General features: G+C 33.4%; 9 protein-coding genes and 1 long non-coding RNA gene across 18 annotated transcripts; 1 reads left to right on the forward strand and 9 right to left on the reverse strand.

The window, feature by feature from the left end:
- Nucleotides 1–1250: 1250 nt before the first annotated feature.
- LOC138940614 (uncharacterized) lies at nt 1251–9320 on the reverse strand. Its single transcript, XM_070309668.1, has 2 exons — nt 9116–9320; nt 1251–3318 (listed from the first exon to the last, which is right to left on the reverse strand). Exons 1-2 carry the CDS (start codon nt 9237–9239, stop codon nt 2978–2980), a joined length of 465 nt encoding a protein of 154 aa, XP_070165769.1. The 5' UTR covers nt 9240–9320; the 3' UTR covers nt 1251–2977.
- On the forward strand, nt 6662–9541 carry LOC138940617 (uncharacterized). The gene is made up of 3 exons (XR_011448015.1): nt 6662–6758; nt 7218–7336; nt 9089–9541. It is a non-coding gene; the product is annotated as an uncharacterized lncRNA (long non-coding RNA).
- Nucleotides 9542–13351: 3810 nt separating this feature from the next.
- LOC138940546 (pneumococcal serine-rich repeat protein-like) lies at nt 13352–20465 on the reverse strand. Its single transcript, XM_070309529.1, has 2 exons — nt 19258–20465; nt 13352–14946 (listed from the first exon to the last, which is right to left on the reverse strand). Exons 1-2 carry the CDS (start codon nt 20463–20465, stop codon nt 13533–13535), a joined length of 2622 nt encoding a protein of 873 aa, XP_070165630.1. The 3' UTR covers nt 13352–13532.
- A 3989-nt stretch (nt 20466–24454) lies between these two features.
- LOC138940735 (prophage side tail fiber protein homolog StfR-like) lies at nt 24455–25873 on the reverse strand. Its single transcript, XM_070309882.1, has one exon. It carries the CDS (start codon nt 25870–25872, stop codon nt 24625–24627), a length of 1248 nt encoding a protein of 415 aa, XP_070165983.1. The 5' UTR covers nt 25873; the 3' UTR covers nt 24455–24624.
- A 4395-nt stretch (nt 25874–30268) lies between these two features.
- Fibroin1 (silk fibroin 1) lies at nt 30269–31462 on the reverse strand. Its single transcript, XM_070309530.1, has one exon. The coding sequence runs from the start codon at nt 31460–31462 to the stop codon at nt 30269–30271; it is 1194 nt and encodes a 397-aa protein (XP_070165631.1).
- Nucleotides 31463–35464: 4002 nt separating this feature from the next.
- On the reverse strand, nt 35465–37438 carry LOC138940548 (pneumococcal serine-rich repeat protein-like). Its single transcript, XM_070309531.1, has one exon. It carries the CDS (start codon nt 37436–37438, stop codon nt 35516–35518), a length of 1923 nt encoding a protein of 640 aa, XP_070165632.1. The 3' UTR covers nt 35465–35515.
- A 10923-nt stretch (nt 37439–48361) lies between these two features.
- On the reverse strand, nt 48362–54898 carry Ppp1r15 (Protein phosphatase 1 regulatory subunit 15). Its single transcript, XM_070309813.1, has 4 exons — nt 54549–54898; nt 53033–53298; nt 51034–52016; nt 48362–50510 (listed from the first exon to the last, which is right to left on the reverse strand). The coding sequence occupies exons 2-4, from the start codon at nt 53232–53234 to the stop codon at nt 50301–50303; spliced, it is 1395 nt and encodes a 464-aa protein (XP_070165914.1). The 5' UTR covers nt 53235–53298; nt 54549–54898; the 3' UTR covers nt 48362–50300.
- Nucleotides 54899–58651: 3753 nt separating this feature from the next.
- Nucleotides 58652–61721, reverse strand: LOC138940599 (sorting and assembly machinery component 50 homolog). 3 transcript variants are annotated; one of them, XM_070309629.1, is made up of 8 exons: nt 61526–61719; nt 61181–61264; nt 60971–61054; nt 60678–60896; nt 60284–60498; nt 59836–60208; nt 59340–59634; nt 58652–58990 (listed from the first exon to the last, which is right to left on the reverse strand). In XM_070309629.1, exons 1-8 carry the CDS (start codon nt 61544–61546, stop codon nt 58806–58808), a joined length of 1476 nt encoding a protein of 491 aa, XP_070165730.1. In that variant the 5' UTR covers nt 61547–61719; the 3' UTR covers nt 58652–58805. The 3 variants fall into 3 exon arrangements, with proteins under 3 accessions (XP_070165730.1, XP_070165732.1, XP_070165731.1); XM_070309631.1 differs by having other exon boundaries at nt 58827–58990; nt 59449–59634; nt 61526–61721; XM_070309630.1 differs by having other exon boundaries at nt 58888–58990; nt 59345–59634; nt 61526–61720.
- A 722-nt stretch (nt 61722–62443) lies between these two features.
- On the reverse strand, nt 62444–69036 carry Subdued (anoctamin 1). Of its 7 annotated transcripts, none has more exons than XM_070309627.1 (11): nt 68849–69036; nt 67961–68210; nt 67586–67711; nt 67032–67511; nt 66515–66908; nt 66162–66394; nt 65887–66084; nt 65156–65588; nt 64795–65000; nt 64377–64664; nt 62444–64199 (listed from the first exon to the last, which is right to left on the reverse strand). In XM_070309627.1, exons 2-11 carry the CDS (start codon nt 68090–68092, stop codon nt 63876–63878), a joined length of 2814 nt encoding a protein of 937 aa, XP_070165728.1. In that variant the 5' UTR covers nt 68093–68210; nt 68849–69036; the 3' UTR covers nt 62444–63875. The 7 variants fall into 7 exon arrangements, with proteins under 7 accessions (XP_070165728.1, XP_070165725.1, XP_070165726.1 ...); XM_070309624.1 differs by having other exon boundaries at nt 67961–68297; XM_070309625.1 differs by having other exon boundaries at nt 68804–69036.
- A 383-nt stretch (nt 69037–69419) lies between these two features.
- LOC138940576 (prenylated Rab acceptor protein 1-like) lies at nt 69420–71468 on the reverse strand. The gene is made up of 4 exons (XM_070309585.1): nt 70978–71468; nt 70428–70661; nt 70112–70311; nt 69420–69901 (listed from the first exon to the last, which is right to left on the reverse strand). The coding sequence occupies exons 1-4, from the start codon at nt 71043–71045 to the stop codon at nt 69795–69797; spliced, it is 609 nt and encodes a 202-aa protein (XP_070165686.1). The 5' UTR covers nt 71046–71468; the 3' UTR covers nt 69420–69794.
- Between the last annotated feature and the right edge of the window lie 621 nt (nt 71469–72089).

Consider the following 72089-nt stretch of genomic DNA (forward strand, 5'->3'; position numbering starts at 1 on the left):
GCACAAGGATGTCCTTAGGACATCCAAAGGGCATCCAGGACATACATGTAGGATATCCTCAGGATATCCCATTGTAATCCTCAGATCTCTGAATGTTCTGAGGAAGAGTAAATGATAGCCGTATATTAACCTCTGGAGAATCCAGGGAGATCCTGTGGAACATCTTAAGGATTTTTATAGGATATGTTAAGGATATTTTTCGTATGTTTCAAGGAGCAAATTTTAAAATTTAAATATAAATTACAATTTTGTTTTGTTATTTACTGCCAATATTAAAAATCTAATATTAAAAATAGTTCACTGTTCTTTAATATTTGAGGCTTTCGTACATGAATATTTTAGGTTTGGCTCCCGGGTTTGAGTTGTGTAATATTTTCTAAACAATCCAATATCTGAATTCCCTATGTTGGGATTGCATCAGAAATTGAACTGATAAAAAATAATTACATTTGTAATTTCCTGTCAGTTGCTCTTTGCAAGCTTTATATAATTCTCATGACCAAATCTCAAATACGAGTTCGCGTGTCGCATAGCGGTAAACAAACGAACTAGCGATTGAATACTATTGTTTGTAAAGTTTTTGGAATGATGCGAACAGTAACATTTCTCATGAAATATTAAATAAATAATAATTTTGGATATATGAAAATGTGCGCATCAAATTCAATTATTAATATTAAAATTAACGTTAACAATTAATTGCACATGTATATGTCCTCTGGAAATCCAAAAGACATCCAATATAATAGACAGGGCAGATATATCCTACAGACATCCAGGGGTTATCCAGTGGATATTTATAGGACATTGATACTTATTATAATACTGAAGATTTCTAAATTATATAAAATAGCCGACACAACTAAAAATAATTATGTATGCATATTAAACTTTCATAAATATATTTATAATAATATCTTAAAACATCCTACAAATGTCCTGAACCGTCCTGGACATATTCAGGATGATCCTGAGGATGTTTTGTGCTGTCTGGGTTGTCATACTCACCATTCTCGTATTTATATAAATATTAATTATATATTTTAATTATTTCCCACACATTTGTGAGCATCAAAAAAAAAATAATAATAATAATAATAATTTTTACATTTAGGTTTATTTCCGAATTATTGAATTATATATATCTGAGTTATATAATTTGATTTTGATTCCAGATCCAGAGACAAAAAAAGAGAAGTAAGGAAGAATCGAGGAGAAGCGAGGAGAAAAGTGCAACGCAGATTCAATTAAATAAAAGTTAATTTAAGTTAATTTAATCACATATAATTACAATCACACATATTTGCGATACATATGCCAGACTCTGCTATGAAAATTTGTCATACGCCAAGGAAGATTTAAGTCGACTTAACTAGAGAGGTGCGCCATTACCGATTAAATATCATTAGAAGGCGTTAAGAAAATATTTAAACTTTTCGACCACTCTTCCAATTGGTTCGAAATAGTATAACACAAAAGGTAGCATCTCTTTCAGCGAGTTTGATTGAAAAGCTAAACTTGCGCCGAATTTTTTTAATGAATTCTGATATCCATTAAAGACATCTTAGAATATCTTCAGCTTTCTTTATGACATATTTTTTATACTTTTTATATATTATTTTTTCTGATCATCTTCAGAATGTAAATTATTTTTCTGATAAATATTTCTCGAAATTATTTTCGTTACTAAATTATGTGTTCAAGGATTGAGCAGTTATAGAATTTGGGGAAAACTAGCGAGCGTATATTTTTTGACGAGTTAAGGACTTAAAAATAAGATTACGAGAACGAAATTGGGAGAAACGAGTGCATCGGAAGTTATTTTATCGTGCTCGTGGTTTGCAAAAGCGCGGTCTGAAATTTGTATATAATTAGCTTAATCTGGATCATGTATATGGAATCGGATCACGTTGGACGGTGAGCGGTATCACGGTATGGCCTCGTCGCATCGGCATAAATATGTTACACAATTCTATCGAACAATTGATGAGCAATTATAGTAGCTACAGATAGTCGATATACGAAGAAATCTCTGTGGTCGTATCTAACGCAAAGAGACATTATTCGATTGCTATTTATGCGACAATTTACATTTTCTTCGAGAAAATCTGACACAACGAACCGGTTGTCGAAACGATCAAAACAGTCCAGAATTTCATTTGAATACATCTCGTGTATTTGTATAATGTATACGCGATTATAGGCGTTGTGCTAGCTGTCCATTGTAAAAGGAATCTCTATCAAGATCTCTGTCGCTCTCGGAAAATAAATAAAATTCTCGAATATTATTAGGTGTACAAATAAGTTTCCGCCGTTTGACAAAAGTTGGCGCCACCAGTAAGTTAACCATAATTTGGTTAAAATTGTCAGATGCAAAACGTCCTTATCGTAAGATTGGACATTAGTCAATAACATAACCTTAAAATATTAGTGATTTTTTATCAGTATAATATATTCTTTTGTGTGCGAAAATGTCGAGTTTTGAGCCGAATAAGCGTCATTTGCGGGAACTTTTGATTTACTTCTTCAATTTGAAGAAATCTGCAGCTGAGGCGTATCGATTGCTTGTAGAAGCATATGGTGAGGCTGCCTTAAGTGAGAGAAGTTGTCGTGAGTGGTTTCAAAAGTTTAAGAACGGTGAATTTGACATAGAAGACAAAGAACGTAGCGGAAGGCCGGAAGTGTATGAAGATGCGAAACATTACTGGATCAAGATTCGTGTCAAACGCAAGAAGAACTTGCACTTACATTGGGAGTCAAATATTAAGTTCCGTTCTTTCACAATAAATGCCCAATTTTTGATAAAAAACGGCGGAAACTTATTTGTACACCTAATACGTTCGACGCATGTTTCACGTGTCGACAGATTGGGCAGTGTTCTTTGACGTTAAAATGAATCCGGGTCCGATTAATCTCATCGAGGAGGCTACACCGCAACCTTTTCTCCCCGGCGTAGCTTTTTTTCGGCGCTACCGACTTAGGCTTTCGGTGCAGCCTCCGGTTGCGCGTTTTCGGCTTCCGTTCCGGTCGGTGGCGGCAGAGTCGGGATATCCGGGTATTCGAGTTTAACGCCATCCTCGCACTCGAAGATCGGACAACAATCGGGGAAACTCGCGGTTTTGTTGGTTTTTTCGGAGAGCTTGCACTTGGGGTTGGCCTTGGGCAACGGGCCGCAGTCCTCCACTAGCTCAAATAGACGACCGGAATTGTCGTCGGCGGGCACGCAGGTAGAACGACCACAGAACGGCGACAGCTCCCATGTCTTCGTCGGCTCGATGGTCGCGCACTTGGTCGACGCGAAGCACATGCCGGGGAAGTCTGTAACATGTATAACGACATTGTTTTGATTAGAATGCGATTTATTAATTAAGTAAAACAGAGTAGGATATTAGACTGATTTGATGGCTTTTCTCGAGATTTTATTATTTTATGATGAAACGTAACAGAACACACACTGTGCGATTATTTATATCAATGATAAAATTGAAAGTGCAAATTTATTTGTCGAAAAATTTTCAGATTCTTTTTCTGGCGTTCGATTTTCACCAACGATGATGCATACGGGATATGAGAGTAAGAGGCCATTCATCAACGCTGAACGGATGAAACGCGTGGAGATTGCATTTCCTTAATAACGTGCTCGCTCGCGTGCGCCTGCATTATCTCGTTACCTCGTCACGCGCGAAAAGTGTCGTTACTTTCTAATAATGCGCCGTGCGCATCAGATCTAAGCGGTGTTAATGTTCGCCAGCTATAATATTACTAATTAACTGAATGACGAGGTCGATAAAAGACCTGACGTGAGAGAACAAATGCGATAAGGAACTCTCTTAATATCGTCTTGCACACCCGCCCAATGTAATTAACGTTATCGGTGATAAGGATCGGAAACATTTCATACACGATTTCTTTCACTCGTGACGTTTATCTTAACGGCTAATTATCGATTTTTGTCTCTCGACGAGAAAAATCTTCATATATTTGAAGTTATAATATTTTCTTATCATACAAATGCATATGATGAGCATTTTAAAAGATTAATATGTTTTGATTGAAGAATACTCTCTGTTTCATATTTTTAATTTTTTTCTATCAATGTATAATCGAAACTTTTGTATGAAAAATTTTGTTTGTTGGTATTAAAGTTATAGCGACGAATACTTTATCCTAGATGTCCTAGAATATAAATCGATGCTCGTGCATCGTCATCGTAATTTCTCTACTTCAAACGAGTCGATCCAATGGATCTATTTTTTTTTATAGCTGAACTGGCTGCACTAGTTCAGATTTTATCTTTTTCTCTCCACATTGATTGAGAAGAGAAAAATAAACTCTGAACTAGTGCAGCCAGTTCAGCTATAAAGAGGAGACCTAATATAATGAGAATGTTGCTTGCTGGGTTTAGCGACCTATTTCCGAATCAGCCCGTATATCTGCAATACAGTTAATGATATTAGGTGTACAACTTTGCTTCCGCCGTTTTCCTATAGATGGCTTTAGCGGTAAGTAGTGGTCGAAATAAATAGATCATAGACGTCATGCAATAAACTTGGGCATCTGTCAACATAACCCCATAGAAACATTAGTCGATTTGTGTCTGCATCATAAAGTTATTCTCGATTGAAAATGTCAGTTTACGAGCCAAATTCTTGTCATTTGTGGGAGGTTTTAATTTTCTGCTTCAATATGAAGAAATCTGCGGCTGAAGCTCATCGAATGCTCTCAAATACTTATGGCGAAGCCGCTATTAGTGAAAGAACGTGTCGTGAGTGGTTTCAACGCTTCAAGAACGGTGATTTTCACGTCGAAGACCGGCATAGCGGTGGAAGAGAGAAGGTTTTCGAAGATGCAGAATTGGAGGCATTACTTAATGAAGACTCGAGTCAAAGTCAAAAAGAATTGGCACGATCATTGGGAGTGGACAATACTTTGAATCATAAATGTATAACCAGTTTTTTACAATAAAGCCTCGAATTTCGGAAAAAAACGGCGGAAGCAAAGTTGTACACTTAATAGTTGAAAATTTCACTTCCTCAATGTAGAACCGTGCTCGACGAATGCAACGGATGACGGCATTACGGGGCTAATTCGATTGTAATCGGCGATGGTGATCTCGATATCCATCTACGTCGACGATAGTTCTCCCCATCGTCGTCATCATCATTGGCAGTGATTGTGCTAGAAACTTCAAGGAGAAACACTTTCACTGTCACACGTCGAATCGGTCGATTGCAGCCTTTTACGTAACGCGACGACGACAAATGTCGAGAGTTGTTACGATGGACTGTTAAGTTAACGGTTAACGGTTCTCAGTTACATCAGCCCTTCGAGGTTGTCTCGATGATTCAGCACACCCGCGAAATTATTTTATTCGGTAACTCGGTAAGATGCAGAGACGAAGAGATTCTTTTAAAAAAAATTCTGGTTGACTACAATTCAAATAGAATTATGAGAAATAAACGTTTAAACAAATAATTTATTAATGTTTAGTAAAGTATAATAGAACGCTCGGATCGAATTCGATGCAGAAGCCTCGAATAGAAAGTTCATAATTCGGGAAAAAAATTATTTTTGATTGCAATTTACTTATGACTCATGTTATCGCGATGTTCTTTGCTGTCTCATGTTTGTACGCAATATTCATGACGAAAACGAGAGCCAATATAGGATTACGCACATTGCAAAGACAGATTGTCTAGTCATATATATAATCCTCTGTCTCGCGAATGAACGTATTATTTGCGAAATTTAAATAATGACGTGTTTGTTACCATTTTCTCAATGCCATCGACACACTGACTAGAGCTTCGACTTGATCGGCGTTTATGGCATCGCTAATTTATATCGTTTCGCTTTGCTCGTTTCACTAGTCAGCATGAAATAGTAAACAAGGACACTTAATGAAGCAAGAGAGCGAAGAGAAATTAATTCTATTGAACATTTATAAATCAAAATTTTAAAACAAAAGATTAAATGCATAAGCAATTAAAGCTAATTGATAATTACAGAAAAGAGCTGCTATGAGAATTTTCTAACAGACTTTCACCGGAACTTGCAAGAAGCGTAACGACTCTTGAAACTCGTACGTGGAATTAAAGATTCCTTATCGCACAAGCGTTATTTAAAAAAAAAAAAAAAAAAAAAAATCGAGATTATCAGTACAAAATTGCAAAAATATCTACATTTTTTTTCTTCAAAATACCAAATGTCGATATCTTTCGCGAAGATTCCATATTCCCTTAAATGAATCGTAACTCGGCGATCAAGAAGTTAATAGGATAAAAGAGAAAGGTTGTAATTTATAATCATGATGTAGAATCACACGATTCCCTCAATAATTTTTTTCGAAAGTCTCGCGATGCCGGCGAACGTGGCGATCTTTCTCTGATTTTATGATATTTGATTCCGCCTGCACTTTCATCGCGCGTACCACTTGTCATTTTCTGACGAATAGACGAGATTGTTAGTTTTCGCGGGCGTATCGCTTTCAAATAGCGGGGATATTTTATGCGATAAACGTACGAAGGAAATTACCGCACACGATTTCACTCTCAGGTATAATTCTTTTACCTAATAGCATCCAACACAGATGCATATACGTATATCCAAAAGAATGTATGAAAGGTTTCACTATTATCTTTTATGTTAAAGGAGTGTCGAAAGTGTCGAGACTTATTCGAGTGTTACATATACAATCTTTGCTTTGCGCACATTTGTGACCTTCTAAGATGTGACCGATGGCGAGCTCTATCTTTCTTGTAAGTTTCCACACCCAATACGATGCTGCCTTCGCTACAATTCGAGTAACGAGGTCGCATATTTTTCTCCGTTGTAGTGAGTAATTCAATTATTCATGGAAATCCAGGGTCTTTACTAACAAATAGAAAAGAACGAGGCCACAGTAATTAAAAAATCGATTCAGGGAATACATCGTGTTTACGCGAATACCAAAGATTTTCTCTTTGAGAAGCCCTCAAATTATATGATTGATCGTCGCAAAATATTGCAAAGTCCCCCTCAAAAAGACAATTTTCATCAAATAAGAAAATTAATGAAAATTTTCGTATAATACATCAATCTCTAATTAATCGCAAGGCAGTATTAATTTGAATATCGATAATATGGACATCGTTTTTTTTTATAACGTTATGTTATATTTTTAAAATATTTATCTCGAAAATAATAATTTTTTAAAGATGATCTTTTCTAAACGATAGGACTCGTATCGAGAAAGAGAAACGCATTACTGCACCCTACAAACCGTATAAAGAAGAAAGTGATATCGGGCAAGGGAGAAGGAACGGGACAAAACTGGTATCGGCAAGGGGATCATAAGGTGATGGTTACGGCAAGAAACTTTCACGCGGTCTCGCGATCTTGACGCTGAGAGTAATGTGCGATTCTTATTTTTCTCGATTTGTCCGTGAGATGTCTCGCCGCGAATCGCCGATACACCGCGCCCGATATAAAAAAGTGCCGGGAGTCACGCGGATCAAAGATACGCATGGATGAATACTAAGGAAACAATTACTGTAGAATAAAAAAGTTTATATATTTGCCGCAAGGTCAGTGCTAGGAAAAACGTGCGAAGAATAAGCAAGCATTTATGGGAGATGTTATCTCAGAATCTACGAGATTGCGGTGATTATGAAATTGTCCGTGATCTTTTGCATTCGGATAGCTATAATAAAAATCTTTGATCCACGTAGTGAAAGTGTTTTAATTCGTAATTTATACATTTAATTTCTGGGCAATATCAAATCGATATCACAATCGTTCAAAAAAAATATAGAAAATTTTGAGCAAATTGTAAATCTTACTTTTGAAAATGATTGGACGTAGTTTTTTTGTGCAATATGTAATTAATTACAAGTATTGGAATAAGGGATCTACATTAAATCTTTAAGATTCTACATTAATTTTATATCTAACTCTTTTAAAGTATTTCGTTTTTATCTTAAAAAATGATAGTTTCGAACTGAGTTTTTTTTTTATATATAAAATGATCGATTTTTAAATGTAAATTATGCTGTTTTCTCTTTTTCCCGCGTCATGAATAACATTAGCGATACTTTGGTGTGTCATCGGGATTCCGAGACACACGCTGGTTCAACACGCGTGACGAGACATCGTAAGAAAGTTGAGTATCTCTCGGGGACCGGTTGAAAATAACGACAATCGTCCCACTTGCCGGTGGCATATATGCAATGTTCTTTGAATTCGGCCAGACACTTAACAGTGATTCTCAATTAATGTTCCGCGAGAAAATTGTTTCTCAAGTATAAATAAATTTTGACTTTACATTCTTAAGAAAAGAATCATATTGCTAATTTATCTTACAGAATTTCCCGTTTATGTGAACATTGTATAATTTTTATTATTTTTATACGAGACTAATTTATTTTAAAACGCGCTAATAAGTTTGACAAAATATCTTCTTTAATAAACCTTAATTAAAATGATAGAATTAACTTAACTAAACTAACTTAATTAAATAAACAATTCGTCTTACAGATACATCTCAAACAATATGTTACATTTGTAAATTACAATTTTTTGATAAATTCCGTATTTTTTTCCGTATAAATAAGTAATGTATTACTTTTTAATTTTCTCATGCAAAGAGAAAAACGAGCCGATCTAAACGTGGTAATTTTTTCGCGGCAACAAATTAAGTATTACTTATCGCGCTAATTGCCCGCATGTTCAACGTGAATTATAGTGTCATATAAATATATTATTTTATACAAATATCGAGTAATATTATATACCTGATTATTTATTTTTTATCATTGTTTCGACATATTAAAACATTTCGCGATAAAAATATCCTTTTGCGGGATAATATCCTTTCGAAGCTATCTGGATACAGAGAGAAGAAAGATTATAGTATTTATAGTATAATCATATATTTTATTTATAATTGAATGCGATTCATGATTTTTTCGACTGATCTTTTCACATTTAATCAGAGTTTAATTCAGAGATCTTACAAATAGACAAAATTCGAGATATTAGAATTATTAGAAAAAAATAAATTTATATATATATATATATATGACGGCTTCCTTTCTCCTTTGTCTTACAGATTGAAAATTAACGAAGGTACACTCACCGCGAAGAACGTCGGCGGGTATCAGCCTCCGGAAGGTTTTGGGTCGTTCCTGCTCCTCGGTCCCCTCGGCGGCGACGAAAGCGACCGCGGCGCACAGCAAGGCAAACCTGACGACGGGCTTCATGATCTCGAGATCCGCAACAGATAGATTCACTGGGGCCTCTCCTTTAGGCGCGGGAGGGAAAGAAAAATAAAGCTTCTCGTTTCGATTAAGACTGGTTGGGCCCGATTCCTGTGGCGGCATTTTATAGCCGACTATCGGGCGGGGTCCCTGTTATCCCCACCAGATCAACGTAGTCTCTCACCTCTTGAACTACCAGTCACCGAAGAATCGCCCGCGACCGGAGTTCAGTAGATAGATAGGGATGAATCCTACATATGATTAAGTGATTGTATTCGATGAAATTTATCTGATAGAAGAACTCAAAGTATCTGGCTATAAAAATTATCTGCTACATAATATATAAGGAAATAAATACATGTGATAAAAGAGTTTATATTTTTGAAAAAAATTATGATCGGAAATTAATTTCTTCTTTAGTCAGACAAAGTGTGAAATGTTGAATATCTTATTTTAAATTCGCGCTCATGCTGTCTATACATTCATTTAAATCAAGTGTCAGTAGCATAGATAGTTTATAGATCGTAAATGTAAACGCATAATATAAGCGAGATTAATTAGTGGACAACCACTAATTATCGCGAAATTGCTATAAATACTTGTCCGGAGATTAATAAGTTATTGACAACTTTCTCATCTCCATTCATTAGAAAATCTTGACGTGAGTATCCATTAACTCTATTTCAAACGCAATGTTAATACAAAGTTCTTATCTATTTTATCAAAGTATATAATAGTATATAATAGAGTTTCGTATCGATGAAAACATCGTATAATTGTATGATGTAGAAAGATATTGCCTTGCTATGAGTTACTCTGTACAAATATATAAATAGAAAATTAACATCTATGCATGTGCATGGTCTTTAATTATTCTATTATTAAAAATTGAGACTCGCCGATTCCCACAAAGCAGAGATTTTAATTTATAATACACTCTATATGTTAAGATGCACGCCTATTCATTGCGGTTCCGTGCTCGCTACGTGCAAGAAAATAGTTATCGCGTTAGGATAATAATATAGGCAATTCATACTATTCATTTTCAGCAATTACGAGGACTTAATAACGGCATAACATTCATTGAGATATGAATATGAATATGAATATGATAAAATACTATATTCTAATACGATATTTGGATCTCATTTATACGTTAATGAAGATAAAAGGCGCGTATGTCACGAAAAATGAGTCACAAGTTTAATTTTATGGACCATCATGGAATCTTATCATCTCTTGTATATTGAATGATCTCAGGAATTATAATTGCTAAATAAATTCTGCAACTCTAAAAGTTGATAGATTTAATGGAATTTTTTACATTCTGTGCTCTCTGCTTAAAATCGAAATTTATCGCAATGAATAATTTACGAAGTGGGTGTAATTATATTATTAATAACTCGGAAAAAAAAAAACTAGTATTATGATCATAATTTTTTTAAAATACATTTTACACACTAAAAATAATTTGATATATACAGTGACCGGCACAATAAAGTGACCATATTATATCGCATATAAAAATCTCTTAAAACTAATGTTTGTAAATAGAAAAACATCTTATTATTGGGTTTTGTTTGAAAGATTTATTATCACACTAACAATTTATAACGAAAATTGAACAAGTTTTTGCGATAATAAATATTTATGATGTCATTATAACAGAACAAGCATTTTCATGTATGACAAAAAAAGTGACCATCTTAAAATTTGTAGTGTTTTTGTTTAATGGCGAGAATTTGAAAGTTTCGTTGATCCAATCAGATTTAGAGAACAACTTTATGTTACAACAAGATAATGATCTCAAGCATACCGCCAAAAAAAAAAAACAAAGAAATTTTTTACTTCTCACCACATAAAACTGCTTGATTGGCTTCCGCAGTCTCCGCAGACTTAAATCCTATTGAAAATTTATGGTCGAATTTTGGACAGAAATGTAAACAAAACCGGAGTAACCAACAAAAATAATTACTTTGATGCGTTGCAACGAGCTTGGGAAAATCTCAATCTTAATCATCTGCATAATCTGGTCGAAAGCATGCCCAGACGGTTGGCGGCAGTCATTAACGCCAAAGGAGGCCATACTACCCATACAGCACCGAAAGATTGCAAAAACGTTGCATAGACCTTGCATTGAAACATTGTAATATTGCATGGAAATTGCGAAATGTTTCTGCAATGTTACTGCAAGTTTGCGGCAACGTTGAAATGTCCGTTCTTAGAAATATTACAATGTAATATTACAGTAATGTTACGGTGCAATGTATTTGTAATATTAAAATGCGTTGCTACAAATATGCAGAACGCTTTAAATTTGATAGATAAACTTTGAAAATATATAAAGACATTCAAGAGAAATAAGAAAAAAAGATTGTGAATTTACGCAATTACGAGTTTTTTCTCTCTTGGATGTCTTTATATATTCTCGAAGTTTATTTATTAAAATCAGAAATATCGTGCATATTAAACAATTATTATCAAATTTTTGGTTTTATATAGGAATGGAAATTATTTAACAATTTCCTGTTATCTAGTTAACATCGCTATTTTATAAATAATTTACAAGTTTAAGAAAATAGTAATGATTAAATGATTTCATTCATAAAAGTTAAAATTTTACTTATATAGATATTAGACTCTATTTTACATCTTAAGTAGACAATTAACGAATAATTTTAACTTTTTTGGATATTTATGTATGCGATTACTGAACAATCAGTTCAATATCTGAATTCCCCGTGTTGGGATTGTATCGGATAAATTAAACTGATAAAAATAGTTATATCTTTAATCTTATTAGCCGCTCTTTGCAAGCTTTATGTAATCATCGTGACTGAAACTTAAATGCTGGATAGGTAACGCAACGCGCGCCGCATAGCGGTAAACAAACGAACTAGCGATTACCGAAAACTCTTTTTTGTAATGTTTTTGAAATGTTGCTGTAACATTCTCATAAAATATTACAATTATATGTTCCAATAATGTCTCAACAATATTACATTGCAATTTGCAAGATTGTAATATTACTGCAATGTAATTGCAATGTTCTGTGCTGTATGGGTAAATACTAAAAGTTTGGATTTTTGTTAAAATATAGATTAAGATTTATAAAATGGTCACTTTTTTTGTCATACATGAAAATGCTTGTTTTGTTATAATAAAATTATAAATATTTATTATAGCAAAAACACGTTCAATTTACGTTATAAATTGTTAGTGTGATAATAAATCTTTCGAACAAAATTCAATAATAAGATGTTTTTCTATTACAAACATTAGTTTTAAGAGATTTTTATATGCGGTATAATGTAGTCACTCTTTATTGTGCCGGTCACTGTATATATATATATATATATATATATATGTATATATATATATATATATATATATATATATATATATATATATATATTTGCATTCTATAATTTCATACAATAATTTTATATTTTACTTAACATTGATACTCGGATGACCAATTGCGTTCATGTGAGCTTCTTGGTAATCGTTTCTATGACTTATCCGCGAAATTTTTGTTTGGAAACAGGCCAAAAAGTTAGGTAACAGGCGATAAATTTTAAAGCGCCGTTAATACAAATTTCTCGAAAGGACTTGCAATTAATATAAGTGTTAGTAAACGCGAACGTTAGGAGAGCTGTGAACAGTTGATTCATTTTAGCGTTAAGGAATTGCTTAAAGGCTTAAAGGACCTATTTGTATAATATGAATCGTATGTTTTGTAAGTAACGCAAGATTACGCGGAAATGTTAAGTAATATTACGCGTTGCATAATACATTCAAACCGCATGCGTAGAATTGACGAATTGCGAATGTATAATTTTTTAATTCGTATGCTAATCTTTTATGTACGAATGCGTTCCATTGTCGAATGTCCCGTACAAAAGATTATGCGCGTACTTTGCGATATTAATTTATCTGTGAAAAAAAAAATATAGCCATAAATATCTCGTACGTTTCTCGCAAGGTATTGCGAGAAGCATCTAAATCGATATCAAAGGGAATCGAGCATGGGGGGCGGGGAGGGGGGGAGGGGGGAGGGAAGGGGAAGGTCATCAAAATGAAAGATACGGAAATAAGTTTAGATGCTATAACAATTTAATTCCATTCTTACACAATTTTCTGCCTGATGTAACGGATTCTTTTGTAAATTTTTATTTGTCAAATCGTGCACGCGTTAATCTCTCCGTCTCGCTAGTCTATTAATATTTGTCGCTTAAAGGACTCTTCCGCGTGTGCATTGGAATGCAGTATCGGTTGAAATTGCATTACTCGTTCTCACCAGTCGAAGCTCTTGGACGAGGCGTCGGCGTCGGCCGAGGCAGAAGCGGAAGCCGCGGAAAGTCCTCGCTTGCCGCTGATGCTACCTGCGCCGGCGCTGGAGCTAGCGCTAGCACTAGCGGCCGACAATGATCTCGCGTAGCCACCCGAATGGCCGATACCTTCCTTGAATTCGTGACCTCGACTGATCTTGACGGCTTCAACCTCGCTCTTGGTAAGACCCGCGGTGACGCTGACGATCTTGGGCAGAGGACCGGGATCGATGATCTCGCCTTTCTTGGCCCAGCTGTAAGCTGCGATCTCAGCGGTAGAACCGGCGTCGGTAGCTATGGCTTTGGTCTCAGCAGCACCAGCGGCACTGGAGCGCGCCACACCCACGCGATTAGCCAAGTCAGCGGTGGCCTCGGCGGAGGCGGAGGCGATGGCACGGGCGTTGTTGGCCGCGGCGCTGGCAACTTCGGCGTTGATACGGGTATTCTGGCCCTTGCGGGTTAGCGCGGCGGCTTCCTGCTCGATGACAACGGCGGCCTCGGCGATGGCCAAGGCGGCGACGGCTGCCTTCTGGGCGGCGTTTGCCTTGGCTTCAGCCTCGGCGGCGGCGGCGGCCGACGCTTGGGCGCGTTCGTTGGCCGCGACAGATTCCTCGTTGGCGCGTTCTTCGGCGGCAGCGCTGGCTCTTGCGGCCAGGTCCAGCTTACCGGCGGCCGCTCTTACGGCGGCGACATTCTCCTCGACTATCTTCGCTGCCTTGGCGGCGACAGCCGCCTTCTTAACGGCCGCTGCCGCCCTGTTGGCCACGTCTACCTCGGCTTGGGCCGCCGCCTCGACCAGGGCGACCGCCTGGGCAGTACTCTTGGCGGCTAGCTCGCATGATTTTGCGGCGATCGCCGCTTGGCCGGCGGCAGCGGCTTGCGCTTCGGCGGCTGCCTGTCCGATGCCGAGTCCACGGGAAAGTGCCTCGGCGGACGCGGACGCGGTGTTAGCGACTCCGGTACCGACCTTCGCTCCTTCGATCGCTATCCCGGCAGCACTCTTCTTCTCGTGTTTAACGTCACCGTGGGGAAGGATCCAACCGCCTTTGCTGCTGGTCGACGAGCTGGCAAGCGCGCTGGCGGACGCGCTGGAGGACGACGACTTGGAGGCAGCCAGCTTGCTACCGGACGAGGACGACGAGGACGCGCTCGCTTGGGCAGCCGCCGATGCGCTCGCTTCCGATCCGACGAGCTCGCTGGCGCCGACAAGACCCCAGACGAGGAGGGACGTCGCAAGTATCGCTGGAATCTTCATCTTGGAAGCTACTTCGCAGGATTGATGCCCGCTCATCGATCGTCCATCGATTTTATACCGTAGCGTGCCATTTGTGAAAACAGCCTGTTGTGCATCCGCGACTCCTCCAAATATTATCACAAGACTGTCGCCGATCTCTTTATTTCGTCGATCCTATTTGCTTAAGTGTGTCCGTTTCTTTTTCCGATTTATATTTTTTCAAATCGACAACCTGCCGTGCGACCGGAAGAAATTTAGATATGAGTTCTTAAGAATCATATTCCACGTTAGTACGTACCCAGACAGCACAAAACATCCTCAGGATCATCCTGAATATGTCCAGGACGCTTCAGGACATTTGTAGGATGTTTTAAGATATTATTATAAATATATTTATAAAAGTTTAATATGTATACGTAATTATTTTTAGTTGTGTCGGCTATTTTATATAATTTAGAAATCTTAAGTATTATAATAAATATTAATGTCCTATAAATGTCCACTGGATAACCCCTGGATGTCTGTAGGATATATCTGCCCTGTCTATTATATTGGATGTCTTTTGGATTTCCAGAGGACATATACATGTGCAATTAATTGTTAACGTTAATTTCGTTTAATATTAATAATTGAATTTGATGCGCACATTTTCATATATCGAAAATTATTATTTATTTAATATTTCATGAAAAATGTTACTGTTCGCAACATTCCAAAAACTTTACAAACAATAGTATTCAACCGCTAGTTCGTTTGTTTACCGCTATGCGACACGCGAACTCGTATTTGAGATTTGGTCATGAGAATTATATAAAGTTTGCAAAGAGCAACTGACAGGGAATTACAAATGTAATTATTTTCTATCAGTTCAATTTCTGATGCAATCCCAACATAGGGAATTCAGATATTGGATTGTTTAGAAAATATTACACAACTCAAACCCGGGAGCCAAACCTAAAATATTCATGTACAGCACGAAAGCCTCAAATATTAAAGAACGGTGAACTATTTTTAATATTGGCAGTAAATAACAAAACATAATTTTAATTTATATTTAAATTTTTAAATTTGCTCCTTGAAACATACGAAAAATATCCCTAACATATCCTATAAAAATCCTTAGGATGTTCCACAGGATCTCCCTGGATTCTCCAGAGGTTAATATACGGCTATCATTTACTCTTCCTCAGGACATCCAGAGGAAATCTGAGGATTACAATGGAATATCCTGAGGATATCCTACATGTATGTCCTGGATGCCCTTTGGACGTCCTAAGGACATCCTTGTGCTGTCTGGGTAAAGAACTATCATATCCATTTAATGCAGCTCCTTATTTGTTATAAAATTAATTAATTTATCTTATTTTTCTGCACTTAACGAAGATAGATACTTGCTCATTGAATCGAATATTGTCTAAAAAATTTTAATTTTTGTAAAAGGTAATTAGACAAGCAGATTTTACGGAAAGTCATAAGAGGTTTATATTATTTTTATTAGGTTTATTTTATTTTATTTTTTTTTTAAATACCTAATATTAATCTTTTTATATAGCAGCAAGAAATGTTCAAGGGTATTACTATTATACGTTGAATGGCGTGCGCGAATTTAAGTCAAGTGAAACCTTCACAATTTAATTATTAGTATTATTACTAAACAAACTGGAGACACAATTGTTTGATAAAGTTACAAGTTGTATGTTCTTTTTTTTTTATTAACGTTTCGTCGGTCACTCTTCGGATATAATAGATTTACATTTATATTTTAATATTTTGTCATATTATCGTATAATAAAAAAATATGATATAATCTCATATAAATTTATACTTTTATATAATTTATATTGTGTACATATGTGAAGTATCACATAAAGATTACAGGAAATTATTCCTTTATGTTAGAATATGAAAATATTTTTAGAAACAGATGTGTGTGGATTCATTGAAATTGAAAAATAGACATAAAGTTAGATAATTACATGTATAATTATTTATGAAATTCTTTAAATTATTTCAAGTTTATTTGAAAATTTATTGAAAGAAAAATTCTTGATAAAGTAAAAAATTGCTATAGTCGTCTTTCACTACATAAAGCTTAAGACAGATGAAAAGCTGTAATGTAAAGGATAATAATTTATATTTTTATTGTAGTCGTCTATCTCAAATTTCCTTAATGTGATTTAAAATATATTATTAGTTTTAAATGTGTTCAACGTATAATAAACTGACTTTTATAAACGATTAACATATAGTTATACAGAGTGTCCCATTTTAAAAGTTCCACCCTCATAACTTTTCAGGATCAACGTTTGAAGGAAAACGACTCGGATAAAAATTGTAGGGAACAAAAGGGGCTATCTAATAATGACCTTGGATTTGACATTAAAGGTCATGTTCAAGGTCATTTGAAGGTCAATTTCCGTTTTTTAAATGGAACCCCCTGTTTCTCCTTACATATTCTTGTAGCTTATCTCGAGAGCTTTCCAAAACACTATAATAAAGTATTTTTTCGTTAAGTACTTTTTGAGTTATTTTATATTTTAATCTGACATATATTTTAATATAAAAAATTAAATATCTCGTAAAATATTTAGTTTTCGATAATCTTACCGTAATACTTTTATGTACAGAATAACGAGGCAAATCAATTAGTATTAAAAAATAATTGTTTTTAAGAAAATTATTTACAATGTATTTTTTTTAAACAATTATTTGTTTTTTTTTTTTTTGGCACTAATTGATTTGTCTCATTATTCTGTACATAAAAGTATTACGGTAAGATTATCGAAAACTAAATATTTTACGAGATATTTAATTTTTTATATTAAAATATATGTCAGATTACAATATAAAATAACTTAAAAAGTACTTAATAGAAAAATACTTTATTACAGTGTTTTGAAAAGCCCTTGAGATAAGCTACAAGAATATGTAATGAAAAATAGGAGGTTCCATTTAAAAAACAGAAGTTGATCTTCAAATGACCTTGAAAATAACCTTTAATGTCAAATCCAAGGTCATTATTAGATAGCCCCTTTTGGCCCTACAATTTTTATCCGAGTCGTTTTCCTTCAAACGTTGATCCTGAAAAGTTATGAGGGTGGAACTTTTAAAATGGGACACCCCATGTATATATAAGATATTAAAGTAAAATCTTTTTTTATTAAATATTTTTCTTGCAATTTGTATAAATGCTATATCGCTTACCGATTATTATCTGAACAGGCAATAATGTTATCAATTATCGAGAAAAAGTTGTAAGATAAAAAAATATACAACAGCTGAAGAACTAAATTAGCGGATGTCAATCAAAATTATTTTGATTTGACTTTGATTAAAATTATTTTATTTGCAATTAACGGAACGTTACGGGCAAATATTGTTCATTTCAAAATCTGATAATGTACACGCACAGCTGGTATACCATCCGGCGAGTCACAAAATAATATAAAGAGAATATTTATATATGATATTTTTCAAATACTCGCGATTATATTGGATAGATAATTTTTATTATTAGCAGTTTTAGAATGTTTCAGAATATGAATTATTACATATTATATAAATATAAATTATCTTAATAATGTGCACAATTTCATATATTTATTTGCATAAATTTATATATTACTTAAACATAATAGATATAGCACGCGTCTATTTTAAGAAAAATATTTTCTATCTTCCGTTTTATTATTATTCATTTTTCATTTAATATAATATAATTAATAATTATGTATATATATATATATATATATTAATAATTATTTTTTTTTAATTTTATTAAACTTTTACATAAAATATTTTTTTAGACATCTTAATACTATTAGTACTACTATTTTCAAGGAATAAATTACAATTTACAATCTGACTCGTATCCATTAAAAAATCATTTACGAAATCTAAACTTCAATAATTCATACCCATAAAATTTGTATTGAGTGAAAATCTATTACTTTGAAATATGTTAAAGGGGAAGAACTTTTTATACGACAAAGTATAAGATTAATATAAACGTTACTTTTTTTTTCATAGACAATATAATTCAGAATTTTTTAAATAAAAAAAATTTATTTGCATGAGAATATATCTCATTACGGTAAATGAATCAAGCTCGTAGAAAAGTGTTAGTTCTCTATGAAACTTTTTCGAAAGATACATATTTGACTAAAAGTACATTTTTAAATTATTAAGATAAATGGGTATATAGGATGATATATGGGCTTTGTGTAGAAATAAATCTCATTAACTGCTAAGATAATTGACTTTTATTATTACGCTTGTGGTAGCACATTTCGCCAAATTTTTTTATTAAAGTAAATTTTTTATTCCTGCCAGTGTGTGTGTATGTATGTAATTGCGCTCTAATATATACATACAACATATTAATTACTCGAAATTTGTGTCGGTTCCGCGTTAGTGACTAAGAGAAATTGACGAAATTCTTCGTCCGATCCTCTACCATTCCTTTCCAAGCGAGGATCCCTGAGCAGAGGCGCTGGCCGATGCTCTGGCTGAAGACGCGCTACCGCCGTACGAGCCCAAGCTCCAGTCCAGGCCCTTGTGCAAGCCCAAGTCCAGACCCTTCTCGAGTTTTAATTTGTGCCCGTTAGCGCGAGCGAGAGCGCCAGCCTGTGCGGAAGCTTGGGCAGAAGCGCCGGCGTCATTTCCCAATCCGACGACTATCCCGTCCCTGAGCGCGTTGACAGCGGACGCCTGTGCGGCAGCTTCAGCCTCGGTTTTGGCGGTGAAGTAATCAGCCCTAGCGGAGGCCGCTTGCTGATCGGCGCTGGCCTTCTCCTCGAGCCGCACGGTCAGCTGAGCGTTTTGCAAGGTGGATGCCTGGGCGGTCTCTGCCTCCTCGGACGCCGTTCTAGCTTGGGCGGCCGTTTTGGCGGCAGCCTGCGAAGCCGCATTGGCTTTAGCATGCATAGCGGACGCGGCAGCGGCGGAGGCAGCTGCCTTAGTAGCGGCTTGGTTGGTTTCCGTAGAGGCCTCCGCGATGCGCTCGAGTGCCGCGAGGATGGCAGCCGCACCGCGATTAGCATTCTCGGCCTCGCCGCTGGCCTTGGTCTGCGCGGAATTGGCCGCCCTGGCATCCTGGAACGTGCGTTCGATTGCGTCCGTCGTCGCCGCGGCAGCAGCGTCGGCCTTCGCGGACGCCTGAACTAACGCGGAGAGCGCCTCAGAGGCTGCTCTACCCTTCGCTTCGGCAATCCTTTGCGCTTCTTCCGCAGCCTTAGCGACAGCCAACGCTTCGGCGGATGCGTGAGCCGCGATCTTAGTCGCTTTGATGTAACCCAAGACGACGGCCGCAACGATCTTCTTGATGAGTGCCAGCGTCTCGGCGGTCACATGAGCGTTCGCCTTTGCGTTTTCGATTGCCCAGCTGATCTTTTTCCATCCTAGACCGAGATTTGGCGCGCCGTTGATCTCGTCGATCGCGCTCAGCACTACCTTCCTTATGTTGAATTTTGACTCGTCGATTACGATGCCATGCGCGCCTTTCGATGGTATCGGTAATGGGTAAAGATTCTTCTTGGAATTGGCAACCGCGGACGCGGACGCGGATGCGGACGCGGATGCATCCGACCCCTTTAGGAGATGAGGACTCCCGCTGGCCAGTCCCCAGGCGAGGAACGACGTCACGAGTATCGCTGGAATCTTCATCTTCAACGGAACTTCGTAGATTGGTGCCGGATTAACGTGGTTCGCGTGGTTATATACCAATATCGGATGATCGCTGAGCAATTGTGTAAACACATCGCGCCACAAGCGCGTCTCGCATGTCGAAAATATTGTCTCTCAAATCTCCAAACCTCTTCAGTTTGTTCGATATAGTTTATCAAGCTGCATCTATTTTCTTTTTTGAAATGCTTTCACTTGTAATCACTGTCACGATAAAAGGAAAATATTAAAAAAGTTAATCGGGATGGGAAAAAAGTATCGTTTTTTTACGTTTTGATTATATTTAAATATTTATGACGTATAGCCATAAAGACATTTTGCAGTAATAAATATGTTTTATCATTAAGACAAGTAAAAACTCTACTACAATAATAGTAGAAATTAGTATTCTACACTTTGAGGCAATATTTGTCGTCAATTTTAATTTCATATTAATTAAATTTAAAGAAAAACACGATGATTCCAATAATATCGAGACTTCCTATATAGCACCGAAAAATTGCAAAAACGTTGCATAGATCTTACATTGAAACATTGTAATATTGCATAGAAGTTGCGAAATGTTTCTGCAATGTTACTGCAAGCCTGCGGCAACGTTGAAATGTCCGCCCTCAGAAATATTTCAATGTAAGACTACAGTAATGTTACGGTGCAATGTATTTGTAATATTTAAATACATTGCTACAAATATGCAAAACGCTTCAAATTTAATACATAAACTTTGAGAACATATAAAAACATCCAAGAGAGATAAGAAAAAAGATTGTGAATTTACGCAATTACAACGAGTTTTTTCTCGTCTCTCGTGGATGTCTTTATATATTCTCCAAGTTTATCTATTAAATTTGAAGCATTTTGCATATTAAAAAATTATTATCAAATTTTTGCTTTTATATAAAAATGGGAACTATTAAACAATTTTCTGTTATCTAATTAACATCGCTATTTTATAAATTATTTACAGGTTTAAGAAATTGATAATGATTAAATAATTTAATTCATAAAAATTAAAATTTTATTTATATAAATATTAAACTCCATATCTTAAGTAGACTTTTAACTTTTTTCGAGTAATTATTTGTCCGATTTCTGAACAATTAATTCAATATTTGAATTTCCTGTGTTGGGATTGTATCAGATAAATTAATCTGATAAAAATAGTTATTATATTACTAACCCCTTTTTGCAAACTTCATATAACCATCGTGATTAAAACTTAAATACGGGATAGATAACGCAACGCGCGCCGCATAGTGGTAAACGAACGAAGTAGCGATTATCAAAAACTGTCTTTTGTAATGTTTTTGAAATGTTGCTGTAACATTCTCATAAAATATTACAATTTCATATTCCAATAATGTCTTAACAATATTTCCTTGCAACTTGCAAGATTGTAACATTGCTGCAATGTAATTGCAATGTTCTGTGCTGTATGGGAGATAACGCAACGCGCGCCGCATAGTGGTAAACGAACAAAGTAGCGATTATCAAAAACTGTCTTTTGTAATGTTTTTGAAATGTTGCTGTAACATTCTCATAAAATATTACAATTCCATATTCCAATAATGTCTCAACAATATTTCATTGCAACTTGCAAGATTGTAACATTGCTGCAATGTAATTGCAATGTTCTGTGCTGTATGGGTTGTGATTATTTCCTTTTTTTATCTTAACATCGTCAATTAATGATTTTATTTTTCGATAAAAATCTCTAAACGTGAATTCCGCAATTAAAATTTTCCAAATATCAGAGAGTGTATGATATTTTTAAAAAAATCTAATTTTACATAATACTGTTATTTAAAAAAATTCCAGGATTGATTTCATTGGAAACTTTATTGTTCATTTTTCGCAAGAATTTAATCCTACCGCAGTTAATGTAGCTATTATTATTTGGACACAATATGATTTATATTATAAATTCATATTAATAATTTTTTTCTCAATGATTCGTATATTGACTTATTATATTATATGTTGATGATATTTCTTAAATTAATAATTTTAAATTCTTCTTATGCGTTTTTAGTTGAGAGATTAACGAAAAGTTACACAGAATTTACAATAATATTGTGGATTAAAAGTAAATTTATTTAAGTAATAGTAGGGGTAACAATATACGCATATTTGCATTCAGAAATAATTCATTTCAATTGAGTGTGCGTGTGTGTAATATATATAAATAAATTACTTATTATCTTCTGATATTCACACATTTACGATTACATAAAATTTTACAGTTATATTTTAAAATTTTTGCTCAGGTCAACGGGCATAAAGATTAAAGTTGACTAATATTAAGTTGACTGATTTAAGATATAAGTAAAAATCTGAAAAGATAATTTGAAGTAATTATTAGTAATTTTTTTATATACACAAGAAGTTTTTATAATACGTGTACAGTAACAAACAGATATAGCAATTCTATTTTACATATGAAAAACATCTTGCTTTAAACGTCTTCTTTTAACTTACTTTTAGCGAAAATAATATATCCAAAAGAAGATAAAACGTAAAAAGAAAGTTTGTGTGCAAATTTTTTCATTGATTTTTATTACAAAAAAATATAAGACTTGTCGTTGAACATTAAAAATGTAACAAGAATTCAAGTATGAATAAAATGTGACTAACATGAAAAAAAAACAAGAGAACGCTATTACAAAATTTCTCGCTCGCATAATCAAATATAATTAAGTTATCCTGATTTAACATTCTGATATACAGAATCTTCTGATTCTATTATTACTTAGTAACCTAATATATTAACAATAAAATAAGGACATAATTTCATTTATTTGAGATAACACTTGAAAAAAAAAGAATTGTATATTGAGGAAAGATAACTTGTTCCTTCATCATTATAAGCCTTTTACTTTACGCGTAAATATAAGAAAATAAATTAATGTAAAACCATATTTAATGCATAATCTCATGAATGTAATTATATCTGTTAGCAAAGGAGAAATAAAAATATTACATATAATGTTATATATACAGGGTGTCCTAGACCACCCCTTTTCTTTCAAAAACTAAGCATTTTAGAGAAAAACGTTTTCAACAAAAATTGTATGCTTTTGAGGGGAACATAACATGGTGTCATTGGTTTGACCTTGGATAGGATCGTCAAGTCAAGGACACCTTAAATTTCTTAAATAAAATCCCCTATTTTTTATTGCATATTCTTATAGCTTATGTCGAGAGCTTTCCAAAACACTATAATAAAGTATTTTTTTCATTAAGTACTTTTTGAGTTATTTTGTATTTTAGTCTGACATATTTCGATATAAAAAATTAAATATCTTGTAAAATATTTAGTTTTCGATAATCTTACCGTAATACTTTTATGTACAGAATAATGAGACAAATCAATTAGTGTAAAAAAAAAACAAATAATTGTTTAAAAAAAATACATTGTAAATAATTTTCTTAAAAACAATTATTTAATATGTCAATTCAAAAAGTATTTAATGAAAAAATACTTTGTTATAGTGTTTTGGAAAGCTCTCGACATAAGCTATAAGAATATGTAATAAAAAATAGGTGGTTCCATTTAAGAGATTAAAGGTGTCCTTGACTTGACCTTAACAATGCCATCCAAGGTCAAACCAATGACACCATCTTATGTTCCCCTCAAAACTATACAATTTTTGTTGAAAACGTTTTTCTCTAAAATGCTTAGTTTTTGAAAGATAAGGGGTGTACGGGTGGTCTAGGACACCCTGTATATATGCCCTTAGCGTTATTATATTATAAAATATACGGGGCATATGATAAATCTATATTAAATCTTTGCAACTCGTGTAAATATTTATCTATTATTTCATCAATATGAATTTTTCATTTATCGTTATCAGTCGTACAATGGATGGTGCATCATCGGTTGTAGTAGACATGATAGAGGGGAGGTGTGATAGAAAGAAAGATATTTCAAGTTGCTATAACAATTTATTTTTATTCTTACATTTCACGGATTTCAAATCATTGCTTTTTTATTTTTTTATTTTTTTTTCCCCAATTCCTGCCAGTAATGCTCGTATTGCTAACCTATGGTATTCGCACGAATCAAAAGTTGTATGTTGTCCGCCGTGGCGACGATTTCCTTTCAGCAGGGAGATTGCAATTGCGCTGCGTTAAATGGCCCTTATGCAGCTTCGGCGCTCGCTGACGCGCCCGCCGCCTCGCTGATGCTTTCCTTCCGTCCGTAATGTCCGCCTCCCAAGGACACGCTGCTGCTTGCCTCGGCGCTGGCTTCCGCGCTCGACCTGATACCGTAATGCCCATTACCGATCGCAGTAGCCTCGGCCTTGGCCTCTCCCTTTAAGTTGAGAGGAACCCAGGGATCGCGCTTGAACGACTCGACCCATCCTTCCGCTTGGCTGGCCGCCTCGGCGTCAGCGGTAGCGACCGCCTGGGCAGCGGCGGTGTTGGTCTCCGATTGAGCCGATGCCGCAGATTCGGACGCGGAGGCTCTCGATTGAATCTGACTGGCGGCTTGTGCCTGAGACGAGCAGACGGTCTGATCGGCGGCCGCGCGGGCCACGGCGGCCTTGGCTTTGGCAATAGCGACCAGGGCTTCGGCGCCGGCCTCGGTGATCTCGGCCTGAGCCTTAGCGGAAGCCCGTGCGGCCTCCAGCGATCTGATCGCCGAGTCCTTGGCTTTGGAGGCGGTGGCGGCGAGCACGGCGGCTGCCTGCGCCAGAACGGTGTTCGCTTCGTTGGCGATGATAGAAGCGGCGTTGGCCCTGGCTTCGCTGTTGGCGGCACTTCTCGCCTCGGCTGCCGACTCCTCGCTGGAGACCTTGGAAGCCGCGGCGGCGGCAGCGGCACGAGCGATCGCGACCACGGCAGCCTCGGCGCCCTTCGCTGCCTTGGTGGTAATGATCGCCGCAAGGTATTGGGCCTTATCGGCTATCTCCATCGCCGCGATCGCTTGCTGGACGGCAGCGTTGGCCTTCGCCGCGGCTTCGGCGCTCGATGCAGCCTGCGTGCTCGCGAAAATCTCGGCGCTGTTCGCGATGACACCGAGGCCGAGATCCAGGAGCGAGCGTTGCTCGGTGAGGGTCGACACGTCGGATATCGCCGATTCGATGACGGCCGCGCCCTTAGCGACGTCCAGTCCGCCGTTGTTGATGCCGATTTTCAGGGCGGCCGCGTTCAGCGATTGCAGGTTGAGTCCCTCGTTCTTCTTCTCCTCTTCCTTGCCCCAGATGAGCGAGCCGTGCGACCGTTTGCCGAGCCCGATGGCGGACGATGACGACGACGACGACGACGACGACGACGACGACGACGACGCCGACGTCTGTGCGGACGTCGAGCTGGAATCCAACACCCAGCCGCTGGCGAGCCCCCAACCGAGGAGAGACGTCACGAATATCGCTGGAATCTTCATCTTCGACGACGCAACTTCGCAGATTGATGCCGGGTAGTGGCGCGTATGCCGATTATATACTGCATCGTTCGCAATTGTGAAAACACATTCCCGTCTTTGTTTTTCCTTCACGCGCAACAATTTCACCCGCGCGTGTAACACTCCTTAAAATATTGTCTCAAGATGCCGAGGCGCGAAGCCGCGTGGATTTGTTGCACGCGGTTTGTTTAGGTGCGTTTCCGTTTACTCGCCGGACAATATTTGTTGCTTATCTAACAAGTACCGGTTGTATCGCTCTGCTCTCTCCCTCTCTCTCTCTCTCTCTCTTGTTGACACCTACCACGAATCTATAGTTACACAATTCTATACGTGAAAGGAAATGCTATACTTTTGTTTTACATCAATTCTTAGATATTGCTAATTATTATATTTAATATTAAAGACCAAGTATTTGTATATATATATATACAAGTATACAAGGTGTCCTAAGACACCTTTTCTTTCAAAAACTAAGCATTTTAGAGAAAAACGTTTTCAACAAAAATTGTATGCTTTTGAGGGGAATATAAGATGGTGTCATTGGTTTGACCTTGGATGGCATCGTTAAGGTCAAGTCAAGGACACCTTTAATTTCTTAAATGGAACCCCCTATTTTTTATTACATATTCGTATAACTTACGTCGAGAGGTTTCCAAAACACTATAACAAAGTATTTTTTCATTAAATACTTTTTGAATTATTTTATATTTTAATCTGACATATTTTGATATAAAAAATTAAATATTTCGTAAAATATTCGGTTTTCGATAATCTTACCGTAATACTTCTAATACAGAATAATGAGACAAATCAATTAATGCAAAAAAAAAAAAAAAAAAAATAATTGTTTTAAAAAATACATTGTAAATAATTTTCTTAAAAACAATTATTTTTTATAGTAATATATAGAGCAATATTTTATTATATTAGTTTTACATTAATACTGTAACGATGTCTCTCGAAACAACACTTCTAATACCTCTCTACTTATATTTTATAAAAAAATTTTATCTGAAATATTATTATAATATTATCTCCGAGTTGCTCAAAGTTTATACCTTTAATATATATTACGTAAAAGGTGATAATATACTAAACCATCTGTTAATTTAGATTTATTGATTTTGATAAAGAGTTAAAGAGAGAGAAAAAATCAAATCACAAAATATTCCCATACAGCACCGAAAGATTGCAAAAACGTTGCATAGATCTTACATTGAAACATTGTAATATTGCGTAGAAGTTGCGAAATGTTTCTGCAATGTTACTGCAAGCCTGCGGCAATGTTGAAATGTCCGCCCTTAGAAATATTTCAATGTAAGACTACAGTAATGTTACGGTGCAATGTATTTGTAATATTTAAATACATTGCTACAAATATGCAAAACGCTTCAAATTTAATACATAAACTTTGAGAACATATAAAAACATCCAAGAGAGATAAGAAAAAAGATTGTGAATTTACGCAATTACAACGAGTTTTTCCTCGTCTCTCTTGGATGTCTTTATATATTCTTCAAGTTTATCTATTAAATTTGAAGCATTTTGCATAATAAAAATTATTATCAAATTTTTGCTTTTATATAAAAATGGGAACTATTAAACAATTTTCTGTTATCAAATTAACATCGCTATTTTATAAATTATTTACAAGTTTAAGAAATTGATAATGATTAAATAATTTAATTCATAAAAATTAAAATTTTATTTATATAAATATTAAACTCCATATCTTAAGTAGACAATAAACGGATAATTTTAACTTTTTTCGGATAATTATTTGTCCGATTTCTGAACACTCAATTCAATATCTGAATTTTCTGTGTTGGGATTGTATCGGATAAATTAAATTGATAAAAATAGTTATATCTTTAATCTTATTAGCCGCTCTTTGCAAGCCTTATGTAATCATCGTGACAGAAACTTAAATGCTGGATAGGTAACGCAACGCGCGCCGCATAGCGGTAAACAAACGAACTAGCGATTACCGAAAACTCTTTTTTGTAATGTTTTTGAAATGTTGCTGTAACATTCTCATAAAATATTACAATTCCATATTCCAATAATGTCTCAACAATATTTCATTGCAACTTGCAAGATTGTAACATTGCTGCAATGTAATTGCAATGTTCTGTGCTATATGGGTTATTTATATGCAAACTGCATTTTATAATCATAACTCTTGAATACTAAATTTTTTTTATTTTATTTCAATTAATGTGAGTCCATTCAATTTCTACATTTGTTGATGATTTACACAAATTTATTTAAATCTAAATTGCTACATTGTTTTTCACTTAAAACTTAAAGTTACAGTATTAGCGACGTTGGTTCTTTTCTCTTCGTAGATTCAATACATAATTAAAAATATACAATTAAAATTGTTTAACGTTTAAAGATTTAACAATTAAGGTTTTATATAAAGTTAATTTCTTCTTTTATTCTTCTTTGTAAAAAGAAATACGGGCGAGAGTAAAATGTTATATTAATGGAATTCATAATATAAATAGTAAAATTACTTGTTCGATTGTTTAAAAACGTATTGCAATGCATTTCTTGCTATTTCCTTTCTTTGTATATAGAATAATGAATAAATTTGAATAGAACAAGAGGAATAAGACATACGCATACAAGAGGGTTAGTATTAGGAAATACAAGATACAATAAAAAGTAATAAAATATATTCGAGGCAGAATCTCTATAGATGATAGATACGGTATTCTCCCCTTGGGTGTTATCAATACTATTTAATTAAACTACATGAAATATTAAACATATTAAAAATATATTAAAATAATAATAGGCAAGATATCTCAAAGCTGTTATTCTTTTATTAATCGTGTATATATATATATTTTTTTTTTTTGATACTTTGAGATTCAATAATCGAATTTATCTTCTCTTAATAGATATTTGATCGAACAATATTCTTTCCATAAATATTTTAACTCTACCTTACATAATTACACTCACAATATTTAAAAAGGAATAGCTCTGATCAATTCTTGAAACAAAAAATAAAATTCTATTGTATAGTAACCCATACAGCACAGAACATTGCAATTACATTGCAGTAATATTACAATCTTGCAAGTTGCAATGTAATATTGTTGAGACATTATTGGAATATGGAATTGTAATATTTTATGAGAATGTTACAGCAACAATTCAAAAACATTACAAAAAACAGTTTTCGGTAATCGCTAGTTTGTTTGTTTACCGCTATGCGGCGCGCGTTGCGTTACCTATCCAGCATTTAAGTTTCAGTCACGATGATTACATAAAGCTTGCAAAGAGCGACTAATAAGATTAAAGATATATAACTATTTTCATCAGTTTAATTTATCCGATACAATCCCAACACAGGGAATTCAGATATTGAACTGATTGTTCAGTAACCACCGTAACATTATTGTAATATTATATTGTAATATTTCTAAGGGCCGACATTTCAACGTTGCCGCAAACTTGCAGTAACATTGCAGAAACATTTCGCAATTTCCATGCAAGATTACAATGTTTCAATGCAAGGTTTATGCAACGTTTCTGCAATCTTTCGGTACTGTATGGGAAGTACCGTTCAAAATTAAATCGAGCTGTGTAAGAGTTTGTGTGTCACAGTAGCTTATCCAAAAATTAAATTTAAGATTCTTAAAATTAAAGTTAAGATTCTCCTCATCCTTAATCACTTGTAAGTGAAAAATGTGCTACAATTTTTATCCATATTTATGTCGAAATCACCGTGATTAAAAAATGATTTCACAGCAATTTTTTTTTTTTTTACAACGAGAGTAAAATAATTATTTAGTAATGACTATTTGATAATCTATTCAAAAAGCTCTTCTTTATAATCGTTGATTAATTAATTGATTTTTTATTTATACAGAAAAAGAGAGAGAGAGAGAGAAAGAGAGAAATGTAAAATAATCTATGTTCAATAAAATTCAAACTCGGTATAATTTCGAGTTGTTTATATAGAATAATAAATGGATTTTATGCCACTTATCGCGATTTTATCCTGACAAATAAGGGTAGAAATAATTTTCGCGTGTGTGCAATGTTGAAATTTGTATTTATTCTATCCGATATTATCAGTTTTCGCTTTGACATATAGGTGAGTTTTGGGACCAATAAGCGTGGGACTTAATGAAAGAAAGAGTTCTCGAGTCTCTCTGCTATAACAATGTATTTTTATTATTACATTCTCGGATTTTAAAAATCGCTGATTTTTTTTGTCAATTTTTTTTTTCAATTCCCGCCGATCTGTAATCGCGTTTTAATGTAGGACAATTCGTAGTGGATCAAGACTCGTATTATCCTCCGCTAGATAAGGATGATCGAGGAAAGCGCGTCGCGCCATTTCTGCTCGCTGTTCGCGTTAGAAAAGAAGAGCGCCGGCGTCGGCGGAGCTTTCCGCATTGGCGGCCGCTGATGCTCGCGAGCTGCCGTGTCCGAGACCCCAGTTGTGTCCCCATATGGAACGATGTCCCTTGTTGAGGCCGATGGCGGATGCGCTACTCTGAGCGTCGGCGGTAACGATGGCACCCTTGCCTCCGCTGGACTGCGTACCGGTCACGATCACCTCCCCGCTGGCCTTGCCGTATCCCGCGCCGATCTCAACGAGCTCCTGCTTGCGAATGCTAGCCTTGGAGGCCGCTTGGGCGACGGCGTTCACCTTGGCATCGGCCGCTCTAGACTGCGTGTCCTCTTCGGCCACCTCGCTGGCCTCGGCCGCCCTGTTCTTAGCCTGTACGAAGTTCCTCTGGGCGGTGATAAGAGCGGCTATCGCTGCCTTGGCCACGGCGCTGGCGTCCCTTGCCTCGGATTGTTTGGCAGCAGCAGCTGCCGCTGCCGCGGCAGCCGCGCTTTCAGCTGCCATGGCTCGTTGAGCGGCAGCGTTGGCCTCCTGATTTAAGGCTGACGCCTTTCGTGCCTGCAGGGCTGCAGCCTCGGAAGCCGCTCCCTGGATGCGCGCCAATCTGAGAGCCGTCAGGGCGCTACCGGCGGAGGTTCTGAGAGCGGCGTCGGCGGTCTGGGCGGCCTGGAGTGCCTGGCCGGCCGATATCTTTGATGTGGCGGCAGCGGCCTCCGCTTCGATCGCTGCTGCACCTAGGGAGGCGGCCGCTTGCTCGACCGCGACCGTCTTCGCGGTGGCGACCGATTGCGCTTCGGCGGCCCCCTGGACCAGCACGGCAGCGTCGTCGGCCAGGGCACGCGCCTTGGCGTTCCTCGCGGCGGACTCGTTGAGCAGCTCTAATGTTTCCTGCTCTCCCTCGGCGGTCGCCTTGCCGGCACGCAGAGCTGCCCTGGTCCCCACTGCGGCGGACGCCACCAACGTCGAGGCCGCGCTCGAAGCTCCCACGCGGCTGAGGATGTTGCTGCTACCGGCCCTGGCGGACGCGGCCGCTTTGGAACTGTCACCGGCGCTCCTCCAGTTACCCGACAACGCGCCGGCCGAGGCGGAAGCGGATGCGGACGCGTCCGCGGCCGAACTGCCAAGGAGAAGCCGCTCGCTGGCGTCGGCGAAACCCCAGAGGAGGAGGGTCGTTGCGATTATCGCTGGGATCTTCATCTTCGACGAGATTTCTTCGCGGATTGATGCCCGATGCTGCCGCGTCCACGATTATATACCGCTCGCGAACAGTTGTCATAATACCGACACTGCCGCGCGAAAAAAATCTCCAAATCGACCGAACTCGAAAAATATTTTTTCAGGATGTCGATCGCGCACCTCCCTTACAATTCAATCGCCGTTTACTTAACTGCGTTTATATTCGCGATTGTGAATTTGATCGGCTAATATCGGTGTTCTTTAAGAAATTCTCCACATTATAACTTATCTTGGAAACAACTATATTCGGAAATGGACACTTTGCTGTAACTTTGTTATACTCGTCAACGTACAAAGAGAGTATTTTGTTCTAAATTTTCTTGTCCGATTGTAATTGCTATTTGCAACATTAAGCCTATATCTTAAATAATCTGCAATTTGAAACAGAATTCCTCTCCCTCGGCATATATGAATTCTATCTTTAATATTTCTACACTTTTGTGTGAAAGAAAAATTATGGATAAGACGAATTTGCTGGTCTATTTAATTATGCTAGTGCTTTAATCTGTATATTAATAGAAAAAGAAAAAAAACACTTAAACCTAACCTAATCTGTATATTAATAGAAAAAGAAAAAAAACACTTTATTGCTGGTGTGTTTTATTTTATTTCAAATTTTTCTTATACTACGTTAATGCAACACTCCCTTAGTTTTAACGTATTTTACACAAATTATAACATCTAATAAATATATGATTTCGATACAAAAAGTTAAACAATCCTTTTTATTAATTAAAAATATCATACAATTGCTACATATCAATTTTTATAACGCTATCTTCAATTCTGTTTGTTTCTTCTTCAATTAACTATCGGAAAAAATAAATTGTAGAAGTACAAAGCATATAAGTATTTTCACAATGTTAAATATTTTCACACGAGCTTATTTCAGTGTAATATTACGAGTGTTTTCATATATTTCAACAATAAATAAATGCAATCTGTGTTTGCTCATTAAATATTATGGTTGCACGAGATACCAAGACTAGTTTTCGTCTTGTCTCGATCTTGTCTTGAATTTCAAGACAAGATCAAGACAAGATTCGAAATTAATTATCAAGACAATACCAAAAGAAATTATCAAGATTCTTGATCTTATCGAGAAGTCTTGGTTTTTAAAAAAAAGTTATCTAATTGTTCCCGATCTCTGAACGGAGATTTTAATTAATATGGAAATAGGCGAGAAAGACAAAAAATTTGATTTATTGTTAGTAAATAAAAACATCTATAAATTTAAAAACTTTAAAAAATTTAAATTTAAAGAGTCTGCGCATCATTATCATTACACACTTTAATGTGACGTAAAAATATAGCGCAAATTAATTACTTTATATTACTTAATTTATAAAGTTTAATTTCAATACTTACGTTTAAAAATATATCTATCGTTTTTTTTTTTCTGACAATATTTTATTTTTCATTGCTTTTAATCCAAATAAATCTTCATATGCTTTTTTATGATTTTTCTCCAAATGTTTTTTTAATCCAGTAGTGTTACTATTTTTCATTTTTATTTCTTTAGTCACATTTTCTTTTTGACATAATAAACGTACGCCGATTTTTTCATTGTTTCTTGTTTCGTACTTAAAATAAGTTTTCTATGTGCATTGTTTAACTGCACTTACTTCCGAACTTTCATTATCACTTTCGGAAATGTTTGCATGTTCAGCGGAAGAACTTGGTTTAGTTTTTAGACCGCGTCCGCACAATCGAGACGTGAGCATACGCAGTAAAGAACAAACGAAAATCGTGCTCGGCGCTTCGGATAACAGAAGAAATCAGATATACTTACTATTTTCTGTTTTTTATCAAGCTGACAAATAATTTAGTCTTAAATAAAAACTGTTAATAAAAATCAAGGCAAGACAAGACAAGACAAGATCTTTGATACAAAAATCCTCTCAAGACCAAGACAAGATTAAAATTTTCAAGACCGATACAATATTTTTGCGAATATTGTCTTGTCTTGGGTCTCGTGCAACTCTATTAAATATTGTAATTATAGATCCAATTATTACTGCGTGACTTTTCCCAACTTAATTAAATAGCATGAATAGAACGGTGATTATGAAGAGAATCTAAAATAAAAAGAATATTGAAATGCAACCTATTATTATATATTGTATTTGGGATAAATACCGCGAAAGCAATAAATCTTATATAATCATGAAAAATTTTACATATTACATAATCTTGAAATAATTGGAGACGATAAGAAAATATCGAATAAGGAAGATGCAAATTTTAATAACATTTAATAAATTAATGATAAAAATTTCAACATTCTTTGTAAAATACAAATTGTCAGATATTATAAAAACCTGAAAAAATCAATCTGTTCTTAAAAAAGATACAGTACATGTTTAAAAAGGTTTTATCCAAATGTTAGTTATAGCGATGAAAAGACATTTAAAAACACAACAATGTTACGGTGATATGTGCAGAATAAAAAACAGGTATTTGAAAAATTTCTATAATAAAGATTTTATTCGTTATACCAATATTACATTCACGTTATTCGTCCGAGTAATAAAAAAGTTTTATACTTTGAAACACTATTTTAAATAAAATATAACATTAATGTAAGACAGAAAAAAAAATTAATATTTTATTAATGATAATCTCGCTTATTTTTACGTACATATTCATTGCACGTGTTTACATATCGCACTTAAATATAAAAAGAATTTCAAATAATTTATTTTTTTATACAGATACAGTAATTTATACATGCCATGATTTATTTTATACAATGTTTATTTTGCATTTTTCTTTTTTTTTAAAAGTTAAAAAAACTAATCGGATTTATGTAAATAAATGATGTAATCGTTATGTAAAATTTTATAAATTGAAGATATAAAGTTTCATTCTTTAGAAATATAAAATGTATTTTAGCAATTTAATTATAAAATATTTAAAGTTATTTAATGTATATTAGATAACGCAGAGATTTATTTCAGATTCAGTATTAGTTTTACTTTATTTTGTTTTATTTTATTATATTATATTTTATTTTATTTTATTTTAGCTTAAATCAATTTTAATCTTGAGTTTGATTTTAATTTTGATTTTAATTTTAATTTTGATTTTGATTTTAATTTTAATTTTGATTTTAATTTTAATTATGATTTTAATTATGATTCTAATTTTAATTTCAATTTTGATTTTGATTTTGATTTTGATTTTGATTTTAATTTTAATTTTATTTTTAGTTTTAGTTTTAGTTTTAGTTTTAGTTTTAGTTTTAGTTTTAGTTTTAGTTTTAGTTTTAGTTTTAGTTTTAGTTTTAGTTTTAGTTTTAGTTTTAGTTTTAGTTTTAATTTTAAAGGTAATTAATTAATTAATTTCAAGTTTTAAGTTTTAAGTTTCAAGCTTTAATTTAATTTAATTTTAATTTTAATTTTAATTTTAATTTTAATTTTAATTTTAATTTTAATTTTAATTTTAATTTTAATTTTAATTTTGATTGTGATTTTAATTTCAATTTCAATTTCAATTTAATTTAATTTAATTTAATTTAATTATAATTTCAAGGTTGAGTTTTGATTGGAGGATTTTAAATATGTTAAATTGTAAGAAATTTTAAGAATTTTTGACCATTAATTTATTGTGAAAAGACAAAAAAAACATACGACACAACACAAGACACAAACAAACAAAGACAGAATAACAAATGTAAAAACTGGAAGACATCCAAAGCCGCAAGGCACGGATTAATAAAAATAATAATAAAAAAATAAAATATTTAAAGTTTTTAAAAATTAATTCCTTATCAATAAAAAGTCTAGTAATTCGCAAATAACTTAACAATTATTCGGGAAAGAAACAAGATACGAGGAAGGATTGCTTATGGAATTAACGAAAAGTAATTTTAATCTGTTGTAGAGAACTGTATTTATATAATTACATTTCAATAAGTTTTCTTTTAATTTTTATTTCTGCCATTAATTTTATTGCAATGATAAAAATTGTTACAGATTTCATCTCGTCATCGCTACGATCAATTTGATGCTACTACGAGTAATGCTTCGCTTTCACTTGGACATGTTTGATCGACAACTTGGGCGTGTCGCCCAAACCGACGATAATTCCATCCCTCACGACGTTGAGAGGATTCGCTTGCGCCGCAATGGTCGACTCCAAGCTCGCGACTCTCGAATCCATCTTGGCGGATGCGGAGGCTCGTCTCTGAGCCATTTCTTCCATTTCGCGATAGAACTTGTTCGCGTACTCCAAAGCGACGGACTGCGTGGCAGCGGCCTTGGTGCTGGCTTCCTTGACCACTTCTTCATACATAGCCAATCTTTGAATTTTCTGATTACTCGCTGCATGCTCGGACATAGCCGCATTGGCGGCTGCTATCGCTAGAGCGACTATCTCCTCAGCGCTGTATGCCTTAATTTTAATAAATCCGATGGCGGCTTCGGCAGCCGTGGCTGTTTTCACAAGTTCTAGGGCGTAAGAGGCAGCCATTTTCTGGGTGAGATCCGCGGACTGGGAGATCATCAGAGTCAGCATCAGGGCAGCCTGGACCGCGGCCGTCGCGGCGTTCGTTTCGCCGGTGGCGACGGCGGCAGCGGCTGCCGCTTCTTCGGCGATGGACGCTTTGATGGCAGCTTCGTCTTGCGCCGCAGACGCCAACTCGATCGCTTTCGCCGCGTGCATCGTGGCCGCGCTCGCTAACTTGATTTTCTCGGCGGACACCTTAGCCTTAGCTATCGCGTTAGCGTACGCTTCAGCTACTGTCTTAGTTAGCGCTGCCAGCTTGGCCATAGCCGCAGCTTTCGTCTTCGCCCTGGCCTCAGCTTTTGCTCTAGCCTCGGCCCGCGCCGATGCTTCCGCTCGAGCTTCCGCCTTGGCGCGTGCCTCTGCCTCCGCTAGGGCGATCGCTTCCGCTCGCGCGGATGCCTCTGCCTCGGCCTTGGCCTGCGCCCGTGCCTCAGCTTCGGCTTGCGCGGATGCCGCGGCTCGTGCTTCCGCCTCGGCTCGTGCTTTAGCTTCAGCTTTAGCCTTGGCTTCGGCCTCCGCCTTGGCCTCCGCTTTGGCCGATGCTTCCGCTTTAGCCTTGGCCTCGGCTCGCGCGGAAGCTTCCGCACGCGCTTCCGCTTGCGCCCGGGCCTCGGCTTCGGCTCGCGCCTTCGCTTCCGCTCGCGTTTTCGCCGCAGCCGCCGCGTTTGCTTCCGCCTCAGCGCGAGCGGCTGCTTTGGCCTGAATCTTGGCCTCCGCTTGAGCTACCACCGCCGCTTTTGAAGCCGCCTTTGCTTGAGCTTCCGCTTTGGCGATAGCCTTCGCCGAAACATCGATGTTGCTGTTCGAGGAAGATGATGCGCTGGAGAACGTGGGGGAGTCAGCGTTGGAGTCGGATGTCGCGTCGGCTGTGGCTGTCGAGCTCGAAGATGCCGTGGAAGAGCTGTCCGACGAAGACGAAGAGGAAGATGATGATGAAGAGTAATTCGTGACGAAGTACTTCCTCTTTATGGATCCGGAACTCTCCGATTCTGTCGAAGCCGTAGCCTGTGTCTTGGACAGAGAATCCGCAATTGTTTTCGCCAGAGATTCCGCGTTCGCGGAACTTTCGCCGTTTTGCTGCAAGAATTCCGTTAAGGAGACTGCTTGCGTCGCTGCGTTGGCGTTGGCGTTCGCCGACACGTCTCCATGTCCGATCGCACCCGAAATCGCCTGTGCCAATGATTGCGCTTGAGATCCTGTCTCAAATCCCTGAATATCATCTACTTGACTGTTGGCGAACGCGTTGCTGGAGGAACTGACCAACGATCCCTGATCCGGTAGCAGATTGCCGAAAGCAACGCTCGTCGCGGAAGAATCGGCCGAAGTACCGGCGAGCAACTGTTCTGGAGTGAGAACCTGACCACTCGCCAGTCCCCAAATGAGGAAATACACGAGGAATATCTTCATCGTCGATGGCACTTTGTACATTGCCAGCGGCTCGCGCGATTCGTCAATTATATACCATCGTAAACCAGTTGTAAAAACATCCCTGTTGTCTCATGCTGCCCCGGTGACGCCTCCGAGTCTGCTTCTTGAAAAATACCATTCATCGAATGCCGCCTCGTCTTCGGGAGCAATTTTGCAGATTCGCGGTTTATTTTATCGTGTTTTACTCTTATTAGTATAATTCATTTGGCGCCTAAATTTTATTTTATTTCAAATTAACATTGACGCGAAGATTAGCTTCGCGAAGGTAGAAATTCGATGATCGGAAAAGAATTGAAGGGTTTATAAAAGTTAGGTTAGATGATGGAGAATTAGAAGCGAAATAAGACCTGCATCATACACTTCGTGTTTTCCTACACCTGTTCGTTCGTGCACCGTTACTACCCTTTCCGGAGGAGAAGAAACCATATCTCGCAAGTGTCTGTCTCCGTATCGGTTACAGCGATTTATATCCAACGAGAGTTGCGGACGCATTGCGGACTCTGGTTCGGTTTCGAGATGTATTGTAACGCCTGGCGAGTTCTGGCACGGACGGATCGCTAAATAAGGCGCTGCAAACACAACAGGAACGATACCAATAAAGATGTTACCCCACCATTGCGACCTGCGGATCCATGCAATTCTTGTGTGGAATCTTCTTGAAAAATAACTATGGATTTTGCGTTGCGCTTGTTTTCCTCCGTCGCGGAAATCCAACATTGTTATCATTCTGTAAAGACTTCACCTTGCTTTATCAGTTTTTCAATGTCTGTTTTTGTCCGGTTCCAAAACTGCGAAAATTTTAAAGGTTTGCGTGCTGAAATATTCATAAATACACATGATACTTAAAGTGATACATATAATAAGAAAGAAGAAATGATCTTGAATTAATAAATATAGAATTATATGTGAACACAAATATACATATACAGGGTGTCCTAGACCACCCGTACACCCCTTTTCTTTCAAAAACTAAGCATTTTAGAGAAAAACGTTTTGAACAAAAATTGTATGGTTTTGAGGGGAACATACGATGGTGTCATTGGTTTGACCTTGGATGGCATCGTTAAGGTCAAGTCAAGGACGCCTTTAATTTCTTAAGTGGAACCCCCTATTTTTTATTGCATATTCTTATAGCTTATGTCGAGAGCTTTCCAAAACACTATAATAAAGTATTTTTTCGTTAAGTACTTTTTGAGTTATTTTATATTTTAATCTGACATATTTTGATATAAAAAATAAAATATTTCGTAAAATATTCAGTTTTTGATAATTTTACCGTAATACTTCTATGTACAGAATAATGAGGCAAATCAATTAGCGCAAAAAAAAACAAATAATTGTTTTAAAAAATACATTGTAAATAATTTTCTTAAAAACAATTATTTTTTTATACTAATTGATTTATCTCATTATTCTGTACATAAAAGTATTACGGTAAAATTATCGAAAACTGAATATTTTACGAAATATTTTATTTTTTATATCAAAATATGTCAGATTAAAATACAAAATAATTCAAAAAGTACTTAATGAAAAATACTTTATTATAGTGTTTTGAAAAGCTCTCGACATAAGCTACAAGAATATGTAATAAAAAATAGGGGTTTCCATTTAAGAAATTATAGGTGTCCTTGACTTGACCTTAACGATGCCATCCAAGGTCAAACCAATGACACCATCTTATGTTCCCCTCAAAGCTATACAATTTTTGTTCAAAACGTTTTTCTTTAAAATGCTTAATTTTTAAAAGAAAAGGGGTGTACTGGTAGTCCAGGACACCCTGTATATATATAAAAAAAAGAAATTATGTCACTATACAATCGCGCACTTAAAGTACATAAAAAGTTGTTCTTCCTGATCTACATCGCGTGAATCAAAATAATTATCGTCGTAACAGCGAGTTTATAGCTAATATATTTTTTTAATAATTTAGAAGGACAAATCGAAAGAAAAAGAACCGAAAGAGCTTTTTCATTTGCCTTACTTATATATGTGTAACGTCGTTTACATCGTCAACTTCGCAGCGGGAGGGGGAAAATGGCGTATCGTGCAACAACAATTGTGGATTTTATCGTGTTTCTCAAAACTCTGCAAGGATATTTCGTACTCTCAATAGAAAGTCGATTATAATCAAATTTGGCATTGAAAAATAGGAGATTGCATTAAATACTGATCTTGCATCAAATTTTCGTCTATGTAGAATCGATTTTGTCTACAGTTTCTCTATGAAACAATGTTAGTTGCGTAAATCTTAAAAATCAAATCGGCAAAGAAGTAAGACGAACATTTTCATGAATATTTTTATCACACACGCACACACACACAGATAGAAACTATATGATTGCTTGTCATATGATATGTATGATCGAAAGAGAAAATAATTCATCGTAAAAAAAAACTCTGGCAAACCGTAAAATCGGTGCCGGATGCAGGAATGATGCAATCGTTACAAAGCCAGCGAAACTCAATTGGGGCAATATTGTGTGCCGAGATTGCAGGACAACGGCCGGTCGCAAACTGGGCACGGCTCTGGAGAGTGTATAACGATCATCGCCTAATGATAATTCGAGATATGGTCAAATCAGAGAAAGTTTGTAATGATTTTCATACACGGAAACTGTTGCGTCGCGTAAAAAATATTCTTTTTTTTTCCAATTATTTCTTCTATTAAAGTAGAACAAGTGATAAGAAGAGGAAAATAATCATATAGAGAATGGAAAATGTCTGTCTAGTAATATCGACTTTAATTTGAGATCCTTAAGAAGAATAAAAGCACAATTTTAATTGACTAAATTTTCTATTCTTGTATTATAATTATAGATTTTACTAGCTTAAATTTTTCTCGATTATCTTCAGATATAATTTTCACCAGTGCGAATGTGTTATTCATATCTCATTTAAAATGATTATACGAGGAAATTGCAGAAAAAGGCTATCTTAAGAGAAGGAAGGTCGAACGTTGTTATTGAACATAATTAATTGGGACTCGGTTTATGTAAGGCTGTCTGTAAGAACTATACGTATATGCGTTATCACTCGTAATGTGAATTATAAGATATGGGGCAGTGGAAAGATACATCGAGAAAGTTTCCCGGATGAGTGAATATCTGTTATTCACATTGTGTTTATAAAAGAAACAATAACATATATAATATTGTAATAATAATATGCAAAATAGAAATTCGATATGTATTTTAATTTTCACCGTTTATATATAATTATAGCAGTTTTCTTTCTTTCTGAAAGCACTTTTACAGCTAAATATTTAAGCATTTCGAAACCATGTACTCCATTAAATATAAAAAAAGAAAACATAATTTTTTAGTTAGGAGAAAATAACGCGATGCGATATGATAAAGCTTATTGCTAAGTAAACAATTTGTTGCGGCTATTAAAAACGAAGAAATGTAACGATATTCCGACAGAACGTATTTTCGTTATGTGTTTTCGCCTTCACCCATACAGCACAGAACATTGCAATTACATTGCAGCAATGTTACAATCTTGCAAGTTGCAATGAAATATTGTTGAGACATTATTGGAATATGGAATTGTAATATTTTATGAGAATGTTACAACAACATTTTAAAAACATTACAAAAGACAGTTTTTGATAATCGCTACTTTGTTCGTTTACCACTATGCGGCGCGCGTTGCGTTATCTCCCATACAGCACAGAACATTGCAATTACATTGCAGCAATGTTACAATCTTGCAAGTTGCAATGAAATATTGTTGAGACATTATTAAAATATGGAATTGTAATATTTTATGAGAATGTTACAGCAACATTTCAAAAACATTACAATAGACAGTTTTTGATAATCGCTACTTCGTTCGTTTACCACTATGCGGCGCGCGTTGCGTTATCTATCCCGTATTTAAGTTTTAATCACGATGGTTATATGAAGCTTGCAAAAAGCGGTTAGTAATATTAAAGGTATAATAACTATTTTTATCAGATTAATTTGTCTGATACAATCCCAACACAGGAAATTCAGATATTGAATTAATTGTTTAGAAATCGGACAAATAATTACTCGAAAAAAGTTAAAATTATCCGTTTATTGTCTACTTAAGATATGGAGTTTAATATTTTTATAAATAAAATTTTAATTTTTATGAATTAAATTATTTAATCATTATCAATTTCTTAAACTTGTAAATAATTTATAAAATAGCGATGTTAATTTGATAACAGAAAATTGTTTAATAGTTCCCATTTTTATATAAAAGCAAAAATTTGATAATAATTTTTTAATATGCAAAATGCTTCAAATTTAATAGATAAACTTGGAGAATATATAAAGACATCCACGAGAGACGAGAAAAAACTCGTTGTAATTGCGTAAATTCACAATCTTTTTTCTTATCTCTCTTGGATGTTTTTATATGTTCTCAAAGTTTATGTATTAAATTTGAAGCGTTTTGCATATTTGTAGCAATGTATTTAAATATTACAAATACATTGCACCGTAACATTACTGTAGTCTTACATTGAAATATTTCTGAGGGCGGACATTTCAACATTGCCGCAGGCTTGCAGTAACATTGCAGAAACATTTCGCAACTTCTATGCAATATTACAATGTTTCAATGTAAAATCTATGCAACGTTTTTGCAATCTTTCGGTGCTGTATGGGCAATAATACCGTTAATCGTAGTGTATTGATTATGGGATAAGAATTACCCCGAGCTGAAGCTGGAATTAGAATTTTATTTTATTACCTTGCACGACAATATTTATCGCATCCACTCGTATGTAATCCGGTCGATTTCGGCATGAAAAGGTGAAAGCAGATCGTATGGAATAATCCATAGGCAAGTCCCGTATAATACAGACGAAAAAGATTGCCTTGATATCGAATAGAATTGAAGTATCTGTTTATACGGAACATACACCTAATGAGATCATCGATACAGTCAGCTAATAGTATTATTACGCAAATTTAATTCTGAAATATTTTTTGCAGAGTAAATTGCGCCAGATTATAAAACGATAAGACTTATTATTAGTATAAGTCCTAAGGAATCTTCACTGTATCTTATATGTCAATTTATAGAATCTTTATGATGTATTTTAATGCCTATGTCATCCAGTAGAAGGATGCTAAATCCGTTATTACTTGCCGAATGCGTCGAGGAGAAACTAAATTTAACTATAACATAACTGTTGTGGACGAGAAAGTAGCGGTGAACTTTTAAAACTTTCCACCGTGAAAGTGCAAGTGAAGATGCAGTGATTATTTAATAAACTGGCCGTGTCATCGTTCCAAATCGTCCGAGATCCCAGAATGTGAATTAATGAACAACTGTTTGTCATACTTCTTTCTTCTTTCAATAGCTATATCTTTCGTTTTATTCTCGTTATAAAATGACGGCTGCTAATTTCTTTAAAAATACAACGACGATTGAAATGTTTTGTAATCGAATAATAAGAACTGTAAGAGAGCAATAGCAGAGAATCAACGTCATTTATTACACAAGCGTTAATCAGTCAAATTTATCAAAACGATCTCAGAATTCAATTTCGTAGACAGTAGATTTGTAAAGAATTTTTTTAAATCTCTATTTTTTTTTTAAAGACCACACTCTAATTCGCACAGAAAATTATATAATTGTATTATAAATATATTCAGCGCAATATGGGGGAAACTGGTGATATATGTATCGTAAACAAATATCAGACACACAGATTACATTATATGGAAATTAGCTAACGATAAGTCACAATGAAAATTTCTATAGTTGAAATTGCCGAGAACTACGACGCGCTTCGTCATACCGCTTTTTCACAATAAATGTGTAAATGTGCTAATGTAAGCCGATCCAACGGCGCATAACGCGCTCGTTGCAACAGTCTGCGATGAAGACCTGTGTCCGTCTCTACCCGGCCCTGTCAATTAAAGCCATGCCCATCCTCTTCCTGTGTTCGCTTTCTGTTAGCTCGCAACAACTTGACTCTCAATCGCGCGCGAAACAATGTAATCGCATTTTCAGATCGAATCCTGTCGAATGGAGGCAGGGCGTGCCGTTATCGGCAAAGCTCATTAATTAAGCTCAAACTCACAGAGACCATAGACCATAGACTATCCCAAAATTAAAAAAAAAAAATAAAATAAAATAAAATAAATGTTCCTTTAATCAACACGAAACTATTGTATTAATTCTAGCGATCATACGATCAGTAACCAAATCCATATAGTCATATAACTTGCCCTTGACATAATTTTGCTCCTATTATTTTCTTATTGTTACGTTATGAGAGATTTCTCAGTGCGTAAGTAATTATTACAGGTGAATGTGTGTGGACAAAATGATAAACAATCGCGGGAAAAATTAAATCAATTCATCTGAAAATAGTATTTGCAATACAGTATAAAATAATTTATAAATGCATAGGGAGAAGCATCGTGAAATATTTATGTATAGAAAGAAATTACTATGTAATACATATATAATATATACAAAAAATATATAAGACACTTATACATAAACCATATATTTTAATCATATACAAGGTGTCCTAGACCACCTGTCCTATACCCCTTTTCTTTCAAAAACTAAGCATTTTAGAGAAAAACGTTTTCAACAAAAATTATATAATTTTGAGGGGAACATAAGATGGTGTCATTGGTTTGACCTTGGATGGCATCGTTAAGGTCAAGTCAAGGACGCCTTTAATTTCTTAAATGGAACCCCCTATTTTTTATTGCATATTCTTATAGCTTATGTCGAGAGCTTTCCAAAACACTATAATAAAGTATTTTTTCGTTAAGTACTTTTCGAGTTATTTTATATTTTAATCTGACATATGTTGATATAAAAAATAAAATATTTCGTAAAATATTCAGTTTTCGAGAATTTTACCGTAATACTTCTATGTACAGAATAATGAGACAAATCAATTAGCGCAAAAAAAAAAAATAATTTAAAAAAATACATTGTAAATAATTTTCTTAAAAACAATTATTTTTTATACTAATATTGATTTGTCTCATTATTCTGTACATAAAAGTATTACGGTAAAATTATCGAAAACTGAATATTTTACGAAATATTTTATTTTTTATATCAAAATATGTCAGATTAAAATACAAAATAATTCAAAAAGTACTTAATAAAAAATACTTTATTATAGTGTTTTGGAAAGCTCTCGACATAAGCTATAAGAATATGCAATAAAAAATAGGGGATTCTATTTAAGAAATTAAAGATGTCCTTGACTTGACCTTAACAATGCCATTCAAGGTTAAACCAATGACACCATCTTATGTCTCCCTCAAAACCATACAATTTTTGTTGAAAACGTTTTTCTCTAAAATGCTTAGTTTTTGAAAGAAAATGGGTGTACGGGTGATCTAGGACACCCTGTATATATAATTAAATTATTAATAAAGAAACATTATAAAATGAATTGCAATGAATTTTTGATGTATATTAGATTAATCGATCAAACGTGAACAATGGTATATAAAGGAACTTATTTCAATAATGCATAATGCAAAATGTAAAGTTATAATAAAAGAAAAACGCGCAATATAAAGATTTAGAAATATTCTGGCAATATCATTTTACTCTTGGGTGACAGTGTTTTCGACAATTTAATTTCACACTCATTCAAATTTATACTAAAATTCGCATTTTTTGTATTTCGAAAAATATTTACTCTCGATATTAATTAGATAAGATGCTTAATGTGTGTGAACAAACTGATTTTAATTATCTCAAGTGCAAATGAATAAATAGATGGTTTGGTTTACAATGTTTACATATATAATATTTATTCTTTTGGCTTGAAACACAGATTGCGTGAATAAACAAGAACCCGGCATTCAGGAAATAAACTTTGCTAATAATAACGATACAGATGAAACTGACTGGATATAAAGATCTCTTTCTTTCTGTTTTTCATTTATGTGTTTGTGTCGTTTTTCACACACATACACATACATACGATAATATAATTAATTTACATACGGAGGAAAGTCAATTTTTTCATATTTTCTTTTAATGCGAAAATAGGTTGTTTAATAAAAGTGAAAAATGATCAGATCCCTAATTAAGGCAAGAATTACCAGACTTGTTTGAGGTTTGTCTCTAGAAGCGAGAATTGGAATATGCGTGTCTTTTGATACCTTCGAAAAATCATCAGAGTTATTAGGCGAATATGTTTCGATAGAAAGTAATACCATGTAAACTCCGATTTAAATTTCGCGCGGAAATATAATTCGGAAGAGGTAAATCACACTGAAGCAAGTTGCGAATGAAATAAACTTCACGATATTAGAAAAACACGATGTGAAAGAAGTAACGCTTTCAAAGTGGCGCGTATTTTAAAGCATATATGTCTAAGGCTGCGATCGAGAAGATGCTAGAGATGCTTCGAAGCATTGCATTAACCAATCAGAATAAAGAAATCTTTACTCTTTTTGTCCTGATTGGTCAATCAAACGCTTCGAAGCGTCTCTAGCATCTTCCCGACCACAGTCTTCATCAGAGAAAACAGCTCAGTAGCAATCACTGAATTATATACCATATTGGAACGTGCACGGCTATGCCCCCACCATTACTACCGCGGCCACTAAAGGATAGCTGCAGCTTTTCAGAACTGTCTCTTTTTATCGTGAACTACCATGACTGAAACCATCGTCCTGCCACGCAATCACACCAAATCACACGCGATCTTTAATACCACGCAAATATTTATTTCTATGCTAAATGGTTGAAAACGTTAAGAAAAACAGAGAATTAAAATAAATATGAAAAATGGTAAAGTATATTTTAAAAAACTGCACATTAAACTATGACAATGCCCAGACAGCACAAAACATCCTCAGGATCATCCTGAATATGTCTAGGACGGTTCAGGACATTTGTAGGATGTTTTAAGATATTATTATAAATATATTTATAAAAGTTTAATATGCATACATAATTATTTTTAGTTGTGTCGGCTATTTTATATAATTTAGAAATCTTAAGTATTATATAATAAGTATTAATGTCCTATAAATGTCCACTGGATAACCCCTGGATGTCTGTAGGATATATCTGCCCTGTCTATTATATTGGATGTCTTTTGGATTTCCAGAGGACATATATATGTGCAATTAATTGTTAACGTTAATTTCGTTTAATATTAATAATTGAATTTGATGCGCACATTTTCATATATCGAAAATTATTATTTATTTAATATTTCATGAGAAATGTTACTGTTCGCAACATTCCAAAAATTTTACAAACAATAGTATTCAACCGCTAGTTCGTTGGTTTACCGCTATGCGACACGCGAACTCGTATTTGAGATTTGGTCATGAGAATTATATAAAGCTTGCAAAGAGCAACTGACAGGAAATTACAAATGTAATTATTTTCTATCAGTTCAATTTCTGATGCAATCCCAACATAGGGAATTCAGATATTGGATTGTTTAGAAAATATTACACAACTCAAACCCGGGAGCCAAACCTATGGTGAGATATTCATGTACAGCACGAAAGCCTCAAATATTAAAGAACGGTGAACTATTTTTAATAGATTTTTAATATTGGAGTAAATAACAAAACATAATTTTAATTTATATTTAAATTTTAAAATTTGCTCCTTGAAACATACGAAAAATATCCCTAACATATCCTATAAAAATCCTTAGGATGTTCCACAGGATCTCCCTGGATTCTCCAGAGGTTAATATACGACTATCATTTACTCTTTCTCAGGACATCCAGAGGAGATCTGAGGATTACAATGGGATATCCTGAGGATATCCTACATATATGTCCTGGATGCCCTTTGGACGTCCTAAGGACATCCTTGTGCTGTCTGGGTGGTTTTAGAACGGATAGTACACCTGGGCACGTGATCGACGTAGTTAGATAGACCTGGTCGAACAGGTCTGAGAAGTGACAACTCTCGCAGTCCCACATTTCTGGCCGCCAATCAACAGAGCCGTGAACGTTCCAGTATGGTATATAGTTCAGTGGTAGCAATCGAACGTGATTGGCTCTTATTTTTAGAACCAACAAATCAACGTCGAGTGTTGACAAGACAAAAATTAAGCGCTTTCTCTGCCGAACGCGGCCACTATGTATCAATGATGAATCTGTTCATTTTCAAAGATCTAAAATTAATATTCTATACAAAGAAAGTTTGCCTTACAAATATATATAATTGATATATTTATTTATTTATATTTATTATTAATGAAACTGTTATAAAGAAAACCTTTTCTCTAAAAGATTTTAAAAACAGATTTACACGAAAAGAGATATTTAATATAAATTTTCACAATTTGTCTAACATAATTATTATTTAGCAGGATAACTATTATAAATAATAAGTTATTCATTTCAGCTTTCATTATTGAAAAATATAGTTGATACATAACGGAAGATGATTGATCAACTATCGGGCCGCTTTTTATCGCGAAACTTTGAGGAAGCGTACGCTGCCAACAGACGAGCACATTATCAGATAGCTATATTTCGACAAGAGGTAAAACGAACTGGTCAGCTACTAATGCAATTTTCAAGATATGAATTTCCAAGCTTTGATACATTGCCTCGATATTAGGCAAACATGATTTGACAAGAGGTGCAAGATATACACACTGAAAAATTGGCGCGAATTTTTAAAACGCAATGCGGCACAGAATATTGTATCCTTTATATATATATATATATATATATATATATATACATGCACGCGCGACTATATTTTAACACAAAAAATGTAAAAGTTAACAAAAATTTAGACATTTAATTAATTCTCAGTTAATAATATATACTTGATACAACTATTATATTTGATAATTATATATTTAATAATTTCTTTCATAATGTTCTATTTTCGAAAGAAAAATATAAAAGGATTTAGAGCAGAAGGAAATAATGGATATTGATGAGTATTTGTCACGAAATCTCTTTATTCGTGATAAAATCGTCTTTCTTCTCTCTATACTAATTTTATTACATCTAAGATACCAAAGCTAATGTGCATGGTGTGAGAATGAATGTATGTATGTATATAATCACAAATAAATTTACTATAACATTTCTGATAGGCCCTGTCGTTTTAAAATTTATCCATCGATAATTTCGCAACTCGCTAGATACAAATTATATACATAAACTTATGTGTGTATACGACATTATATATATACATTGTTATATAATATACATTGATGACTATGATTCAAAGTTAATGTACTATTATACAAAAAATAATTACATTAATGGAATTTTGTAAATGTTTTCGAGGTCTAAAATATATGCAACATAAATTTCATCGAGTAATAGTTCTTGTCTCTATATTATTCCATTTAAGTCTGGTTACATCAACTTGGCGCGAGACACTAACTGTGTTTCTTGATGTTATTTGGCTTTAAACGAGACTCAAAACTTTTGGCAATAACAAATTAACTTTTAGCTTTAAATAATAAGTTAATCAACCGTTAAATTATAGTCTAAAACCTAAAGCCAAAAGCCAAATAATAATATTGGTTATTGCCAAAAGTTTTAAGTTTCGCTTAAAGCCAAAACATTGGTGCAACCAGGCCTTAAACAATAATCATCACATATTATACAAGGAAATGTATTTCAAAAATTTGCCTATAAAATATAATAGCTCTGTTATCTAATTCAGTTATTTCCATAGATTATCGAATGAAAAAAAGGAATAGAATGTATGATAAAATACAGATCCAGAATTATATATTTCACATTTAACAAAAGACATTAAATAATATTTTTTATTTAACTTTTCTTTCCTCCTTCATTATATATATATATATATTTTACTATAATTTTCATTAATTTTTTTGCCGTTTTTAAAATGAATGCACTCAATTCTTATATATCTACGTCAATATTAGAAAAAAACGAAGTTACAAGAGACATAATATAACAGAAAATGATAATTCCAAAAGTTTAGAAATGCGTGTGAACATGAATTCTTAAAGTACCTTCTATTTGCAATGAAAAGTTTTTAGAGTATAGATGTTGCACGTTTTATTGTTATAAAAAAATATGAACGTATTTTGGAATTTTTATATTACAACTATTATACAATGTTTATTTTTAAACAATGGCAGAGAAATATGTATAATTATTTTGTAGTGGATACATCCTATATAATCTATTAAGAACTTTAATTGAAAACATTTAGTAACTCGTCCAATATATGTTTTAAAGATAATGTTGTTTATATATATCGCATATTCAATTGCGCTAAAAGTTTAAAGTTGTATGTCATTAGAACTCAAAGACAAAAGTCTTGATATAATCATAACATCACAAAAAGTAGCATTTTTATCGGATTAGAAAGATTTGTGCACATTTTTCGATTAAGTTCTATTTTGAATAAAGCTGTTAGAAAATTTCTAAATGTAAAAATTGATATTATAAAATTGATAGCGTGATTATTTTGATTTATTAAAATTAAAAAAGATCATATATTGGACATACTATATATCTCAGCTATACACTAAAAACGATTTCTTTGTAATAATGTTCACAGCCATTTTCTGCATTTCGAAAATATTAATCTATTTATATCTTATATTATTACTTAAACAATATAAATTATTATCTAATTATGCATTATTTCCTATATATTTTTAATTTATTATATCTATTTAACAGTGTAAGAGATTATTTATAGTAGAGAATGTAGAGAAAGCGAGAAAAAAAGAGATACATATGCGTTAAGAAAAAAATTGTATCATACATTACACATTAGAATATAATTACATTACTTAATACGATACTTGATACAATTATCCTCTTTATATCTCTCTTTCTCTCCTTTTCTTCTTTTTTCCCTATTACAAATTACTTTATACTATTAAAAGTACAAGTTACTCTTGAAAAGCGAATCGTTCTTGCCAAACTTTAGAGCGATGTTTACTTGTTAAAATTGGATTAAGGACAGCCGCGATAGAATTTATACGTCCTTTAAATCTTTCATTATCCCGTGCCATTTCTTCCCATTGACCTTTCCGAGCTGCTCGATATGCATAATTCCATGTTACCATGATGTGTACGATTGGAGTTGGAGCAAAGCTCACCTGAAACGAATATCCAAATTCTGAAATTTCCTGTCAATATATGTACAATTTGCATCTAAATATTAGATATTGAAGATATATCTTGTACATAACATTGATTAATTTCTAAACTTATTTAGCACTTCTGATTTCACCTAATTCTTAATTAATTTAATCTTAATAATTTAATCAGGTTTAGTTTTGACCGTCAATTTTTAAACTTATTTAACAACGACTATGCACAGATGTACTGATAAGAGTACAAGAAATAATTGGAAATCCTTAATAATTATATCTCAATTATTGAATGATATCTTGAATTATGATATCAGAAGTGAAAAAATGATGAAGATACATACAAATAATATGCTGTCAACAAAATCATTTTAACATTTTTAATAACCTCTATCATATTTATTCATTTTACATTAAATAAAACAAAAATTGATTATAGTCTTTTTTTCAATTGAAATTTGATATTATTTGACACTTCTGACATCATAATTCAAGATATGAGTTTAAACCATAGATAATTCTTAATTACCTTTTTTGTTTGTATTGTTGATTCCTCACTGTCTTCATCGTTTTCAATCATCATTTCATCCTCTATTGAGTTGTCTTGCATGAAAGTAGAGGTGTTCGTTTTAATATAGCTAAAGTTGTCGATCGCACAGTTCGGTTCCAATTCAGTGTTGAATACTATGCAGAAACTATCATCAGTATCTTCGGCACTTTCTGAGAATTGCACCAAATCTTCGTGCATATATCTTTTGTTATTATAATTTTTGCAGTGATCATTGTTGATTTTCGTCGAAGAATCAAATATATCATATATTGAGTGTTCTGTTGTTTCTTGCTTTGGCGATTCGTCGTCGCTGCCTTCAAAAACTATAAAATTATCTTCCGAATCGGCGGAAGAACTTTCCGACAATAACCGCGGTCGTAATGTATCTTTTAGCGCATTATACGTTTCGCTATTACAATCCTTGCGGTAACTGCTATTGATCTTTGTTAAAGGATCAACTACATAATGTACTCTAGTCGGATATTTCATTGCTTTCTGCTTCTTGAGAGATTCATTTCCGGTGTCTCTGAAAATTATAAAACTATCTTCGGAATCGACAGAACACTCTGACAATAATCGCGATCGGAATAGATTATCATGCGTATTATATATTTCACTGTTACAATCCTCGTTAATCTTCATCGAATTAAGAGTATAATGCATTTCGGTCGAGTACTCTGCCGTCTCCTGTTTCGGTGATTCATTATCGCTAGCTTCGAAAACTACAAAGTTATCTTCAGAATCGACAGAGCTCACCGACTGAGATAGACTTTCCTCTATATCAAATGTTTTCATGTTACAGTCTTTGTTACTCTTTATCGAAGGATCGATTACATAACGTACTCTGGTCGGGTGTTTTACTGTTTCCTGATTCTCGGGTGTTTGCGGCTTTCGTTTCGTAGGCGTTACATCGGAAGAACTAAATATTACAGGCTTACTCCGCTTTACGAGTAAAGCACCATCTGAAACATTGTAACCATCCATGTCAACTAAGTTATCAGATTCGTCATTTAAAGAGTGATCGTTTTGTATTCCATAATATTGTATCTCGTCGTTTCAGAGAAAAAGTTTCTTCCAAACTGTTTGGAATCGGTATATTGGCAGAAATTTTTCAAGAATACCAACTATCTTTTCATAAAAAATGGATAATCTACTATCTGTAATGCTCGTGAATGATGAAATATTAATGCTTGCGTGTATACTAGAGGAAAAATCCATTGAAATTAGGCACAGGAATAAAGTTATTTTCGAAACTATGCAATCCCCTACTACAGTCGTTCCGTTTATCAGGAATTGCCTGAACACTTCGTCCGATTATGAATGTTATTTTGGCAATTATTTTAACAAAATAGAACAACAAATAATAAAACAGGACAACAAAGATATAACCATAGAAAATCTTATATATAATATGATGGACTTTAATATCATGTGCAAAGATAAAAGCACAATGGAATCTCATTCTGTATCAAATGTTCAGGAGATCGAAAACTTGAATAATATAAATAATAATTTTTGTCCTACAGAAATCGATTTACAGAAATGCACAGATACTGATAAAGACACATCAGATATGGACAACAATCCTGCCTCTAATGATGTTAACGTTAACGAAGACGCCAAGTCTTTCCTTATAGTTTCTCATTCGGATGTACCAGAACTCGTAAAACCTGTCAAAAGAACTCCTTGCTTGGAATAGCCTGACCACTCGATTTTATTGTAGAACGAACTCTGTAGAATCGGAAAAATCCGTCAAGCGCCCGTCGTATTCATTGAAGCGGTACTGCCGGAGACGGGACAACACCATTGCGATGGGCAGAGGTCGCGGTAGAGAGAGATGCCAACTTAGACGTTCCGGGATGAGTCAAACCAGACATCGAAAGGAACGCAACAGGCGCGATCTCGCCATGATCAAGGAATATAAAACGATCACTCTTTAAATGACGAATCTGATAACTTAGATGACATGGATCCTAACCTTGCATAGATGTTGTATTGTTTTCTCCACATAAAATGTGATTCATAGTATATATTCTTTCCATTGTGCCTGCAGGATGCGTCTCTATGTGTTGTGAAGAATGTATATTGGATTCACAAGAAGAGACTGCTGATGAATAGGAGGCAAATTTGCTAGAGAAGTCTAGATGCAAAGATCCAAGATGTACATAAATCCCTGGCATATCCTTACTCAACAGATTGGTATTCCACCACTACTTCTCCGTCTTCTTATAAAATCTCTGTAAGCTAAAAAGAGAGTATACACATTGATTAGAAAAGAATAAAAACACATAAATATTTGCAGATTTAAAAAATTACATTAAAAGGTGTAAAACATACATATAATAAATTAATCTTTTAAATTATAATAAGATAATAATAATAATAATAATAATAATAATAATAATAATAATGATAATGATAATGATAATAATAACAACAATATTAATAATAAGAACTCTGATATAAAAATATAAGAAAAATTAATCATTATTTCTTAAATACAATTATTTATGGTAAAATTACATAGCCAATAATGTACCCTAAAAAGTCTGCAATTTTTAAATAGTTTAATAGTTCATTACAAATTGACGACTCATTTCATATCCGCTTTATATTTTATCATTAGATGTTTACAGTAATTGCTGCATGTAGTGCATAAATTAGTAATTGTTAGAGCATGCAATTTTTACAAACAATTTATATGCATGCGCAATAAACATATACAGATACAAATGCATATACTTATTATATATATATATATATATATATATATATATATATATATATATATATATATATCAAGAAATCATTTAACGGACATTTTGAAATGTTACTCATGTTGGGAACAAAAATATTGGAAAAACTATAATTTTTTTTTTTTAAGTATATTATTTTTTTCTTCTAGTTTAATTACTTCATATATAGTATTAAATACTTCTATTCGACATATATCAGCATATACGAAAAGAATCTAGAAAATTTATCTAGATACATTTTGATATTATTTATATAGATTTTGATTGAATGTGTGCACTAGTGCACACTGGTGCACATTAAAAACTATCATATATATATTTATGATAATATAAATATACAATAGTATAAATAACTAAAACAGTAAATGATTAATAGTACTAATTATTATTATTATTATTATTTATATTAAATAACAATAATAATTCGTATAATATTAATTATCTTACTATTTTAATTACTAATACTATTGTATAAATTTGTATAAGATGGTTTCTAATCTGCATTAATGCGCACATGTGTAATCAACCGAATACATTATTTATTTACTTATTCATCTAAGATGTGGACCTGTATCTATATTTAGTTGTATTTTTTAAATATGTATAACTATCTGTGGTTATAATTTAAAAAATGCCTACTCTCTGACAATACTATATCTGTATATGCTTTTGTGTGTGTATGTGTGTGTGTGTGTATGTGTGTGTGTGTGTGTGTGTGTGTGTGTGTGTAGCACTTACGAGAGATACAATACTCGCTAACGTGACGAATGTGATCACGTAGTAGATATTGTTCGCAACACGACGGCGAATTCTTCGTGAAATCACAATCCTCACGCGTAAATAAAATGTTGTTATTTAAATCCTTATTTGCTGTTGTTATAATTCGTGTCGATTTCGCGGCAGCGTCGAGGATTTCTATCGCAGTCGGATACATTTTTGCAGCAGGCATGTTGACGAGTACTTTAAGCGGCCATCTTCAACTATATAGAATGATCTTTCTCTCAAGCGTAGTGCAATGTGCAATCGTTTCCAGCTGGAGGGGGAACTCACGCATGCGCAATACAAAGCGAATTTAGCAACGGCCTCAGGGATGTCGATAGAAGAGATGCTTCTGCGTTCCCAAAGAGACACAGATTCAATCTAGAAAAAAAACGCATAATCGATCAATCACAGTCGAATATTCTTCCTTATTTGCTCTATTACTTTCAAATAAATTTTCTTTTAAAATTATATGCATGCGATGTTGCATACTTGACACTTGTCTTTAATAAAAAAAAATTGATATGGTGCCCGAAGCGCCTTGTATCTAAGCATGTGTCTGCTAAAGCGATCACGTGATAGGTTAGTATTAGGTTAGGTTAGGTTAGGTTCCAAATAGCACGAAACAATCACTTCTAGAAAGTGGAGTGGGGTATAAGAGCTAGAAGATATGAGGAAAAGATAAGAGGTATGGAAGAAAGCAGATGGGTAAAAAAGTATTGGATGGAAAAAGAAGTAAATAGAGAGGGGGGGGATATGTATAGTAAGGAGAGAGAAAAATATTATAATAGAGAAATTGGTGGGGTATTGAAGCATTAGAAATTTTAAGAGAGGAAGGAATTTATATAAGTGAGGAACAGGGAAGTGCAGAGACAATTAGAGGATAATAAAATTAGGGAAGCTAGATATAATAAGAAATACAAGGATTTGGAAATAAGATTGAAAGGGCCAATGTATTTAAGGGAAGGAAATGTGGATATAGAAAATTTAGGCGACAGCGTAAGGGCTTTATTAAGGTTAAGGTGCGGAAACATGGAGGATAGAAATAAATATTGGTTAGGGGAGGAAGCGTATGCCTGTGTATTTTGCGGTATAAGCGAGGATTGTATGTCATTATTTTAAAGATTGTGATGTAACTAAAAGATGATTTATAGAAATAGGTAAGGATGAGAATGAAGTAGAGGAAAAATTGTGGAGTGATGTGTTAGATGATGCGAAAAGAAGGTTATTAAGGAAAATTTGGAAGGAGAAGGAGAAGGTTATAAGAAAAATAGGATTATAAGGTAGTTGTAAGTAGTTATAAGTAGTTATAAGGGTATGCACGAGAGAATGAGAAAGGGATGTGAGTTATAGGTATTGTGTAAACCAAGTCCACTTCTTGGCGTTAAGCTGAAGTTAAATAAAGATTATTCACTTCTAGAAAGTGTGATTCACGCAAGTGATCAGTGGTCAGTGGTTTACCCTAAACTATATTGTACATGGACATGATACGATGACATGATATGTCATATGTATCATATAAACACGTTTGTTTGTAAAACACAATAGAAGTTTTTGTTGAAACCGTTAAAGTCGTTAAAATATTGTCAAATGTTTCACCGATAATGAGATTTATATTTTGATGCTGTGGCAGATAGAGACACACAAGAGTTATTCTCCTCTGTAATTCGCGATAATTAATGAAATTATATGCTAATTTTAATTACCAATAACAGAAAATATAAACTCAATGAGAAAACGCACGTTCTATTTTTTTGCGTTTTATTTTTCTTGCTAATGATTCAGTCGTGTCAATTAGCAAGTCAGATTGCGTGTGTCGGCATCGATTTGCGGTCGCAGAACATAACAAACAAAAAATGATACTGATACAAATGCATGAAGCAAAATTTTAGTTTTCGCTGTCGCTTATTTTCTCGTATCTTAAAATCGCATCGAATTCATTTACCGGCATTTAATCTTTATATACGAACGCATTTCACGAATTTATATTGCTCACTTAGAAATATATACACGCGTGTTTGTTTTACAACTAATTTGAACAAAATTATTTCGAGCGTAAAATATACGCATAATATACATTGAAAAAAATTTAATATTTTATTTATTCTTTGTAATAATATAGGATCGCGTAAGAGAACAAATCTATGTTAAAAAAATAAATCTCAATATGTAGTGTTCTCTTTTTGCAATTTGTTACATGTATATGAATTAGATAATATGCATCGCGAAATAATTAATGCATGTTTCAAAGATATGGAATTCTCTATTTGCATACTCGTTCGATCACGAGCGTTCAATGATAAGTTGCATTTAGGCTGAAGATTGTGGCATTATTTGCGTAGCATTCGTTTTAATCTAAGCTGATATAGTATATCATTTTCCGATAAACGAATTGCCACGATTGGCGTTCGAAAAAGCCAATAGAAATTTTGGAAAATAGAAAACATTTATCATTTTCATCTCTCCCCGCTGTCTATTTAAATTACTAATAAATATAATGAAAGACATGTGTATATATTATATATATATATTAGTTATACTATTTTGCATTTATTGGGCTGCGTTCGGAAACATCATTGTTATTTATTAAAAGTTAAACAAAGATAGAACGACACTATAGTGTGTACACAGATGATGTTTCCGAACGCAGCCCAGCATTTAGAATTTGGAATGACAAAGAGAATTACTCTGTTCTTGTAGAAAAAAAGAAAGAATATGCAAAAACAAAAAGATACATAGAAATTGATAGAAACAATCCTAAATAAATTCGCGATGGACTAATATATATTGTGGCCTCTCTGAAACATTCTAAAAATAGCTGGCTGATTCCATGTGTGTCATCAAAATTATTTAGTCATCATCAACAATTAGTTGATACATACATATGATAAAAATATTCGTAAGGATTGCATCATCTAAAAAACAACAGATACACAAATGGAATATTTACATTCGTATATTGCATTCCATAAAATATACTCGTGTTGAGAAAAAACGAATGTCTAGTTCTACGCGTGCGAAATTATTTCATCATTTTTCATTATTCCAATACTTTCCCTTAAATTACCGATTATTTGGGTTATTCAGGGTCACGTTTAATTTTCTCCGTCACCTCCGCTCTTCGATTTTTTTTCTCCATTTCATAACACGCACGCATACATTCACTGATATCACTAATTACTATTACTAATTTTATTCTGTATTGATTTGAGCAATGTTTTGGTAATGTCATAATCCAAAACACTATAATAAAGTATTTTTTCATTAAGTACGTTTTGAGTTATTTTATATTTTAATCTGACATATTTTGATATAAAAAATAAAATATTTCGTAAAATATTCAGTTCTCGATAATCTTACCGTAATACTTTTACGTACAGAATAATGAGACAAATTAATTAGTGCAAAAAAAACAAATAATTGTTTTAAAAAATACATTGTAAATAATTTTTTTAAAAACAATTATTTTTTCATGCTAATTGATTTGTCTCGTTATTCTGTACATAAAAGTATTACGGTAAGATTATTGGATACTGAATATTTTACGAAATATTTTATTTTTTATATCAAAATATGTCAGATTAAAATATAAAATAACTCAAAAAGTACTTAATGAAAAAATACTTTATTATAGTGTTTTGGAAAGCTCTCGAGGTAAGGTACAAGAATTTGTAATGAAAAATAGGGAGTTCCATTTAAAAAATTTAAAGTGATTTTTATATGACCTTGACGGTGCTATTCAAGGTCATACTAATATTATTATATAATGCACCACTTAGAGCTCTACAACTTTTGCATGAAACATTTTTCACGGAAATGCGTTGCTTCTTCAAAAAAACTGCTGAATGGGTGCTCTGTTACACCCTGTATAACAATGATATGAAAATTTTTCATTAAATTGATTCTAATGTCATATTTGTATTGTTGAAGCAATAAATCGTTTGTCATCTTATATTGTTGAATAATTATATAAATTAGTTTTTCATATTTTTTGACTATTGCAATACGAATTTCAGCAATCTGAATAAATGGATTTCAGGTAGTCGTCCTTTCATTGTACTCGTAAAGATCAAAGAAAATAATGGATACCATTTAACTTTATTACGAATATTTTACACTGTGAATCTTTCTGTCAGATAAGTGAACAAAAATAAATTTACACATGTAACTTCACTACCTTCATTTATATCTAAATCCATCAGAGATGACACAAAATGTAATAAACTATCAAGACATTCAAAGATACTGTACACCAATACCGAATTGAAATTGTTGGAGCACGTCACTCCTCGCGAACAACAAAGGTGTAATTAGATTCAATTCTATACGGGCAACGTTTCCTAGTTTCATTGCGATTCCCCCGCCGACGGCACACCGAACGTTCTCTGTGAAATTCTCCATGTTTTCATTAAAGAGATCTCCTGAAAGTTTATAATGTATATAAATATATATTCAATATATATTAATTAATGGAATATGAAATTAAGCAATTAATGAACTAAATATTAAGAGAATAGTACAATGTTCCTAAGCAAGATATTGAGATAGATACAAATATAAATGATAATGCAGATAGTATGAATTGATCGTGCAATTATTTAATGAATTTTTCCACTTTTTAAATCTCACTTTCATTCTATTATGTCTCATTGCTTTGAAAAAATTAAGATTTTAGCAATTCTTAACTAGCAAATCAATCTCCAATGGCAATCTTTCGAATTTTTCCCATGGTAAACAAGAGTCAATGTATAATTATCGTATCACTCTTACTATACGTGAAAGTGGAGTTGGATAGATTGCCGCCATTGACGAAACCGTGTAACCTAAATAAATTCCCGAAACCATTATGACCAGGTCTAAATGGAAGTGGCGTATATACGTGAATAGCCGCTGCCCAATACATCTCGCCGCCCACAGAATTTCCGTTGTCGCGCGGTCCGCATCCTCTCATATCGAATCCCCGAAGATTCAGCGGGCCACCCAAGAAAAAATGATCAGCGATGCTTATTTTCATATCGTTACTGATTGCACTCAATAGTCCGCACTGAAGGCCAAGTTGGAATGTCTATCAAAGATAGAAAATTTTTCTATGGATCAATCGCATCTTCACCGTTCCCCACTTCCGTTATTTGATTATATTTTTTTATAAATTAATTCTGACATATTCTCTACAAATTTTTGTTTATATCTTTTTACAATCGATATAGAATTTCTCAAAATGACAAATATTTTGTAAAAATATTTTGTATGATAAATGAAAACTTACAAGAAACTTGTGTGGCGACCAGTTATTTTGTATAGTAAGCTCATTCTTTAAGAAACCTATGTCACCACCTAATCCAGCCATCTCTGTTGTTAATCGCATGAGGTTCCCAGTAACGGGAAATATAGCTGAATCTCTTTTATCTATTGTCCAAATATATCTCAATGCGGATTTCAAATTCGGCCCGCATTGTTCCCGAACGCGAAAGGCCGCTTGTTTCGAACAAGTTATGTTTCTAAATGCAGCTTCATACTGTATATTATGTTTAGAAGTGCCGGTTTGATTGAGCTCCATGTCAAAAAGTAATCCCTTATCGTTTTGTTTAAAACCAGACCATGGAAAATCGTTTGTCGTGCTAAATACAGTACCAGTTAATCTATAAAGGATTAATCCAAATTAATACAAATTTAATGCAGTAAAATTAGGCAGATACATCAATGTTCCAACTTACACTGTATTGTATAAGCTCTGTGGAAACGGTTTAATGGCAGATACATTGAAGTTGATCGAACTTTTATTACCATGAGAGTACTCCATTTGAACACGTTCTGCTCTTCCGAACAGATTTGGCGCTCTCGCACCGATAATCAAGGATCCTTCGTTGTTCCCAACCATCGTGCTAATACCGCCGACCAAACGTCTCATTTCACGTACCATAAAAGTGACCTAATGGCAAATATACAACCTATTGAACATTACAATTATACATTCTCACATGTGATATACAATAACAAATTGCATTTAATAAAATATGTTTATGATAACAAAATGTGGTAACGAAATACATTTAAAACTGAAAAATTACTTAGTATTTGTTGAATTAATGTGTAATTATATAGACCCACTTCTACACCATCAGGGGTGGCTTCAGGACCTTGACTGGTGTCAATGTAAACTCCGATATTTTTAAAGCATCCCAAAGCATCTAATTTCTCTCGTACTTTATAAGCACGTACAATAACATCCTTGAAATTTTTAGCTTTAAACAAATCCATCACTTGTGGCTTGATTATATCGTCTTTCGTTCGCATAAGTCCGTCCACATGTATTTTGTCGACTCGTGCCTGCCGTAATAAAAAGCAATTTTAGAAATTCTGTAATTAAAAATTTGATAACTGCGTTTAAATAATTTACATACTTTAACTGTCTGTAAAACAATACGTTTTGTTTGTACATTTTCTTCTTCCTTATGTATCCGAGATTTATTATTGAGAAATGTTGGCTGCAAGAAAAATAAAGATAGAATTTTAACATAATTTTTTATCTAATAATATAAAAGTTAAAAATATTTAAATAGAATATTATGAAAATATACTAAATTGTAATATAATATAAACTGCAAACATACAAAGTCACCCATTGGTGATCCATCGTGTTTATTTATATTATCCTTAGATGACTGATTTAAGCCTGAAGGATTATTGAAGGGTTCCTGAAAAAAAAATATCCGCTCGTTAAACCACGTTCACATACATATATATATATATTTCTTAACGGAATTAGAAACATACGAGTTACGTAAAATTTGCTACGATATTAATCGTTATTCTCGAAAATTCGGATGAAAATTAAAGTTATCTATCAGCATATTATTAGAGACCTATCAGTATATTATTAGAGATTACTCATTTCCGAGAATTATACAAGGTTTTTAGGTTATGCCGCATTTCTAATAATAAATATGTACATATACCTTAGCGTGGACAATACCCATTTTATTTTATCGATGAACTTTTCTTTCAATTGCCGCGTTAAAATTTCATACCAAAATCGATATTGTGACGTTTTCGCGATGATAAAATGTAAGGGAAAATTTATACAATTTAAATGTTGAATACAAAAAGAAATATATCGAACACACAACACATACACAAATCGTACGGCATGACCAATGCCATCACCGGTGCGAATGCAGTACTATATGTTAACATGCGCGGCACACGTGATAACTTTGTCTGTCACGTATCAAGATATCACTTTTTGAAAAAAAACCGCGAATAACGAATTAGTCGTTACTTTTATCATTATTTTTTTAGTTCTTTAATATCTTATATCTATTCAATAGATGTATTTTTTGAAAAAATATTTTGTAGCCTTCTATCATAGGCTGCATTCTGATAGTCACTGCCAGTAATGAAAATCTATAGTAACGTAAATTATAGATTTTACAATACTGATAGTAAATATTGGAATACACTCTTAATAATATTAATATTTCTCTTATCAATATCTAAAAACGATGTTTGATAAAAATTTTCGACAAAATTGAAATTTGTAAATTACAATTTAAATTCCTATAAAGATAAGTGTATTAAAAAGTGAAGATATTAATAATATAAAAAATTACGCTTTGTAAGAGAATAAAGAATTGAAACACTCGATAAAATTACGCATAACAAAAAAATATGTAGCTAAAAAAATCGATATTTCTAAGAATCAGTGTGATGTAAAATTCAATCAAAATAAAAATTAGTTGATGTATAGTAACTTTTTATTATTATTCTTTCTTTTGTTTAAAATATTTACAAATAAATTGTGTAAATTGAGAGAATATATAAATTTAAAATATATATTTTTATAGTATAACAATAAAAGAGAGATGTTGTGGAAGATCATTAATCTCATATAAAATATTCTATAGAAGAGAATCTTAATATAAATCTGCAAATATCAAAGTAGTGATCTATATAATTAGTTAAATAAATATATAAGATTCTTCTCAAAATACAATTTATATCAGTTAATCAGTTATCAGAAAAATTCGCGTTTCTTTGTCACACAAAAATATATGTATATGCATGAGTGTATGTGTACATACACACACAAATATACATAAATTTACAACATAATATTTTGCACAATCCAGTTACTAAATATATTTATATTTCTGATATGTATATATAGGATGTCTTTTAACATTGTGTTCAATGATATATTTTGCACGATGTTATATAATTTATCATTCAATCACACCTAGGTAGTTGAATGACTATACATATTGATTTTATTTCCACCAAAAACACATTAGATACGAGACATCCTATACAACTATCTTATTAGAGAGGAGACATCCTTCTCTTGTTACATATGTATAACATATTCAAAATCTTTTTTGTGACATACAAGAATAACTGAGAATATTAGAATACAGATTCCAAAAAAGTTATTAACAATTATAATTGATATTAAAAATTTGAAACTCTAGCAATAACAGTAATAGATATATCATATTACACTATAATATCGCTTCAAAATAATAGTTGCAATAAATGTATATCACAATTTTCTCTCTAATAATTCAATCTTAATTTTCTAATAAAGTTTATAAAATTTGTAGAAACTCTTATTTCCGCCATGAAAAATATAGCATATGCATCTTATATGGCATCTATTATAGTTAGAAAGTTAAAGGTACTTAGGCTAAGTTCAGGGAGCATGCTTACGTCCTAAAAGTATCATCTATCTTTGTTACTTACCGAAAGTTAAATAAGGACAGAGGATTGCTATAGCGCTAAAAGCATGTTCTCCGAATCCAGCCTTAAGCGGGGAGCACACACTTTTGCATAAGCGCATAATCATAAGCATAAGGAATTTAATTGGTCAATTTCCTTATGCAGAAGGATATGCAAAAGTGTGTGCTCCCCGCTTTAGAGAATTGTGGCTTCCATTAAAATATACTTTCAAAAATAATATCTTCTTCCGTCAAATTTCACGAATTATCTCACGACTAGCGAAAATCACGATATTTTTAGATTCTTGATGCAAAAAAATTATCGTTTTTGCACTAAAAAATTCATTATATTTTCTTGTCTAAAATTTTAAAAAGTGTATCAAATATGGTGACTGTGTATAATAATAGTGACTATTTTAATTAATAACAATTATTTATATAGAAGCAAAGAGAGAGAGAGAGAGAGAATAAAATATATGTCTGATCGTTAATATTTTGACAAAAACAACATACTTTTTGCACTAATCTAATAGTTTTCAGAAAATTATATTACACCCGCATAGATTCGCATCAATTTAACGAATTTTCTTGCTTAGACTGCAGCAGGGCTAATACGCGGAGTTGTATTAACCGGAGAGAGAGGACTCCCATGGACCTCTAAATCGAGTTCGGAAGTCGAGAGACAATCTCTCATAACTCTATTCCATCTGTCGGTACTTTCGTTGGCGACTACGTATGTTTGCGTGATCCTTGGCTCTACAACATCAGTCTCGGGTCTCTCCAGAGCACGTAATGCTTCTTGATGTATGATAATCTCATTGGTGATGTACGCTTCGCGACGTATCTTGTCCCGTAATTTTGGGCTTATATCAGGAATACACCACCGTACAAAGTTCATCACAAATGCTACGACATTCTGCAAAATATACACAAAATAATAATAATAATTAATAATTATTAGTAACTGTATATAAAATAGCCCAATAAATGTGCGATACACACTATCTTCTTCATTTACTGATTGAAAGAAGATAAATCGATGCGAAAAGCAAATAATCTAAACATTAACATATATTTGAATAAAAAAACATACCTCAAAAACGACGATAAAAGCTAATCTAGCCGCTAGTATATGCCAAAACATGATGGTGTAATCATACTTGTTTGGCGAGTCTGGTGATTCTCTGTAATCTTGATAACGACAAATCTCGATTGGGGCTTGACCTAATGACGCCATAGGTTGAGTGCCATTTTTCAGATCGCTAGTATTAAATTTTGACAGAGAATGCTCTAGGAAATCTTCTAATGAATAATTATCAGAAATTGTTATACGATAAACCAGCCTTGGTATAAAATTTGAAGTAAAAGCTATGATGAATGCCTGAAAAAATAGAAGTGATAATGTGCTATTTAAAAAAATAGTTGATATAATTATTAAATCATAAACTTCATCTTTAATACAATTATTAAATTCCATATTTCTATTTCCTTGCATAAAAAGTTAAACTTACATTAGTAATAACGGATAATTTGGAAATGGAATCAAGAATGCGGTACCATATGCCTATATCTCTCACGCGCTGTCCGACCGGTCTTCTATACATGGTCAATAACTTTTTCGCATCCAATCTCATCTCAAAAACATTATTCAATAATGCAAAGAACGGCGCCAAGGGAAATGCAGCGACAAAAATTGTAACAAATCCATATTGTAGCACTGTAAAAAAAATTTTTAGTTGATATATATATATATATATATGTGTGTGTGTGTGTGTGTGTGTGTGTGTGTGTGTTTGTGTGTAATAAAAAAATGCATTACTTTCATTATTTATTATTGTGTTAGTATAATATATATTGCTTCGTGTACTTTACCCATTTCTAAATATTCGGGAAAAAGACTTCTGGGTCCCCATTCAACTAATTTATAATCTCTGATCCACTGCAAATATTTTCTAGACGAGTATCTCATATTGTGATCTTTCAATGTTTTTGCACCTACATGGACTTTCAAAGTATTCATCCATTTATAAAATAGTGGAAAAAGCATTTCCAAGATAGTATTCATAGCTTGTTTGCCAATCATGATAATACTTAATTGAATGCATAATTCCAAAAGGCAACCACCTGGTCCGCACTCTTCTTGTCGAAAGTTAAAGAAACGATTATAATTTCCTGGATAGCCAATAAATTTTCCTTTAAAGAAGGCTATGTAAAATATGGAAGCATAATAATTGACAAATTCCAATAAATAAATTTTTAGGGTTAAGCTGTCATCAAATTCAGACTGAGTACGAAGCAATTCAAGCTGAAAACAATAATAAAATATATGGAATTTTTATTTGTTAAAAAAACAATAAAATGTCTTTACCTTCAAGATAGATTCTAGTCACATTTTTTTTCTATTTGACAATAAAATTTTAATTAAAACTATAATCCATCATTCTTTTGAAAATTATTAATCAGTATAGAGAATGAAAAGAATTTTATTTGAATTAAAATTATTTTTTCAATAAGTAATACGTTAATAAGTGGATAAAATATAGTATAGAGAATATTTTATTATTATTAATTTTACATATAAATATATTTTCACTCAATATTACCTCTGTTAAATATTCTGCCAGCCAAACATATAGCCAATTGAACAAAATGATACAACAGAGATTAATGCTTGCAGCAGTAGCAGTAGTAAATAATATAGCATAACTGGTTACCATAGGATGCCCATAAACACTTAATGCAGTTAAAACAGACATTCTGTATAAGACTACTCCGAGCACAGCAGCCATAGCTACAGCTATCTGTAAAATTATAATATATTAAAAAAGTTACTTTTTTTATTCTTTTTCATATAGACAATAAAAACAATTCGACATACCAAAAGTAGAACAACTGAGAAACTAAGAATTGTGGCAGGAAATCTCATCTTCCAATATGGTACCTTTGGCTCTTCCGTATTTGTAATAATATTAATAGATTTTTTTTTAATATGCGCAAGCCGTGCTAAGTACTGTGGCCTAGGATATTCTTCTTGAGCATCTAAACCAGTCAAATCCCATCTATGAGTTATTTCGGCAGAGTATTTCTTCCATAATTCAAGGAACAATGTAGCTATAAAAATGACAATGCTATATCACATAAAGTTATGAAATATTATATAATGAGGTGTAACATAGCCATATAATTATTTAGTAATTATTCATTAGCAAATTATAAATAATTTTGGCGTACCCCACAATGACATAAATATAGAAAAAAACACAGTTGAGGGATTGTCAAACAAATAAGTAATTCTCGCATGTAAACATGTCTCCTTGAGATCCCAATAGCCACAAAAATGATCACATAATGGGCACATTTCGATAGTACCATTGCGATTACAAATATCTTCACTTGGTTCATTGTAATACAAAGTAGAGCAACTGTATATGAAACATAAAAGACCAACAATACTAGCTGGAATCAGCATATGAGTGTAGAATCCTAGCCAAGCAAAGTAAAGTCCAATCTTCACACCAAAATACTCTTTAATATAATCTAAGGGCTGATAATGGAGGCATTTTCTCAAACTAGCCCATTCAGTGTACAAAAGATAGCGCATTGAATCTGCAGTATGTAGATTTCCCTGTGAAAAAAGATAATATATTTAAAGTATATGAAGTGTGAAACGCATCTTATATTTCCACATTTAAAATAACTTTTTTTTTAGTTACAAATAAAGATAAAAAATTTTAAAAATATAACTTACATCATGAAGCGGGTACGCCGCGACGTATGCATGCTCAGATATCAATCTTTCAATACCAAATGCAAAATCGTCTTCCTTGGTTTCTGTGAATCTAGTTCTATCCAATATAAACTGTACAATACGCGACCGAGTTGCCGATGTGAAAAAATTAGGCGAATTCAGATCGAATAAGTATTCTTTATCTCTGCTATACACAGCTGTAAGGTTTTGCTTCATTGTCGGAAAAATGGTTGTGTCAACATAATATTTACTCATAATTCGTCGAATAAACGTATTGACTTCTTGGATAATAAGATTGCTATTTGTTTGATGTATTTGGCAGCCAGGCAATTGTTTCATAGGCAATCTCAATTTCAATATTTCGGCATATCGTCGTAGAACTTCCTTAGGTGCATGAATTTTTATAAAATGTAAGCCATTTGTTTCCACCAGTTCATACTCCAGTTCCAGTCCTTCTTTCTCGAGATTTATTTCAAATATCTAAAAATATGACATAAGTTTTCACAAATCATAAAATTGGCATACATTTTGTACAAGGAATTGTTTGAATTTACCCTTCTGCGTTCAACATTACGATAGGTTTGCGCTTCTCCATTAAACTCATCCCACACAAGTATAAAATCGATTGAGCGAATTTCATCATGAAAATATAAACTATATTTTGTGCCAGAATGAGAAAGCTGAAATATAAAGATTATTATATTAATATTTCTTAAAAAAATATGTAACAGTCAAACTTAACAAAGTGCAACAATCTATCAATCTTCTACAATTACAAAAATAATTGTAAGCTATTCAATAGTATCTGTTAAATTAAATATTGCTATAAACAATTTACAATTATACTTCTAATAATAATCAATAAGTAATAAATGAAAGACAACATCTTATACGTATTGATTGTAAAATGTAAGAGAATTGATTCTTACCAATCTTGAGTCATATATAGTATTTCTTGTATCTGTGCAGCTATCGTTTATAACTGTGTCACTTGTATCATTATTTATAGTGGACAAATCATCCGAAGGATGAAGATTATCCAAAGAGACAGCACTGTGCATACTGTTTGCACTTATCGCGTCTTCATACAGAGTATTACGAACACTTTGATACAATGTTTGTTCCGAGCCTTGATTTAAGCCGTTTTGCACTGATTGATATATACTTAATCCAGGAGTACTGCTTGTTCGCCGTTGTGTGCATGTAAGAGAAACCTCTTCATCATCCTCTTCCATTTTTCAATGAGAGTTCATAGAGTTTCAAACCCTTTTTTAAACCAAATAACATGTACATCATGCAAACCCCCAAAAAATAGCTTACAAAATATTATATAATCAAAAAGTATGGCAACACATTTTTTATATATATATATATATATATATATCTAGTTTTTTTTATATATCAAAGTTAATATTTCAAAATCATGGCTTGAATTGCAACAGGTGAAAATTTAAATGTAATCGACAAGCTTCCATACTTTCACAGTTTTACACAGCACAATTTTAATTTTTTAATTTTTTGTATAGATTTATAAGATATGATACGAAAAAGTAAACTCATAAATTATAAATAAATCATAAGAATACACACAAACATGCTTTTCTTTCTGCTAATCGAAAGCTAACCAAAAGGCAACATGCTTTAAAAATTATACTCACGAAAAAAACAATCACACAAGTCTGCTAATTGCTAATAGCCTATTGTTTAAATAAATTGCACCTTTTTTTTTTTAAATCAATGATGTTATTACAGAGATAGTATCGTAGTCCTACCTGATACTGTCCTTATAATAACCATTTATCGAATGATTCTGGCACCTTTATTCCTGAAGGACTATCTCGATCGTTCTTCTTTTTCGAATTATTCTTATTAAATACGTGACACAATTATATCATTATAATAAAAAAAGAAAAAAAAACGGATTTTATAATAATTAGTTCTTGCTACGTGACTCGTACTTTGAACCGCACATTAACATGCCGCGTCATATTCCGAATAATAGCTATAAGTCACAATTTTCTGTTAGCGAAAATGCACGAACAAATATGTCACGAATTTATTTTAATTTTATTCAATTTTGAATAAAATATAAATCATTTTCTATTTTTTAATATATAATTTACAAAATGTTATCTGAAACATTTAATGTTACCTAATTTAATGTTAACTATAAACAACCTAATTTATGACCAATTAACAAGTAATTTATTATCCTGCACATATATGCAATCACATTGAAAATATGACTGATTTCTAATCGGAAGTAAATTTCCGTGAAGATATTTGTTATCGGAGGACGATAAAATATACTCTTTAAATCGCGCTTATTCTCTATTTTGTTTTATTATTTATTTAAATCTTATTTTGTAAGAAAATTAAGTTTATTTAAAATACATATATAAAGTGTTTTCCTTTTATTAATTTTTACCATCTCAGTAAATCATATAATATTTTATTTCTTTTATACATAACAATTTTTAAAAAATTTAATAAAAAATATATTATTAAATTTTATTAAAAAAACAATAACTCCCCCCCCAGTTTTGTTTGCAAGAAAATTACAGTATATTCTATTTCCCAACACTGTGCCTATTATTTTATATATATATTTTTTGATATCAATATATATAATAAACTAATTATTGATAATATTTATAGTTTACATAAATAAATATTGTTTTTATATTTTTTCCACTAAGAAAGAACAAAATAATTTTTAAATCATTTTATCCTTTCTTAATAGAAAATGAGTTATTTGTGACATCATACTTCTTGCATAATTAATATATCGAGTTCTTCCTTTGCTGGATTCAACACTGCATCGATATTATAAAAGGCAGCGTGCAACGTTATCAAAAACCATGAGACTCCTGAAAAAGAAGTTGCATATATATATGTGTGTGTGTGTGTGTTTTATATATAATATCTAATATATGTATGTATATATATATATATATATATATATATATATATATATATGTATTATTATTATTATTATTACTATTACTATTATTATATATGTATATATGTATGTTTTATTCTGTATAAGTAAAATTATATTTTCAAGATATCTTACTTACCAAGTACCCAAAATACAGCTGCATGTGCACCAACCAGAAAAAATACAGGCAGTGAACAAATTGCAACTATAGAATATGCTTGTGCTAGCGTCAGTTTATGATTTAATATTGTTAATTCTTGTTTTGAATGCCGCTGAGAGAGTTTATAACATATCCCAAGAGAGGCAGCAACTGTCATTAATAACAGAGGTGAGGTGATTCTAAAATACATTTAATCATATAGTGATGTCTTAAGAGACATCCATAAACAATTAATAGTTATATACATCTTATGCTAAAAAGTATTAATATAAAATATAATAAAAATATCTCTTACAAACAATATATGACTAATCCAATAAACACAAATAGATAATTGCTTTGGAAATATTCGATATTCTTTACAACTCGTTTACTCAATCTCGTTATATTAGGTGGTAGCCTAATGTTGTTTGTATTAAGAAATAATGACCAAGGTCGAATATTGGCTTTTCTATGTTCAATCCAGTCGTGAGCTTGAGGATAACCTATTTGATTAAGTGGTAGTTGAGGTAATTGAAGAAATTCAAATCTGTAAAATAATACATATGGAGAAATTGATTACAGAGCGTAACGTAATAAATCAGATCAAACAGCAAAGGATTCTCTCTCTACTTGATTTTATATATTGTATATATATAAATGTTTTGTCTCTAGTTTTTCTAACATTAAAATCGTAACATATATTTGTAATGCACATTATTCCACATTAATTAATAAGCAAATAAATAAACAACAATGCTCTATGTTTTGACATGTTACGCCAATGCATACTGTGACGTTTGCTTACAAATTAGCTAAATTATATCAAATCTCGAAAGAAGTTGCGTATCAAATTGAAACGTTACCCATTCGTAACTTTATGCTTTTCTGACGAAACCTGCATATCTCCCATCGGAATCTCTACATGCGCCATGATTTCCTATGAAAAATACAGAAGTTTCTCGTTACTGGTTCCAAGACCACTGCGTTCACAGCTGTCTTCTACTTCCTTATTCTAGCACGCGATTTTTTCCCTTTATTTACACTCTCTACGTCTTATATTTTCTCTTTTCCACCTGGAAATGTGGATATGTATTTTGTTTTAAATACAAAAAATATAAAAAGATTCAGCTTGTAGAACGAGCATATTTGACATTTAGCTAGAACGATACTGTCAAACTTCATTTGTCATTATTTGTTATCCATCTTCGGGTCAAATTATATTCATTTACTAAAAGAATCGGTTCATTTATGAAAAACTTCCCGAAATTCGTAACATCCAACATCAAACAGAATTTATTCGAAATTTATCTGCGAATCTCATTAATGCGACGTCTACAATAGAGATTTTAAGTCCTTAAGCCTTAAGAAATTGACGCATAATCACAGTCAAGTATTCTTCTCATACTTGACTGTAATTGGTCAATTTCTTAAGACTTAGGGCTTAAAATCTTATTGTAGACGCGGCTTAAAAACAGATCATACTCTGTACTCTGTTCTGATTGGTCAAATTTCAATCTTGAATCTTGAATCTTGAATCTCGATCTTCAATGCATAGTCTGATACGGGCTTAAGACGATCTTAAATATGAAGCAATTAACGAGCAATCGTTTTTATATTGGATATATTTGCAGTAGACTACGGAAAATATGTTTTTCCAAGAAAATTATTGGTTTTTTTTTGCAAATATATTATAAAAAGATTAATTATACAAGTGGAGGGATCGCGAATATCATAATAGAGCAAGCGAGGTGCAATTATTTTCTATCAAAAAATAAATAAGAAACGTTGATTAAACCTTTTGAGATATAGTTATAAACAATAGAGCTGTTATATTATATTTGAATATTCTCGCCGTTGGCTGCTGAGCCATATAGTTCCGATAGGCGGCCGATAGGTGGCGACGGTGTCGCTTGGAAAATGATTAATTTGTTAATTTTCGATAAAAAATGCAATAAATCATAAAAATAATGATGGA

Source organism: Polyergus mexicanus, unplaced genomic scaffold (assembly GCF_030449975.1).
Source record: "Polyergus mexicanus isolate NDT 795.1 unplaced genomic scaffold, iyPolMexi1.0 SCAF_17, whole genome shotgun sequence".
Lineage (NCBI taxonomy): Eukaryota > Metazoa > Arthropoda > Insecta > Hymenoptera > Formicidae > Polyergus > Polyergus mexicanus.

Coding starts and splice junctions, on each gene's coding strand:
- LOC138940599 (XM_070309629.1), bottom strand. CDS start 61,546: ATGGGTATTGTCCACGCTAAG. Junction 61,265..61,525: donor TGGGTATTGTCCACGCTAAG/GTATATGTACAT, acceptor TTTTTTTTTCAG/GAACCCTTCAATAATCCTTC. Junction 60,897..60,970: donor TTGTTTTACAGACAGTTAAA/GTATGTAAATTA, acceptor TTATTACGGCAG/GCACGAGTCGACAAAATACA.
- LOC138940548 (XM_070309531.1), bottom strand. CDS start 37,438: ATGTACAAAGTGCCATCGACGATGAAGATATTCCTCGTGTATTTCCTC.
- Fibroin1 (XM_070309530.1), bottom strand. CDS start 31,462: ATGAAGATCCCAGCGATAATCGCAACGACCCTCCTCCTCTGGGGTTTC.
- LOC138940546 (XM_070309529.1), bottom strand. CDS start 20,465: ATGAAGATTCCAGCGATACTCGTGACGTCGTTCCTCGCCTGGGGACTG. Junction 14,947..19,257: donor TCCTCGCTTGGAAAGGAATG/GTAGAGGATCGG, acceptor GATCGGCGACAG/TCTTGTGATAATATTTGGAG.
- Ppp1r15 (XM_070309813.1), bottom strand. CDS start 53,234: ATGCCAGGGATTTATGTACATCTTGGATCTTTGCATCTAGACTTCTCT. Junction 52,017..53,032: donor CAATACAACATCTATGCAAG/GTTAGGATCCAT, acceptor ACAATGTTTCAG/ATGGTGCTTTACTCGTAAAG. Junction 50,511..51,033: donor CAACAATACAAACAAAAAAG/GTAATTAAGAAT, acceptor TATTCGTTTCAG/GTGAGCTTTGCTCCAACTCC.
- LOC138940735 (XM_070309882.1), bottom strand. CDS start 25,872: ATGAAGATTCCAGCGATATTCGTGACGTCTCTCCTCGGTTGGGGGCTC.
- LOC138940576 (XM_070309585.1), bottom strand. CDS start 71,045: ATGGCGCATGTAGAGATTCCGATGGGAGATATGCAGGTTTCGTCAGAA. Junction 70,662..70,977: donor AAGCATAAAGTTACGAATGG/GTAACGTTTCAA, acceptor ATTATTTTACAG/ATTTGAATTTCTTCAATTAC. Junction 69,902..70,111: donor AGCTGTATTTTGGGTACTTG/GTAAGTAAGATA, acceptor CTTCTTTTTCAG/GAGTCTCATGGTTTTTGATA.
- Subdued (XM_070309624.1), bottom strand. CDS start 68,266: ATGGAAGAGGATGATGAAGAGGTTTCTCTTACATGCACACAACGGCGA. Junction 66,395..66,514: donor TATATTTATGTCATTGTGGG/GTACGCCAAAAT, acceptor TCATTTTTATAG/CTACATTGTTCCTTGAATTA. Junction 64,665..64,794: donor AATTATCCGTTATTACTAAT/GTAAGTTTAACT, acceptor CTATTTTTTCAG/GCATTCATCATAGCTTTTAC.
- LOC138940614 (XM_070309668.1), bottom strand. CDS start 9,239: ATGAAGCCCGTCGTCAGGTTTGCCTTGCTGTGCGCCGCGGTCGCTTTC. Junction 3,319..9,115: donor ACCCGCCGACGTTCTTCGCG/GTGAGTGTACCT, acceptor TACATGTTACAG/ACTTCCCCGGCATGTGCTTC.